The sequence below is a fragment of the Sciurus vulgaris genome (genome assembly GCF_902686455.1).
Source record: "Sciurus vulgaris genome assembly, chromosome: 11".
Lineage (NCBI taxonomy): Eukaryota > Metazoa > Chordata > Mammalia > Rodentia > Sciuridae > Sciurus > Sciurus vulgaris.
In genome coordinates, this window is record NC_136472.1 from 13,277,844 (window position 1) to 13,349,932 (window position 72,089).

The 72,089-nt window shown below is 45.8% G+C and overlaps 1 protein-coding gene and 2 long non-coding RNA genes across 5 annotated transcripts in view; 2 read left to right on the forward strand and 1 right to left on the reverse strand.

Annotated features, from left to right (window-relative positions):
- The first annotated feature begins 7,791 nt into the window (after positions 1–7,791).
- On the forward strand, positions 7,792–12,311 carry LOC306639335. Of its 3 annotated transcripts, XR_013757622.1 has the most exons (4): positions 7,792–8,028; positions 10,324–10,499; positions 11,931–11,975; positions 12,189–12,311. It is a non-coding gene; the product is annotated as an uncharacterized lncRNA (long non-coding RNA). The 3 variants fall into 3 exon arrangements; XR_013757623.1 differs by lacking the exon at positions 11,931–11,975 and having other exon boundaries at positions 7,794–8,028; positions 12,189–12,307; XR_013757624.1 differs by lacking the exon at positions 10,324–10,499 and having other exon boundaries at positions 7,800–8,028.
- Positions 12,312–27,101: 14,790 nt separating this feature from the next.
- LOC306639336 lies at positions 27,102–31,693 on the forward strand. Its single transcript, XR_013757625.1, has 3 exons — positions 27,102–27,424; positions 31,318–31,398; positions 31,572–31,693. It is a non-coding gene; the product is annotated as an uncharacterized lncRNA (long non-coding RNA).
- A 39,954-nt stretch (positions 31,694–71,647) lies between these two features.
- Positions 71,648–72,089, reverse strand: part of LOC306639305 (membrane-spanning 4-domains subfamily A member 8-like) — a 10,737-nt gene continuing 10,295 nt past the window's right edge. The window contains 2 exon segments of the mRNA XM_079102738.1: positions 71,648–71,809; positions 71,812–71,865. Of these exon segments, the coding sequence (XP_078958864.1) occupies positions 71,660–71,809; positions 71,812–71,865 (204 nt within the window). The 3' untranslated portion in view covers positions 71,648–71,659.

Sequence of the window (72,089 nt, forward strand, 5' to 3'; positions counted from 1 at the left end):
AGTTCAGTTGGGCCTTCCAGTTCTCACTGCTCTACCAAAAGACTGGCCTACTTTAGTTATAGATATCAAAGATTGTTTTTTCTCTATTCCATTACATCCTACTGATAGTGAGAGGTTTGCATTTACTCTTCCATCCTTAAACCATAGTGGACCTGATCAACGGTTTGAATGGGTAGTATTGCCACAGGGTATGGCTAATAGTCCTACTATGTGTCAGATCTATGTTGACCAAGTTTTAAAGCCAAGTCAACAATGGTGTTCAGAGTTAATTGTTTACCATTACATGGATGATATATTGGTATGTCATCCTGAAAAAAATGAGTTAAAGAATGTCTATTCTCAGATGGTAAAACAATTTAAATCCTGGGGGCTTATTATTGCCCCAGAAAAGGTACAATTTGGCAATACTCAGGAATTTTTGGGAACTCTGTTAAATAAAACTATAGTTAAACCCCTAAAAACTACCATTAGAGTAGATCATCTAAAAACTTTAAACGACTTTCAAAAGTTGCTAGGAGATATAAATTGGATCCGACCTTACCTACGGTTATCTACAGGGGAGTTACTTCCTCTATTTAATATTCTTCAAGGAGACCCCCATCCGACATCTCCCAGAGTACTTACTCCTGAGGCACACCAAGTTCTAAAGCTAGTACAACAAAAACTTGACCTAGCACAGGTGGACAGGATTGATCCAGAAAAGCCATTACAATTTATTGTTATTCCAGATGCTAAACTACCTACTAGAGTATTTTAGCAAGAAGGGCCTTTATTTTGGTAGCTTGCTTTAGTAGCTTGCTCACCTACTAAAACATTGTTACCATATCCTAAAGCTATAGCTCAACTGATATTAAAAGCACTAAAATCCTCTATTAATGTGTTTGGATTTCATCCAACTACCATTATAACTCCTTATGATAAAAACCAGCTTCTATGGCTTTATAATTCCTCAGATTCATGGACTATTATTAAATGCTCCACCCAAGCTATATTTGATAACCATTTTCCTAAGCATCCCTATCTTCAATTTTGCATCAATAATCCTATAATTTTTCCAAAAGTTACTAGACATAAGCCTATTCTGATGGCTCCTGTGGTATTCACTGATGGCTCAAAGACAGGGACTGGAGCTATTAACTACCAGGGTAAAATTCAAACATTCATTTTCCCAGTCACCTCTGCTCAACATACTGAAATTCTAGTTGTTCTCGAGGCTTTCAAATTATTCTCTGACACCCCTATTAACATATATTCAGACAGTCTTTATGTGGTTCAAGCTCTTTCTAATCTAGAATGTGCAGGACTTATTGCTCTCACCTCTACTGTCTCCGGTCCTTTACGGACTTTACAACAATTGATATGGGATCGCAGAGACCCCTTCTTTATTGGACATCTTAGAGCCCACACTAATCTGTCTGGACCCTTAACCAAGGAAAATAGTTTAGCAGATACGGCTACTAGAGACATACATATTTTTTCTGCGGTGGAAGCTGCTCAAAAGTTCCATCAACAGTTTCATGTTAATTCCACCACTCTAAAACTCAAGGTTAACATTACTAAAGATGCTGCCCATGCTATTGTTAAATCTTGTGGCCAGTGTGCAGTCCTCCATCATCCACCCTCAATAGGTGTCAATCCAAAAGGACTTTTACCTAATCATCTATGACAAATGGATGTCACTCATATCTCAAAATTTGGTAACCTTAAATTCGTTCATGTATCAGTAGACACTCAATCAGGAGTTATGTTTACATCTCTCCACAGCAGAGAAAAAAACTAAAGATGTAATCTCCCATTGTCTCCAAGCCTTCTCTAATTGGGGCATACCTAAACAAATCAAAACTGACAATGGCCCAGCCTACACCTCAACCTCTTTTAAACAATTCCTTACAAAATTCGAGATCACCCTTACTACAGGAATACCTTATAATCCTCAAGGTCAAGGTATTGTTGAACGTGCCCATCTCACCCTCAAAAATACACTTTATAAACAAAAAGGGGGAATAGGGGACACCTTCCAGTCCCCAAAGGACAAACTCTCTGTTTCCCTCTTTATTATAAATATTTTAACCTTGGATAATGAGGGTCGCTCTGCCGCAGAGCGGCATGTTAACCCTGTAAAAAACAACAGGGCCACCGTAAAATGGAAAAATGTTTTTCATGGACAATGGTATGGCCCGGATCCAGTACTTTATTGGAGCCGAGGCTCTGTTTGTGTGTTTCCACAAGGACAGACGTCGCCTATCTGGGTTCCTGAAAAGTTGGTTCGAACGGTGACAACGTTGCCAAAAACAAGTACAGCCCAACACCATGATGCCAAAGACGCTCCTGTTGATCCTGATGACCCTGACCATCCTACAACCGGCTCTGGCCAGAACCCTATGGGGGATAGTTAGAACATAGCCATATCCTTTACCTTTGACTAATACCTCATCTTTTCTTCCACCTATTTTTAGCACCAATGCCTCAACGGGACTGCCTACTGTGCAATACGATCCAAGTGTCATTACATTCAATGCTACCAGTTTCTCTTTGTCAGGAACCCTGCTTTTCGAAATATGGAGTAGTAACAATACTGCCAAGGACACTGAATCCCCATGTATCAGTCTCCATTCCCAGACCTTAGGCCTATTTTACAATGCTTTTGAGTCCCCAGAATTTCGTGCTTATGCAATGTTGTCTCTACAACAAACAGAAAATAACACCATAACACAGGAGACCACTAAAAGGTTGCAAGGCAATGCTTGTTCTTTTATCAGGATGGACACCACGCAAACATAATGCCAAAAGAAACAGCTTTGTGTCTCCTAGAATCAATCCTCCTTGTAATCCTAAGTATACTACTCCCCCCATATGGACTAATTGCCACCACGCCGGACCAGCTGTTCTGTTCAATATGGTTTCTTCTTTTCACCTAATATCACTTCTTTAGGAGAAAATTTTACTGACAATGATGTTTCTTTAGGCATGAAACGTGTCAACCCCTATAACAATTGGCTTCTGTTCTCCAGTACAAAGGGATATACTAACATACTGCCCCTTTTCAGTCTCTTAGGAGCCACACATCGGCTATGTACATGGAATTCCTCCGAATGGACAAACAGCAGTGCTTTCCGTGCCTATGCTCCAGAGACCTCCTGTAATAGATCTATATCTTTCCCTCCCACTCCAATTTGTGTATCGCCCCCCTTACGCTCCTGTTAACAAATGAAAACACAACTGTCCTTAATTGCTCTGATGCCAATGTGTCTTGTTACCCGTCACAATGTTGGAATGCTTCCAGGTTTTCAATTGCAGTGATTATGCGCATTCCTACTTTCCTGCCCATCCTAGTCAGCTTAACAGATGAAGAATTACCTGTGCTTTTGTCCAGAAACAAACGAGATTTCGGTATTATAGCGGCAGTGATTGTGGTGGTAGCGGCCTCTGCAGCAGTGGCAGCAACAGCGGCAGCAACACTGGCTACTGCCATACCTACAGCACAAGCAGTCAACACGTTGGCTGAGAACACTGCCATGGCCTTACAAACTCAAGATGTTCTTAATGCCCATCTAAGAGCTGGCATACTCATTGTAAACCAGAGAGTGCATCTGCTACAAGAACAGATAGATGTGTTACAAGAACTAATAGGCCTGGGATGCGTCTATCCCATGAAAGGACTGTGTTACCTCTGTTGAATATCATAATTCTAGTTCCGCGGCTTCCCGGTCAAAACGACCCTCTGAGTTCCTTGTTACTAATTGTTCTTATACCTTTGATAACTTAACTCACCAACTAAGCTCAGAAATCCTCATGGTTAACAGTACTAGGGTTCATGTAGCTCCTATGTCTAAAATGTTTTCTGTATTATCCAAAGTGTTTGGAGTTACTAAGCAATGGGCAGGATTAGTAGCCTTTGTAATCCTTATCTGCTTTTGTCTAGTTTACATTATACACAGCCAAATCAGAGCTCGCCAAGATGCTCGTTGCCAACAAGAGCTATCATTCAAGCCTTCATGGCCATTGAAACAGGCACATGTCCCCAAGTATGGCTAAGCATGCTGGACCGGTAGTCAATGACAGGTAAGATTCGTCGGGACACATACCAACCTAAGACAGGGTCTTGACGCCCAGAGGTCAAGATTCTGATGACGGGTAAGGATGCTGTTCGCCATGGACAACCTAAGACAGGCACAGTCCCAAGCCAAATTAATATAAAGAAAAGGGGGAGATGTCAGGGCCGTTCGCCTCTGAGGGCCCGCACAGGCAGGCACGCCCTGGCCTGATCTTCAAGATGGCGCCTGGCGCCATGCAGAATAGGCTTGAAGCTGTCAACAAGTTTCAGGAAGTACTCCTGATTGGCTGACGTACCTTGTGCTTGGCTTGTGTACAGTACATGTTTTATGCGTTTACTTGATATGTCCATGCATCCGCCGCAGGGACAACCTTTTGATTGGTCCCTGTATTCTATATAACCTGGAGTAGTTCCACATTGGGGAGCCTTTTGTCCATATTAAACAGAAGAAGCTTTGCTGCACCAAAAAAGGCGTACGTGTTATCATTTTCTCCACGGGCAGTGGAAAGTGATATGTTTTCTTGTAATTATCATACTTACAACTATGCAACTGCAAATCATATTCCCTGGATCATTGTGATAGGAATTTAACCTTAATGAGTCTCTGGAGCTTGGGGGATGATGAGGAAGGCTTTAAAAAATGTACCAACATCACACATAAGTTTGAAAGTACAGAGTTTGAGGAGTTCTTCAGAAAACTAGTTTCAGGAACTGTTTGCTCCTCTACTGACCACACCTGCCCCAGTTAATGCTTTACCAATAAATAGCCTAACAAACAGAACAGGAGACTTGTTGTCCCCATAGTACTAGAACCACCCTATTTAGCCTACAAGATTAGGGGACATTTGTGGTATCCATCTAGAGGGAAACAAGCCAATAAGGACAGGGACCCACCTCCCACAGATCCACCTCTTCCATATACAGGAGTGTACAATGAAAATGGTAAATAAATAATTAATACTTAAGGTTAATGTACAAGTGTCCAATATTTGTCCTTCCTTCAAAGGCTTGGATGTCAAGGGCCACCCTGGAAATGTAGGACTGAAGAATAAAGAATCAACATACGAAAACAACTAGAAAAATATTATCTTAAGATCAAATGCCCTCAGTGCATGTTAACTAGTTATGGGTAGTTTATGCTGGGTTAAGTCTCACATATATACTATAATAGGTAGAGGATAAATCAATGACATAAAAACAATAGGATAAAATTAGGTACTCACACTGATTCTTTGGCAATATAATAACCTAACTTAGTCTTAACTGAGCTTGTTTAGATAACAGAGTAGACCTTTAAGGTTAAATCAAGAGCATAATAATATGAGCTAAAGATCAAGTGCATGTTTTGCTTAACAGTTTGGTAAAATTAGCTTAAAACAAAATAGAGTCATTATGCTGACAATAGGTCTGACACCAAAGGGCAAACAAAGGCCAGTAGGATGAAAACAGGGAAATACCTTTCACTGTCATATGCTTATGTGAGTAACTTTAAGTAAATATAGGAAGTTGACCCTAATGTACCCGCTCAGCGTTAGACACCTGCTGGAAAGTGTGGTTAAGGACAAATCTTGTGGTAATTTCTCTATAACTTGTATCTTGTTTAATCCTGCTTTACTTAATACTATAAAAGAAGAGCTAAAATAAATCTGAGCAGCACTTGCCTCAAGTCGCTCCAGGGGTTTCCTGTTGTTCCTCTGGCTGACTCCACCCACCCTTCCGGGAACCGCGAGTTGCTGGGGCTACTCCCAGAAGATAATAGAGACCGAACAGAACTGACAGAATGAACAGGACAGACCTCAACTCAATAAACGTTCATTGCTTCCTTTTGTTTTCTGGAATATTGTGTTCATCGACAACTATTGGACAGATTGGAGAGAGTGTGTTACCTGAAATTTCATGATCTAGAAACTTGCTGTGCAGGTAACTGTACTGAAAGGTTGAGGTGACCCTAGGAGGTGGGTCTGGTAGGAGGTGACTGGTCACGGTTTCCTGTGTGAAGGGATTAGTGCTGGTCTCTCAGGTGGGTGAGGAATCACAGGAGTGGAGGAGCTCCTGAGAGGGTAGCTAGTTATTGAGATGTCCTCACAAGGCCCCTCCTCCTAAAGGTTCCACCACCTCCCAACAGTGCCGCCCTGAGGTGGAAGCCTTTAACTCATGGGACTTGGGGGACACTTATCCAACCCAGAGTGGTGCTTACATGTGATAAAACAATCATTTGGGAAGATACTAAGGAACAGTGGTTCTCCAACTTGAGTGCTTCAGAATGGCTTGTGACAGACAGATTGCTGGACCCCAGTGGGGTTGACTCGGTCCACCTGGGGCCCACCAAAAGCTAAGGAGGGTGTGGCAACGGAGTCACGGGAAAACCTCCAGAGACCAGATTCAGAGACCTCGATCTACTTGATTGTTACTGGGCAGGCTTACGTAGTCAAGCAGTCGCTGGGCAGAATATGTCTGAGAGTCGTATGACCCAGTGGGCTTGCAACATGCACAGGGATCATAACCAAGGGGCAAAAGGTCACCTGCAGAAAAACAACAGGAAAGGAACACCCTGAGGGTGAAGAGGGGGGCTGGTTGGCATAGCGACGGGGCGAGGTGTGGTTAGTATAGCAATCACAGTACCCGGGCTGTGGGCTGAGCGCTGAGAGCCTGTCACCCAGGCAACGCAAGCTTCCTTCCAGTTCAAGTTCCCGGTAGAGACATACTCACAGCTGTTTGAGGAAGTGGCTCTAAGATAGCGGCTGGCATTGGGCCCAGAGGTGGCGCATAATTAGTGTTAACATGGCGTGATCTCTCCTGATCTTTTGCCTGATTGGTTGATGGCTCTTCCCTGCTCGTGGTCAACATGTGTTCCTCATTCTTTCTTAATTGGTACCGTGGCGTGTGCTCCTATCTTGCTATTTAATCCTAAACTGAGTGGCTGCCTCAGTGTATATAAGACATTCCCTTCCTCTGGGGAAGGAGAAGCCTCTCCGAAAAAGCAAAACACCTCTGAGAAGGAGCCCCTCTGAGAAGGAGCCCCCCTGAGCAAGCAAGCATCGCTGAGGAAAATAAAGAAGTAGTTCATTCCCAGTCTACCTCCTATTCTTTCCCGCGGGATCCCTGCTGCAGGCGACAGTTCCCCACACCCCAGGACACAGTCTGCTTCAGTAGGTCTGGGGGAGCCAACGAATTCTCACGCCTATCAGGCGTGGGAAAAGGGGGAATGAAATGGACAACTTTCCCACGTCCAGACACGAGTGGAACAGTGCAGTTCACTCTGATGGATATCCACAAGGCACTCATTTTAAAAACCTGGGAATAAATAGAAGAAAGATGAGTAGGATTGAGTGGGACTCAGCTTCCTTAGCTCCTGCGCCCTTTGCCATAGGAGGGCAGGACCCAGGAAGGGCCCAGAGTGCAAACACAGGTGGTGTACAGCTGAACCTGACCTCGGCCTGAACCCAACACTCCAGAACCCAGAACTGACCCACAAACTCCTATTTTGAGGACAAGAAATGAATTGTTGTAAGAATTCTTGAGTAAACAAAGCCAGTCAGGCCAGGGGGGCTTAACCTTGCATAAACTGGAAATGGAAGTGAAATTGAACTCGGGCTGTTTCTATGAACTCTTCTGTTGGAGAAAACTTGGACACTCATAGACACAAAGTAAAACAAAACTAGGGACTTTCCAAAAGAGGCAGCTGTGCTCGTGCAGCCAATCAGGTGGTGTCTTCCTCCACTTTCACATTTACCCTGAAGTCAAAGGGTCCTGTCTCCACACTTCCCCTCGGCTGTTCCTCCCTGGAACACTCTGCTGTTTGGGACTTGGTATTACACAGTTCATGAATTGCTTCTTACTCAGGTGAACTTTTTAAGGATTTGATGTTATTTTAAACTGACATCTTTCTCGATTAATCTTTTATAAGCACACCGAAGGCCACGCAGGAGATCAGCAGGCGCCTGACGCACCCCTGAATCCTCAGGATGCCTGTGGTAAGTGCCTCTTGAATTTCAGAGGAAATCTATGCTGGGTGACTGTCCATGGGAGGGGCTCAACCTGGTGGCTGGTGTCAGGAAGGCGAGCAGCAGCCTCAATTCTGAAAGCTGGGGCACACATTCTAATATCTCACAAAACTCATTTTCCATGGGAGACAGAGAGTTCTTGGCAGGGTGTGTCCCTGGGGGTCCATGGTGCTTGGGTGTGGGTTTGGGCTGTTGGGGAGAAGCATGAGAGTGACCTGGGAGAGGACTGGGTCCTTGTTCTAGAAGGTGGGTCTGTACGTCACCCCTGAGTCCCTGTAACTTCCCTCTCTGGGCCAGCACAGCTCCCGCGTCCCCTCCCATCTCCCGTTCTCCTCCCTCCCCTCCCCCAGCCTCCTTCCCACACTGTCCACCTGCCCTTCACGGGCACTTTCCCACCAGCATGGACACTTGCTGTGCCCCTGCCATGTCACAAAGCCAGCAAACAGCCTTCTCCTGACCCTAAACCCTGCGTCAGTACCACCCTTAACCTTAGACCTCTTGGAAGAAGAGAAGAAATGTTCCAAAGAACTCTCCAGCTCACCTCTCCAGTTCTCTCGTTCCTACTCCATCTTGAACCTGATTGTTGGGCAGAGGCTGAGGCTCAGGCCCACCGGGAGGCGGGTTCTGGGCTGGCAGAGGAATGAGGATGGAGGCTTGGTGGGAACATGGCCATCCTGTACATGTAGGCAGCCCCCACGCAGCCCCAGCACTGCCACAGGCCCTGTTCACATGCAGTCCCCCCAGAGAAGGCGCACTGCCCACAGCCTGCAGAAGGGGGCGCCACTCATAGTCAGTGTTCATGGCCCTGACCACACGCTGACCTTCACAGCTGACTCATACCCTTGGCTACATATGGAGGCACAGCATCGTCCCCAGATGTCTGGCCAGGGAGCCTTTTGGGCCTAGTCAGACCTTCAGCCTCACTTCCTCCCCATCCCCTGCTCTGCTCCCATCCCCTGTCATCCTCTCTCTGAGGACCTCACTTGGCTCCCTACTCCCCTGGCCTCTGCTCTCTGCTCCATCTACTCTGCTGACCCTCCTCTCTCCCCAGCCTTAGGCTCCACTCTTGGTCGGTCCCCGTTTCTCTCTACTCACTGCCTCGTCAATCTCATCCACTGTGGGCACTTGAACACCTTCCTGTCCCAATGACACACCAGTACACAGCTCCAGCCACATCTGTCCTGCACCTGGGTCTGGCCCCTCCACTATTCAACTCCTTTACCCAAATCCCCACGTTCATACTGGTGAGAGAATCAGGGCCGAGTGTCATTTCCCTGGTGTTAAAGACGGAACACCCAAGAAATGCCACGGCAAGAGTAGAAAGAAAACTTTCTTTAAAGGATAGAAGAGAGAGAGACTTCTCGGAAGGGGAGGGCCTGAGGACTGGTGTCCCAGGAAGTGGGGGTGTCTGAGAAAGTGGGGTGTCCTGCCCCTTTTGTACATTTTACATTTCCTTCCTTCTCATGTCTCCTCCCCCACATCATGCCTGCCTGGCTAGTGACCAATGGTGGCCCAGAGGTGGAGTGTCCCAGCAGGAATGCAGCTGCCCAGGGGCACAGGCAGGAAGGCAGCGGCCAGGGGCATCATTAACCATGGCTGGTAGGGAGGATCAGTTCCCTGGAGGCAGGTACGCTGACAGCAGGTGAAGGAGGGAAAGGCACTGGAGGGGTTTATCTCCTTTTACATCAGCCCCATCTCCCTGACCCAGTCACTCAGTACCCCCACTGCCTGTCCTTTGCTCCCCTGCCCCCCACCTGCGCTCTACACGCTGACCTGACCTCCAGGTTCCGTTTCCCAAACCTGCTCTACGTTGTTCTCCTGCTCACGTCGAAGGCAGTGCTGTCCCTTCAGAGACGGGGCAAGACATAAGACCATCTTCACCTCTCTCTCTCTCTCTCTCTCTCTCTCTCTCTCTCTCTCTCTCTCTCTCCCTCCCTCTCCCTCTCTCTCTCTCTCTCTCACACACACACACACACACACACACACACACACACACACACACACACTCACAGAGCAGAACTCAGGGAATCTTCTTGGCGCTTCCTTGAAAACCCATGCAGAATCCAGCCCTTTCCCCCACTTTCTCATGGCCACGCTGGACGGCTCCCCAGCATGTCCCATGTCAATCACTGAACCAGCCTCCACTCCTCCCTCATGCTGGCCACCTCTCAGCTGTGCTCAGCTCAGCACCCAGCAGGAACACTTTGGTGCACACGATCACATCACTTCTCTGCTCAGAACCTTCCACACTGATGTTTTCCTCAGAAAACCACCAACCTCCTCGTGGAGCCTGAAGACACTGGCCACCCATAGCCCTCCATCCCTGGTCACCAAGGCCACCTTACACTACTTTTGCCCCTTTGAGGACCCTCACACACTCAAGGTGTCTTTCTACCTCCTGGCCTGGAATGTTCCCTCTGACCTGCTGGCTCTTCCCTCAGGTACACCACAACAGTCTCCCTGCCTACCTCCCCACTTCACATCATTGTCCAGCACTGCCTTTCTCCATGAGGGCACCTGAAAACTCTAACATCTGGACCCAAAATCCCAAACATCTGCCCAGCACCCGGCTTCCCTCCCCTCTCCTCTGTTTCTCACACATCTGAAGAGTCTTCCCACACCCAACATGGTGACTTCCTTCCTCCTGGTCCTGCTCACCTCCTGCCTCCTCCGACTAGAACTGAAGCCCTGAAGGGCAGAGATGTCTTCTGTTTCATGCCCGATCCTTGACCACATTCCCAGAGCCATGCCTGGCACAGGTTTGATGCCTCATAAATCTGCCTCATCAGATGAATGACCTTGTCTGCTCCAGTGTGTCCACCATTCATGGAAATCATTGGCTGCAGTTTGTGTTCAATCAGAAGGTCACCTGGGGACACTCTCCCTCCAAAATTCCTAGAAAAAACTCCTCCCCTGAGGACAACTGGACTGAGTCCATGTCACTTCTCAGAAGCACGTGGAGCTCCTCCTATCCCAGAACCATTCCATGGTGCCCTGGTTTAGGAGTCAAGTCACACCCACCCCCAGGGGCCCGGCTCTCTCCCACTGTGCCCAGGGCCTGCTCCTTGCAGTCTCTCACTCACCCTAACTTCAGTGACTCCCATCTACTGGGAGAGCAGGGCATGGAAGAGCCCTGGAACTTTCCTGCTGGGAACAGACCACAGGGCTGCACCGGCTGCCCATTGGGAGAAATAATGGACCAATCTTGGTTGGGGAGAGGAAGCAGGGGAGGTCAGGAAGGCAAGTCCCACACAAGGCCAGGGCCACAGAATGCAGAGCAGGAAGACAGAAGCAGAAAACCGGGCTTCTAATGTCACTTCTGCCATTGCCTGATCTTGGAAAGGGAGCGTCCCCAAGCCCCAACTTACACCTCAGTCCTCACAGCAGAGCACAGGGTGCCCTGCATGACAGCTTTGCAAAGGCACCTGAAAATGGGGCTCCAGGACTGTGTCAGCCATGACTTATTTGCCATCTCAGGAGACCTCAGAGGGCAGGAGGACCCTATTCTCAGGAGGCCTTTGTGAATGGAAGAATTTTCTTTAAAAAAAAGATGTTTGTTTAACACTCGTGTAATTGAGTAGGTCCTTCGACTCCAAACCTTGTTGCTTGATTTAGACATGTTTGTGTGCCTTCCAGTTCCCTTGGATTCTTTGTCTCCTTTCCGTGGAGTAGGCCTGGCCTTGAGGGATAAAAGAGCAACTCTCCACCCCACTTGGCCTCATGAAGTCCCGGGAGACATTCTCCCATAAGCCTGGGAGGGGATGGGGGATTTGACAGAAGCCAAGGATGATGCATCTTGAGACCCGACTCACGCTGAGCTGTGTGGACTATCTCAACAGCTCTCACGTCCTCTCCATCCATTCTGCTTCCAGCTGCCTGGGATGCTCGTGTATGGAGCGGTGCTCGCCGTCTGTTTGGTAATCACAGTCTGTATCACCAAGAAGACTTGCACCAACGTGAGTCGTGGGAATCCTGAATGGTGGAAAGACGCCCCAGCTGGGTGGACTCTAGAGGGCCTTCAGGAGCCTCACTCCCTGCCCAGAGGCTGGAGGGTCTGGTGGCCCACTGGCCCTGCAGCTGCCTGTCTCCTTCATGCTTATTGGCGTGTCTTGTGTGTGCCTGTTTTTCAGATGAACAAGTATGCCCAAGAGGACTTTAGAGGAGGCCAGAACTCATGCAAGGACCTGGTACTCAGACGCAGAAAGTGAGGTCCAATGTACAGATCAGCAAAATGAAAGATTCTAGAAGAATCTTTCACTGCAAAAAAAGGAAGATCTCCCCCTTCTCTGCTTCTAAACCTTGGTCCTTCCTTTCCTGATAAGCTGAGTGCAAAGTGCCCCTGCTTTCCTCCGCAACTTCATGTTTTCAGTTCAGCCCCACGAATCCTGCTGTCCTTCTGTTGAATGGAGAGGAGTTTTTCATGTATGTCAGCACCGAGTTCCTCCCTGGGGGTGGCCCTGTGTGCTTGTGGATGGGTGTCCTTGTGCAGGCTTTGTGCACATGTCCACCTGCACTTCTCTGCCTGTGGGCTTGTGGGTGGGGGGAATATCTACGGCGGCATTCTTCTTCTTTCCATCCACCCCTTCATTAATAAATGTGGATTAAGCATCTACAGATGTGTTGCACGGTCCTGTCATGGCAGGAAGTGGGCAGCATCATGAACATGACTCCGTCCTTGACCTCCAGGCATGTCTGGCCTCAGGAACACCACAAGGCACACACCATGTTATTTGTCACTTTCTTCAGCCATGTAAGGAACGCCTGAGACAGGCTACCTTTGGAGAAAGGAGAGCTACTCAGCTAATGGTGTTGAGGTTGGAGGGCCTGGCACCCACATGGGCTCTGTTTTAACAAGTAGTCATGGCAACCATGGGTGCACTTGTGGAAGGCAGTGGTCACTTCTGAACCAGGTGCAGATGGGACTGTGTGGGGTCAGATTTGCTTCCTACAGTAACCACTGTTTTGTAAGAATCCCCAAAGGAGTGGCTCAAATAAATCCTTTTGTCCCCTTTTGGAGGACTGAGGATCTCCCACCAGACCCCACCACCACAGATTCCACCACCTCCCAACAGCACCAAGCTGGGCACCCAGCCTTTATTCCCAATCCGTGCATGGGGGCCCTCACCCCTCCCAAGCCATAGCAGCACGTCAGCAAGCTTCTCCTACAGGCCACAGCTGGCAGATGTGCACAAGGACACAGTGGTGGGTGAGAGTGGTTCTGGCAGTGATGGGGGAGGGGTGAGGAGGCAGGGAGCGCATGGAGCTGGGGAGGAGCAGCGTCCCCTGGGCACCAAGGCCAGTGGGGTTCCTCAGGGTGATGAGGAGCTGTGTGACAGCACTCGTTCACCCTGAAAATGCTCAGTCCTCCCTGTGCTGTCACCACTGATGCCACAGAACCCGTGCCTGGGAAATGGCCTTGGTAAGGAAGCTTCCAGAGTCAGGAGGCTGCTCCATGGTGTCTCAGGGGAGGAGGACTGAGTCCAAGGAGCAGAAGCGCCTGTTCCCAAACTTCTACATTTACAAAACAGCAGCATACATGCTGGTTTCCGTGGTGACCCCCTGACACCTGGAAGGTGACATTCTGATGTTTGTAGGCAGATCTCTAATGTGCCACTGTCATCAGACTTTCCTGCCACAGACACGCTGCTAGGAAGTTTTCATTTCTGTTTTTTTTGGGGGGTCACTGAATATATTTTCCTTCTATTCTCCCAAGATATCTTAGCCTCTGAGTTCTCTGAGAAGGAGCTTCTGGGTGTCTTGGTGTCTAGTATGCGGTCCCCTCTCTGACGAAGGACCCTGGATGGCTATCAGCTATTTGAGATCCATGGAGATGCAGGACCTCAGGTGGACTTCCTCTTTTTCTTTTCCCTGCCAATCTTCCATTTAGAGGGGTGTGAAATGAGGACATTGTAAGTGTCCTGGCTACTGTTTCATGATCTCAGAAAGAACTCTTGGGAGGAGTCTTCAAGAAGGGACATAGTCCACCAAGAAGTAACAAGATATTAGGAAATAAAAAGAACTGCTGCATAATACATCATGAAGAACACCATGGTAGATGAACGGAGGCACAGCAGCCACATACTATGGGATTCTGCCATCAGGGGCTCCCTTGACATTGTCCCTTAGTATTGGATGCGTTTTCAGTTCCAGATTTGAATGTTCCTTATGAAATCCCAGACATAAAAATAGAGTTTGATACAAGAAACAGGGGGCCCATAGTTTCTTAATTCTAGCCCAGTCCTTCCTCTATCTGTTTTGTAAACCAGGTTCAAGTACCCTCAACTCCCAAAGGGGTCCACTCTCAGAACACTCTCTGCCCACTGTGTGAGCAGAGCCCTTTACCCTCTCTCAACATGGTTTCTCATGCTGTCTCTAGGGCTTCACCAGATTCCATACCAGCTCCTTCTAGAGAACCTTTACCCTCAGTCCTGACTTCCCACTGTGGTCCCATAGCTCTTTCCTGCCAGTTTCGACCTAGAATTCCTTGAGATTCTGCCAAGATGGCTCACCTCTGAAAGCAAATGAAACAGAATACAGAAAGAAAAACAGATGGAGACAGATATCAATGATTCAGCCATGCTTTGTTAAGCAGTAGAAGGGCACATTTTCAAGAGGGAAAATGGCAACTGGCTACATTAAGGGTCTAAGTTTTGTATGGTTCAGAGGGACTGAGTCCCAGCAGGAAATGTCTTGGTTAATGCTGAAGGAACCTGGGACCTCAGTGTAATGGTTATACATGAGGAAAATTGCAACCAGTTTAGAGCACATTACTCTCCTTTTCTCCTTGGGGGTTGTTATTTTCCATATCCTTCAATGTGGACTCTGAAATGGGGCAAGGAATAGGGACATCGTGTCTTGGCTCTCTCCAGCTGAAAAGGGGCCATGTAGAAGGACCTAACCCACTTCTGAGATCCTGGAGAGAATACAGAGTTTTGTGGTGTCTCATGCTCTTGTAGGATCCTGGTGCTTGAGGCTGAAGAGGAGCATACACAGAAGGATCCTTGAGGACATCATAGGTGTCTTTTCCTTCTTGTGGTTTCAGGAACTCGAATTGTGAGTGCAGGAGGAGGTTGGCTTTGACATGTTCCTGGGAAGCAGGTTGAGCCTCATCAGATGAGGCCTATTACCTTAAATAGACTCAGGATGTTATACTAGAAGTTGTACTTTTGTAAGGCACCAGCAGATAATCATTAAATTTATAGGGAAATGCAAAATAAAATTAACCAGAGTAAAACAGGTTTAATTTGTATAATAGCTTTGAACCAAGAAACATAATTTTTATAATTCCAAACCTTTATGTTAAACCTTAGTTTGAAGAACATCAGCTAGCAGAAATGTTCTTCCTAACCTTAGACTCTAAAGTTTTGTATACTTGGAAGATATGCATACCTAAAGAAAAATCAGGATCTGTACTGCAGTGTAATACTAAAAAATCAGTTTTTGTTTAATCAGAGTTGGAAAAACCCTAATTTAAGACTAGTTTCTCTAAATAATAATACTTAACAGAAACAAGAAATTATCTTTATAGATAACTGCAGTTAAGTATCTTAAGAAATCCTCATTACTCCAATTTATAGAAAATTAAACTTTGGTTTGTATTCATACATGAATGTTTGACCTTAGGAAAAAGCCTTACATAACTTTACCTGATTGTGCTAATCATATGTAACCACTTTAGTTACACACAAACTTTTTGAAACTTACCCTTCACAATCCTGTTACTGACTTAGATATTCTGCAACTTGTGTACATTCTTAGTTTTCTCTTGTCTTTCATCTTGGACTTTAGTACAAGAATATGGCTTTATCAGACAAAACACTTTCTTATCAAGAACATTTTCTTTACCTTTTAATTTACTATTCCAGTAACTATATTTTTATACCTATAACTTTCTTTGTCTTTTTCAGTTTTAGACCATTTTAAAAATTCATATTTTAAAACAGTCCTTATGTCTGTTATCTGTGTAGATTTTTAAAGAACCTACTGGTAAGACCTTGTAATATGTCCCATGTCCTAAAGGGGCAGTAACAGATACAAACCCAGACAGACAGGAGAGGATCATCAACACCGGGGCTGACAGGCAGAGACCTTTAGAACAGACAACCTTGCACATACAATTTTCCTCAGCTTGGATAATGAAAGACGCAGGGCAGGTGGAGGAGTGGGTCCCAAGCGGCCGGCTCTGACCCTTCTCCCCTCACTGCTGACGTCACTCCTGGAGTCAGAAGTCCAGGACCATTGGCCTTGAGGGGGCCTCAAGCCTGATTCAGAAAGCTGAAGTTCTCTTGGGTCCAAATAAAGCAACAGTATTTATCATCCTTTGTAGATTTTTTTTTTTTAAATCCATGTTTGTAGAACAATTTATGAAAGTAGAATTTTAAGCCTTAGTCATTGTTTTAGTGAAGACCCAGAAACAAGCAATAACAAGTTTTTTTCATTTATCAATTTATGAACACACAGAAAACGTTTAATTATATTACATTATGGAATTTAAGAAGTTAAGAGTACTTGATGTTATATTTAGCAGTTGATATTTTAGCACTTTAACTTTGTAAGTTAATTAGGAGTGTCCTCTAACAAACCCATTCATAATTAATCCCATTCATGTTGATGTTAAATCTAATTGACTCATTTTAACTGTACATAACAAAATATCAGACAATTGTAGTTAACAGAGCTAACTGCCTCATCCCTGTTGAAGAAAAATCTGAGAAAAATTTGATATTACATTCTGGACATTTATAGAAACCAATACTCTGTTAACTATCTGACCACATCGAAAAACTTGTGAGTTAGTATTTTAAAAAGTCTTTATTTTATCTGTTTACCCAATTTAAACTGAACTTAATTGTAAGTCATGTAAACTGAAAGATATTTGGATCCATTTCTTATTTAAATTTCAATGTAGGAGTACTCATTTGTCTATTTGCCAATTTTGATACCATGTACATGATCTGTGGACACAAACAAGTATGTAGATGCAAGAATACAATCCACAGGTATGCACACATACAAAAGCAGACAAGATACAAAGATTTTGTAACTTTTTGTAAGTGGAGCTCCACAAGCAGGAGGCAATGTTACAAATGTTTATTAAATCACTCAATTTAACCTTTTAAAAATTAAAATACAGCTCATCAGACTTTACCATGCTACTTAAATATAGAACAGTCTGGTAGAAGTGGAAATCATAGGTGTAAATCTAACAGCTGTGACAGACACTGAAGTCAAAGATTTCAGGAGGCCTGCTATTTGTCCTCCATGGCTACCAGATTTATTCCCAATACCACCATGTCTATGTCCTTCCTAGGATCTTATAAAAGGAGTTTTTCCAATGTAGTTTAGAGTTTAACCCTTGAAGGACTGGCCTTTGAACCCACAGAGTACAAAACCTTTATAGGTAAATTAAAAAAAAAAAACTGATCAGAAAAACACATTAATTTAGGTGCACAGGATCAAATGTGAATTCACCACAAAATCATAAGCTCAAAAATGTAGAATTATTTTAAAAATAGAAGTTCAAAAAAAGTTACATGGTCATAGTATTTTAGTAAAAGATCATGCAGAACATCTTTATCAAATCAGAGTGCAATTTTAGCTTAGATTTGGGTCAGTTGATTCCATTTTTCTCTTTCTGTGCTGTAGCGGTTTGGAAGGAACTTGTTAAGAAAGTAGACTGGTCAAGTGTGAAAGCAGACAAGAAAGACAGTCAAGCCAGACGCGCCTTGGATCTAAGTGATGCTTTTCCCCTGATGTCTTTGCTGCATCTATTTCCTGCCACTCCAACATTTGACAAGGTTCTGTTGGAGTAGTGGACCCAACACTTGACACAGTTCTGTTGATCATCCTCCCTCTTAGGGGCCATAGGTGTGGCATGTCTCCACGTGTAGTTGCTTTTTAATATTAATAATCAATATATCATTAGAAACTTATTGGAAAAACATTGGGAAGGTTTTACTGTATTGGGACACAATATAGTGCACAATAAAAATTTAGCAGTGATACATAGATAAAATATATAAAAATAAACAATTGTAGCTGTGCTCCAGTTAAAAGGAGCCTGTGATTGCTTTAGTATAATAATTTCTAAATATAGATGGATAAAGAGGCATTCCTCTGAGCTTGGATGCGGTGTTTAGCCTTTGTTGCTTTCCTAGTTTAATAGTTGATTCTAGAGATACTTTACATAATAAAACATTTTCGTTAGTCATAAATATAATTTGTGTTTTTTCCTATGTTTAGTCTAATTCTTTTGGAATCAGAATAAGATTGTAGGCCACCATTATATGAAATAGAATGAATAAATATTAACTTAATATGATTCCTTTGCCCTTTAATAATAATAAAAAACTTTCACTGTTAACACTGGAGTTCATGGCACGGGTGATATCTCAGAAAATCTAGTGACGTGTTTGTTCTGAAGGTTTGAAGGCTGTCAGATCATGGTGCCCTCAGTTTAGCTGGGAGACAAGGTTGTTTTAATCTAGCTGGGAATAAAGTTGTTTTGGTCTCGACTGTCATACAGAGAAAAGTGTACTTTCAGAAGAAGCATAGATTTGTACTTTTGAAGGTTTTTCTTATTTTAAACTAACCATAAAATGATATAATCATTACGAAAGAAAAATGTCTATAACAAGGCTGGCAGAAAAATAAAGATTCAGATTCATCCTCCTTCACCCAGACATTGAGAGAGATAAGGTTGGAGGTAGAATCACCAGGTGGGCGAGAAGGAGGGCAATTGACCCAGAAGGCTAGCGTGGGTGCTCTGACCTCGCCCCTGCTCTGTCCCCTCAGGCTGCTGCTCCTGCAAGGAGTCCCTGGACTGGCCCTCTGGAGTCCTCCTGTGTCACAGCTGGCTGATGACCCTGGGGACATCTCTGTCCCCTCTCTCTCTGCGTTTCTCTCCAAGGTCACTTACAGTTTCTGTTCCGTTGCTCTGGAGGGGAGCAGGGTGGCCGGAGCCCTGCAGATGGAAGGCTTGTGGGTGGTGCAGAGAGAGCAGAATCTCATCAGTCATGGGAGCAGCGAGCTGTCACCCTACCATGGTGAGGGGTCTCCTGGAGGGTGAGGGGACTAGAACACAGGTGGTAGGATAGAAAAGGAAACACTGTTCCAAAAGCCCCATGGCGACCCTGCTGCAGAGGCGAGCCATGTTGGCAGAATGTCAGTCAAGTCTAGGTGCAACATGTCAGGGAGGAGGCTGGGGGCCAGGGGCCAGGGCTGAGGCTAGGGTTCTGCAGAAGGAGCTGGTTGTGGAATCTGATGGAGCCTTAGAGACGGCAATGAGGAGGGGAAGTGGAGAGAGGGGCAAGGGGCCGTGGTCGCCCATCCCTCAGAGAATGGCCTGAGCGTGGGGCCCACTGGGAGCTCAGGGCACTTGCATCCTGTACAGGCAACTCCTTCTCCTCTGGTGCCTCTGGTAGGGCACGGCTCTTGGCCTGTGGATGATCCTTGAGAAGAGAGGAGTGTCATCAGCACCATGTTGCCGAGAAGCCCTTTCTCTTCCCAAGACTCCACCACGTCAAGGGGACAATGAACACAGGCCTGACTGGAAGTCAGGTAAGTATCACCTGCAGGAGCTCCGAGTCTTTCCATGGCCTCTCAGAACTGGGCCAGGACAGGTCTGCCCCAGGAAGTGTTCTCCTCTGCATTGTGGCAAAGGCAGCTATGCCTTGGAACACAGGTCAGGCAAGGGAACAAGCATAGTTTACGATCTTGATGCTTTCCTAGCTTAAGTTTTAGCACCCTTGGTGACAGGCGTGGCATGCCACCTGTCCAGCCAGCTGCCACAGAATTTCCCTGCCACTTACTAAGTTTCAATAAACCCCATGTCTCCTACCCAGTGTCTGGGTAGTTTCTTTGGTTTCTGCAACCCACCCCACTGTAGCCAGGACGGTCCTGGCTTACGAAACAGGTACAGGAAGAGTTCGTCTAAAACCAGGCTGTTAAATGACACATAATCCATTTGTCAAAGATCTATGTTTATTGCCTGTGATTTCCTAAGGCCTACTCAGTTCTAGGAAATGAAAGTCCACCTGAGGTCCGATGTTCCTGATTAGCTGATGGGCATCCTGGGTCCCTGGTCAGAAAGGACACGGAAACAGAAGGGATGGCACTCTAGACACCAAGACCTCTAGCAGCTACTTCTCAGAGGAACTCAGAGACTAAAACTACTTGGAAGAATACAAGCAGGTTTTGCATTCAGTAATCAAAACAAAGAAACATAAAAAGTAAGCCAACGGAAAATCCCTGCATTGCTTTTATAACAAAGGAAAGCTTGACAATGTGAGGACATTACAGATTGCATCTGTCAGCAATGTCACCTTTTGGATGCGGGTTTGGTCATCATGGATACTGATATTTATTTTCTGTCAATATAGAAGTTATGGACACAGTCACCGCCCTTTGGAATTAGTCTTTATCCTTTGATGAGTAAAGATGTAGCAGCCTCATGACCCTCGAAGCTTTCTTACCTGAAGCTGCTGCATTCACGAGATCTGTGGCATCAGTGGTAATAGCACAGAAAGGATTGACCATTTTGGGATATGACTCAGTGTCCCCAAAGGCTTCCAAACTGTGACTGCTCCCGCTTAGGTGTCTTCCTCCTCCAGGCTGGCTCTCTGCTCTCCTTATCCCTTGCTGCACTGCTGCTAGAAATAAATCCAGCTTATCTCTGTGTTCCTCCTGCCCACCCCCCACGATGTCCTGTGTTACAAAGAACTGCTTCCATGGTGTTCCTTTGAGGCCACAAGTTCCTGTAAGCCAAGGACTAGATCATGTTCCTCAGCATTCCCACTTCTCCATGTAAGGCTCCATGAATAGAGCCTTACACATATCCCATGATAAATACACATTTATTAAATGAATGAATGATGGAAGGAGTGGAAATTCAGTGTATAGAAATTTGTTCTTCCCACCCACAGGGTCACAGAAAGAGAGCTGCATGGGTATGTGTCCATCTGAAATCCCCATCTTCTTTTTAGTGGCAGACAGCAGGATTTGTCAGGCTGAACTGCTGCCCGAAGTCCAGAGTGCAACAAATGGGAGAGACACTTCCCTGTTGCCAGGGAAGGAAGAACGGGGGTGCAGAAGCCTAGAAGGGGAGGACTTCTTTCGTTCTCTGTAAATGATGACACCAGGATTTTATTCCTGCTTCCTGGAGGGTCGGACCTCCTTGGAAGAACCCACCCAGAATCCGGTTCTGTCATTCTGAGATGGCCCCTGGGCTTCTGGAGACATTTTGAGAGGTAAACACACCTGGAACACCCCAGCCCATGAGGTGCACTGAGGAGGGTGGAGGAGGCCTCAGACACTGGCGACTCCTGCCTCTGGCTGGGAGGGAGAAACTGGAAGACCCCCTAGCCCCACCCCCTTTGGGCACCTTCCACCCTCGGAAAGCCCAGGACTCACATGTGTACAGACAGCAGGCCAAGGTGAGCCATTCTGAGGAGCACCTCTGGGCAAGATGGAGCTGCAGGAAGCAGAAGACCAGGAACCCACACAAAGAATTATCCTGGGGGAGCTAGAAGCTGAATGGATGGAGAGGATGTGAGTGACGTTGTAGGAGTCCACATCCCAGCAGAGTTGGGTCTCTTATGGACCATCTCTGCTTCTGTCAAACCCCCCCCTCCCCCCCCCTCCCGCTCCTGGAGAATGTCCCCTCCCAGGCTCATGGAGAATGTCTCCTGGGGCTTCTGGAGGCCAAGGGAGTGGAGAGTTGCTCTTTTATCCCTCAAGGCCAGGGCTACTGCAAGGAGAGGAGAGTGGCCCCTGAGTGACCCTGGCTTCAGGTGAGGGGACGAGGCCTCAGGGAGCCAAATGGTGGCCAGCAAGACGGTCCTATGTAGGCAGTGAAGAGGAACCTGAGAGTTTGGACAAGTGACATGAGAACAGTGAGATGGCGAGAGCAGAGAACCCCCCCACCCCCACCCAGCAGCACAGGAGTGCGGAGCCTGCAGAAACAGGCGTGCTGGGAGGAACGGGGAGGGGGCACAGATCAGGGAAGCCTGGTGTTCAGGAAGGGGCAGAATCTGGCTCCAAGGTCAACCTCCCCTGTCACTCTGAACCTTTAGGGAAAGTGGGCTCCTGAGATTACCTTCTAAGCGTGTGACAGTGGCATTTTGTAGGGGGAAGGGATTAGGGCCATGCTCTGCCTTTGGAAAAGAGCCAGTGAAGTGGTCCCCAAATTGAGCTAACTGAGCAGCAGCAGGAGGAACCCAGGGAAACGGGAGCCCTCTGACCACTGTTCCCAGGAGCCCCGGGAACATGTCCCTTCACGTGACACTCTAGTGCTGCCCCTCCCTGAGCTCCAGACCGGTAATGAAGCCCCGTGGATGCAGGAAGCAGACATCACCCTGTGGAGATCTCACTGGAAAACCAACTTTTAAATAATAACAGAATTTTATACAAGCTTTCACAGTGGAAGCTGTGGCGCAGTATTTGCAGACTAGCAAACTGGACCGGGTCCTGCTAAAGGACAGTCCACTCACAGCAGATTTTCCCTCACCAACCAAGGGGCTCTTACCAGAGACACCCTGAGCTCAGTGCGCACGGCACTCTCAGACGTCGGCTGGTCTGCCTGACCTTCTGTTTAAACTGAGAATTTCCCTTCCCCTTTTCTTCTTTGCTGCTCTGAGTCAATTATTTACTAACCCGGCATTGAAAAAAAAAGCAAAACCAAGCCTGAGAACAGAGCTGGTCGCTGTGGTAATGGGTGGCCCATCACGCACAGAAACAGGAAGAGAAGCAGCGCTTCCATCGTAGCTAAAAGCATGCCCTGAGCTGCCATCCCTGACCTCGGGTGGGCTGCTGTGACATCAGGGCTATGTCCCCCAACTGTCACCTGCACTATTGAGTCAGTGTTTGCTCTGGTAACCATCTAGCAAGCCCGATGTCTCCATGACTTCCAACAACAGATATTCATTTCTTGTTCCTGGAACATGATCATGTTGGTTAGTTAAGATTCTTCTGGGCTCATTCGGATTTGACTTAGGTCAAAGAGGGTCCTGCTCAGGTTCACACCTGTGTTTGCATTTTGCTGCTCATGTTGGAAGAGGAGCCCCCTACCTGGGACATATTTTCTTATGGCAAAGGGCACAGGAGCTAAAGCAGCTGAGTTTAACTCTGTGATTTCATCTGAAACTCCTGCTCAGCTGTGATACCTGACACATGAGCAGTGGGAAAGGAGGACCTGTTACCAGAGGCCCATCTCTGGGGCCCCAACAGAGCAGGTCCAGTCACTTGCTCCAAAAACCAAACAGAAAATGTCCTGATGAAAAGCAGGAAAGGAACTTTAAGGGATATGGCATTCTGGGAAGACACGTGGAATCCAGCAGCTCAGCCCTGCCTTTGGGACACAGGTTTAGGTTTGAAAGAGGAAGAACTTGGGTCTGGGGGTGAGAGGTCTGCATAATTAAGCAGTCTTGGTCAAACTGTGGCCTGGTTGGTTATATTCCAGTTTTGCTTCTGCAAGGTAGCTCCAGAGAAGTCCTTATTGCCCGAGGAAGCAATCTCCACTGGCTGCTCAGGATCCTGGGGGAACTCATTTCCATGGGATGATTACTACTGCTTTGGGGGGTAGTCTCATCATGGGGTGATCTGCCTGTAAGGCCCCCCTGTGTCTGGAAGATGTAGGGCAATGACTGGAGACTTCTAGGTGCCACTCTAGGAGGGGATGTTGTGAATCTGGCAGTTGAATATCTCTGCACATCTTGAAAATACCTTAGTTACTCTTGTCTTGGTGTCTTCACTCTTGAAGGGGATGGATTACCAGCTGTAGATGAAGACTTTGTGAATGGTTAACATGCAGAGTTGAGCAGGAGAGACTGACCCCATCGTGAAAGCATGCAGGGGAGAGAGTTAGCTATTTGGGGGTTGAGGTGGACTTCGATGCATTGAAACACTTGCGCTGCAGTAACACAATTGTATGAATCAGGGGGCTCCAGACACAGAAAACTAACGGGAGATGGGAAATTATATGGAGGCAGAGTCATTGCAATTGCACCAAAATTAAAATGAGGTTATCAGGGTGGGCCCTAATTCAATATGACTGGTTCTTATGGAATGGGGAATGTAGACCCAGGGGAAGATCTGAGCGCAGGAGTGAGCGCTGTGAACAGGAAGGCAGAGACCACGTGATGCAGCTTGAACCAGGGAGCACTAAATGGTCTTTAAGACTGTTTTTTGTGGCACCAATGACCAAACTGCAGCTGTGATCCGAAGACTAGCTCTACTAACTAGCTCTACCTACCACGCCCTCATCAGAGCTCACCGGCCCCCCACAAGCGCCAGAAGTACTGAGGAACTTTCTTCCAAAATAACGTGGGTGGATAGACTTCTCAGTCTTTATAAAAGCCCCTACCTTTCCTTTGTTCCCTGGACGAGCAGAGGGCACCAGGCCTGTGCTTGTGTGTTCTGGGTAGCAACCCTATTCTTTGTTTACTCTGAAATAAAAGTTCCTTTATTGGAGATTCATCTCTGTATTTTTGCTGGACTTCAACAGCTCCTTCCTGGATTTTCCTGAAGCTGAACTCAGCGAAGCAGTTCTGGGTGGCAGAATTACCTAGAAGCGGCCGTCACGGGGGCTGGCACAGGTGCAGTACCGCGAAGCAGAGCAGCTTCTCTCATCGCTGAGGACCCAATGTCTCTGACCCTAGTTCCTCGCCTGCTGCTGCCACAGAACTGTCTTCTCCAGATACCTGGCCTCCACAGTTCTAGGTCCCCTCTTCTTCCTGTCTTCGCTTCCTTCTCTTCTCGTTCCAGGTCCCTCACGGGCCCCTGCAAAGCCACCCCAGCATCTCCAGATGCTCTGCGTACTATCTGCGAGGACATCAGTTCTCGATTTCATCTGGCACATTCCGGCCCTTCCCTGGGGTGGGCAGAAGTTTCGTCTGTCAGACTCACAACTAAATAAGAAGCTGTCACCTGAGGAAATCCGCTGCTACTTGAAAAGTATAACTGCTTGCTCCTTCTGCTCTGTTCTGTTCTGAACTCCCGTAGCCTGTTGCTTGACTCGCACGTAACCTGTATGGTCCTGTACACCATATGATACCACTGACATATTTTTTTTGGGGGGGGTGCTGGGGATTGAACCCAGGGTCTTGTGCATGTGAGGCAAGCACTCTACCAGCTGAGCTATATCCCCAGCCCCACTGACATCTTTTTAAAAAAAATTTTTTACAGACTGCATTTTGATTCATTGTACACAAATGGCGTACATCATTTGGTTTCCATGGTTGTGCATGATGTAGATTCATACCATTCATGTAATCATGCACGTACATAGGGTCATGATGTCTGTCTCATTCCACCCTTTTTCATACCCCCCTCATTCCCCTCTACAGAATCCAAAATTCCTCCATTCTTCTCTCACTGCCCCCCCACCCCCCCATACATCATTCTTCACTTATCAGGGAAAACATTTGGCCTTTAGGGACTGGCTTATTTCACTTAACATGACATTCTTCAATTCCATCCATTTATTTGCAAATTCCATATATTATTCTTCTTTATGGCTGAATAATATTCCATTGTGTATATATCAGAGTTTCTTTATCCATTCATCTGTTGGAGAGTATCTAGGTTGGTTCCACAATCTAGCTATCGTGAACTGAACTGCTATAAACATTGATGTGGCTGCATTATTGTAGTATGCTGATTTTAAGTTCTTTGGGTATAAACTGAGGAGTGGGATAACTGGGTCAAAATGTGGGTCCATTTCATGTTTTCTGAAGATTCTCCACACTGCTTTCCAGAGTGGCTGCACCAATTTGCAACTCCACCAGCAATGCAAAAGTATGTCTTTTTCCCCACATCCATGCCAACATCTACCTTATATTGTATATTTTGTTTTGAGCCTCTGGAGTCTCTGGTATCTGGTTTTTATCTACAGAGGAAGATCTGGGTGTGATCTGCTTTTAGTGCATGGTATTTGAAAAATGAGTGAGTAGATGCCTAAGGCTGGTAAGTCCAGGGCAGGAGCCATGGAGAACTGACTGACTGGGGGCTTGAGATCTGGACACTGGAAAGAGAGATTGAAGGGCAGTAGAACCAGGCCTGGAATACCAGGTCCGAAATACAACCTCGTTCTGTCGGTGCTGGGAGGCCTTGCAGGGCTCTGAGGAGGGACCAGAGTTCCCAAACCCTCTTCTCTCAGGACATAATTGCACCCTAAAAAAACTTAAAGGACTTTCAAAGAGCATTTGTTCATTTGGGCTCTATTTGCTGATATTCACCATTGTAGAAACAAAAATGGAGACATTTAAAAGTATTCATTTTAAAACAAAACCGTGCATTAGATGTTACCATAAATAATATCTTTAAGGAAAAATAACTGTGTTTTCCAAAATCAAAATAAGATTTGGTGAGGAGAGTGGCGTTGCTTGCTAGCTTCACGGCTAAGGTCCCCATCACAGAAGAGACTAAGAAGAGAAAAGCACACACACCTATTCAATGTAAGTTTCATTTGCTGTGGAAGCCTTCATGAGGAAATGAAGACCTAGCAACACCGTGAACCTGCGTATTTTTATGCTCGGTTGGAGGAGGAAGTGAATAGTCATGGAGAAGCATGATCGGATAAAAAGGGATGATCTAATGTAATAAACCGACGTGAGCTCAGCACGGCCTATTTGTTTAATAGCCTTGCTGACTCTGGGTTCAGAGTTTGACTTTTCCTTTTTTCCAGACACAGGGAGGAGCCTTTCCAGTGAGGTCCTGGCTCCCTGCTTGGGGAGAGAAGACAGTGACCTTCCTGGTCCTGCTGTTTTCCCAGGGGCTGTGTTTTGAGGTGCCCAGAATCCTGTCAGGTTTGTGCCGTGTCTTTCACGCTTGACTATTTATGAGGCGGCTGGATTCTCACATCTGTTTCTCTGGTTTGATTAAAGCATATGAAGAAAATGCAACTCCCAAACACAGATTTCAGGCTTCCTTTCTTCTCATGCCTTCTTCCCATCCTGCCTAGGTGACCTACAGTGGGAATGCCCAAAACAGGACAGGAGCCACCCAGGATTTATACATTAATAAGTCTTTGCATTGGGAGGAAACAATTTCCTGGAGGGAACCTCCAAAAATAGCAGCTGTGTTCGTGCGGCCAGTCAGGTGGTGTCTTCCTTTCGCTTTCACATTTACCCTGAAGTCAAAGGGTCCTGTCTCCACACTTCCCCTCGGCTGTTCCTCCCTGGAACACTCTGCTGTTTGGGACTTGGTATGACACAGCTCATGAATTGCTTCTTACTCAGGTGAATGTTTTAGAGATCTGATGTTATTTTAAACTGACATCTTTCTCAATTAAACTTTTGTAAGCACAACGAAGGCCACGCAGGAGATCAGCAGGCGCTTGACGCACCCCTGACTCCTCAGGATGCCTGTGGTAAGTGCCTCTTGAATTTCAGGGGAAATCTACGCTGGGTGACAGTCCATGGGAGGGGCTCAACCTGGTGGCTGGTGTCAGGAAGGGCGAGTAGCAGCCTCAATTCTGAAAACTGGGGCACACATTCTAATATCTCACAAAACTCAGTTTCCATGGGAGACAGAGAGTTCTTGGCAGGGTGTGTCTCCCTGGGGGTCCATGATGCTTGGGTGTGGGTTTGGGCTGTTGGGGGGAAGCATGAGAGTGACCTGGGAGAGGACTGGGTCCTTGTTCTAGAAGGTGGGTCTGTACATGACCCCTGAGTCCCTGTAACTTCCCTCTCTGGGCCAGCACAGCTCCCGTGTCCCCTCCCATCTCCTCCCGCTCTCTTCCCTCCCCTCCCCCAGCCTCCTTCCCCACTGTCCACCTGCCCCTTCACGGGCACTTTCCCACCAGCATGGACACTTGTTGTGCCCCTGCCATGTCCCAAAACCAGCAAACAGCCTTCTCCTGACCCTAAACCCACCGTGAGTACCACCCTTATTTCTTTAGTCCTCTTGGAAGAAGAGAAGAAATGTTCCAAAGGACTCTCCAGCTCACCTCTCCAGTTCTCTCGTTCCTACTCCATCTTGAACCTAATTCTTGGACAAGGGCTGAGGCTCAGGCTGAGCTCAGGCCCACCGGGACACAGGTTCTGTGCTTGGCAGAGGAATGAGGGTAGAGGCTTGGTGGGAACATCAGCATCCTGTACTTGTAGGCAGCCCCCACGCAGCCCCAGCATTGCCAAGGCCCTGTTTGCATGCAGTCCCCCCAAAGAAGGCGCACTGCACACAGCCTGCAGAAGGGGGCACCACTCACAGTCAGTGTTCATGGCCCTGACCACACGCTGACCTTCACAGCTGACTCATGCCCTTGGCTACATATGGAAGCATAGCATCGTCCCCAGATGCCTGGCCAGGGAGCCTTTTGGGCCTCGTCAGACCTCCAGCCTCACTTCTTCCCCATTCCCTGCTCCGCTCCCGTCCCCCGTCATCCCCTCTCTGAGGACCTCACTTGGCTCCCCACCCCCCTGGCCGCTGCTCTCTGCTCCGTCTGCTCTGCTGGCCCTCCTCTCTCCCCAGCCTTAGGCTCCACTCTTGGTCCGTCCCCGTTTCTCTACTCACTGCCTCGTCAGTCTCGTCCACTGTGGGCACTTGAACACCTTCCTGTCCCAATGACACACCAGTACACAGCTCCAGCCACATCTGTCCTGCACCTGGGTCTGGCCCCTCCACTATTCAACTCCTTTACCCAAATCCCCACGTTCATACTGGTGAGAGAATCAGGGCCGAGTGTCATTTCCCTGGTGTTGAAGACGGAACACCCAAGAAACGCCACGGCAAGAGTAGAAAGAAAACTTTCTTTAAAGGATAGAAGAGAGATAGACTTCTCGGAAGGGGAGGGCCTGAGGACTGGTGTCCCAGGAAGTGGGGGTGTCTGAGAAAGTGGGGTGTCCTGCCCCTTTTGTACATTTTACATTTCCTTCCTTCTCATGTCTTCTGCCCCACATCATGCCTGCCTGGCTAGTGACCAAATGGTGGCCCAGAGGTGGAGTGTCCCAGGCAGGAATGCAGCTGCCCAGGGGCACAGGCAGGAAGGGAGCGGCCAGGGGCGTCATTAACCATGGCTGGTAGGGAGGATCAGTTCCCTGGAGGCAGGTACGCTGACAGCAGGTGAAGGAGGGAAAGGCACTGGAGGGGTTTATCTCCTTTTAAATCAGTCCTCATCTTTCTGACACAACCATTGATTCCCTACACTGACTGTTCCCCCTTCCCTGTCACCTGCAGTCTACATGCTGACCTGACCTCCAGGTTTCACTGACCAAACCTCTCCGTTTTTCTCCTATTCCAGTCAAAGGCAATGCATCCCTTTAGAGATGGGGGCAAGACATAAAATCATCTTCAGTTCTCTCTGTCTCTGTGTCCCTCTCACTCTCTCTCTCTCTCTCTCTCACACACACACACACACACACACACGCACACACATACACACACCCACAGAAACCCTCACAGACCAGGACTCAGGGAATCTTGTTGGCGCTTCCTTGAAAACCCATGCAGAATCCAGCCCTTTCCCCCACTTTCTCATGGCCATGCTGGACGGCTCCCCAGCATGTCCCATGTCAATCACTGAACCAGCCTCCACTCTCCTCCCTTATGCTGGTCACCTCTCAGCTGTGCTCAGCTCAGCACCCAGCAGGAACACTTTGATGCACACGATCACATCACTTCTCTGCTCAGAACCTTCCACTCTGATTTTTTCTCAGGAAACACAGCCAGTCTTCTCGTGGAGCCTGAAGGCACTGGCCACAAATAGCCCTCCATCCCTGGTCACCACTGCCACCTTACACTGCTTTTGCCCCTTTGAGGCCCCTCACTCACAGTAGGCATCATTCCACTTCCAGGCCTGGAATGCTTCCTCTGACTAGCAGGTGCTTCCCGCAGGTACAATATGACAACCTCATGCCCTCCTTCCCTCCTTCACATGGTTGCCAGGCACTCCCTTTCTCAAGGAGGCCACCTGAAAACTCTAATATCTGGACCCCAAATCCCAAACACCCACCAGCACCCTACTCCCTCTCCTCTGTTCTTTTCTTACACATCTGAAGAGTCTTCCCACACCCAACATGGTGACTTCTTTCCTCCTGGTCCTGCTCACCTCCTGGCTCCTCCCACTGAAGCCCCTGAAGGTCAGAGATGTCTGCTGTTTCATGCCCAATTCTTGACCACATTCCCAGAGCCATGCCTGGCACAGGTTTGATGCCTCATAAATCTGCCTCATCAGATGAATGACCTTGTCTGCTCTAGTGTGTCTGCCATTCATGGAAATCATTGGCTGCAATTTATGTTAAATCAGAAGGTCACCTGGGGACACTCTCCCTCCAAATTTCCTAGAAAAAACTCCTCCCCAGAGAACCAATGCACCGAGTCCATGTCACTTCTCAGAAGCACGTGGAGCTCCTCCCATCCCAGAACCATTCCATGGTGCCCTGGTTTAGGAGTCAAGTCACACCCACCCCCAGGGGCCCGGCTCTCTCCCACTGTGCCCAGGGCCAGCTCCTTGCAGTCTCTCACTCAACCTACCTTCAGTGACTCCCATCTACTCGGAGAGCAGGGCATGGAAGAGCCCTGGAACTTTCCTGCTGGGAACGGACCACAGGGCTGCACCCACTGCCCACTGGGAGAAATAATGGACCAATGCTGGTTGGGGAGAAGGAAGCAGGGGAGGTCAGGAAGGCAAGTCCCACCCAAGGCCAGGGCCACAGAATGCAGAGCAGGAAGACGGAAGCAGAAAACTGGGCTTCTAATGTCACTTCTGCCATTGCCTGATCTTGGAAAGGGAGCGTCCCCAAGCCCCAACTTACACCTCAGTCCTCACAGCAGAGCACAGGGTGCCCTGCATGACAGCTTTGCAAAGGCGCCTGAGAATGGGGCTCCAGGACTGTGTCAGCCATGACTTATTTTCCCTCTCAGAAGACCTCAGAGGGAGGGAGGACCCTATTCCCAGGAGGCCTTTGTGAATGGAAGAATTTTCTTTAAAAAAAAAAAAAAAGGTGTTTGTTTAACACCCGTGTAATTGACTAGGTCCTTCTACTCCAAACCTTGGTGCTTGATTTAGACATGTTTGTGTGCCTTCCAGTTCCCTGTGGATTCTCTCTCTCCTTTCCGTGGAGTAGGCCTGGCCTTGAGGGATAAAAGAGCAACTCTCCACCCCATTTGGCCTCATGAATCCCCAGGAGACGTCTCCCATAAACCTGGGAGGGGATGGGGGATTTGACAGAAGCCAGAGATGGTCCACCTTGAGACCCGACTCAAGCTGAGCTGTGTGGACTATCTCAACAGCTCTCACGTCCTCTCCATCCATTCTGCTTCCAGCTCCCTGGGATACTGATTTATGGAGCGGTGCTTCTGTGCGCAGCTGTCACGCTCTATATCACCGTACATTCTTCCACTAACGTGAGTCATGGAACTCTTGAATGTGTGGAAAGATGCCCCAGCTGGGTGGACTCTAGAGGGCCTTCAGGCGCCTCACTCCCTGCCCAGAAGCTGGAGGGTCTGGTGGCCCACTGGTCCTGCAGCTGCTTGTCTCCTTCATGCTTACTGGTGTTCTATGTGTGCCTATTTTTCAGGTGAACGTGAATGTCGAAATTAAGTTTACAGAAAACCAGCCCTCATCCCAGGGTCCTAGAGGTAGAGGCAAAAAGTGAGATCCAGTGTGCAGATCAGCAAAATGAAAAATTCTAGAAGAATCTAGAAGAATTCTAGAAGATTCTAGAAGAATCTTTCACTGCAACAAAAGAAGACCTCCCCCTTCTCTGCTCTACAACCCAGGTCCTTCTTTTCCTGACAATCTAAGGGCAAAGTCCCTCCTTGCTCAGCAACCTGCACTCCATGCTTCAAGTTCAGCCCCATGAATCCTGCTGTTCTTCTGTTGCATGGAGAGGAGTTTTTCATGTATGTCAGCACCTGAGTCCCTCCCTGGGGGGTGTGCCCTGTGTGCTTGTGGATGGGTGTCTTTGCGCAGGCTTTGTGCACTAGTCCACCTGCACTTCTCTGACTGTGGGCTTGTGGGTGGGGGGAATATCTAGGCGGCATCTTCTTCTTTCCATCACCCCTTCATTAATAAATGTGGATTAAGCATCTATGGATGTGTTACATGGTCTGTCATGGCAGGAAGTGGGCAGCATCGTGAACATGATACCGTTCTTGACCTCCAGGCACGTCTGACCTCAGGAACACACAAGAGCACACACCATGTGTATTGGTCACCTCTTCATCAGTGTAAGGAACGCCTGAGACAGGCCACCTTTGGAGAAAGGAGAGCTACTCAGCTAATGGTGTTGAGGTTGGAGAGCCTGGCACCCACATGGGCTCTGTTTTTAACAAGTAGTCATGGCAACCATGGGCGCACTTGTGGAAGGCAGTGGTCACTTCTGAACCAGGTGTAGATGGGCCTGGGTGGGGACAGGCTTGCTCCTTTAACAACCACATTCTTGTAACAATCCCCAAAGGAGTGGCTTAAATAAATCCTTTTGCCCCAAAGGGACTGAGGCTCTCCCACCAGACTCCACCACCACACATTCCACCACCTCCCAACAGCACCAAGCTGGGCACCCAGCCTTTATTCCCAATCTGTGCATGGGGGGCCCTCACCCCTCCCAAGCCATAGCAGCATGTCAGCAAGCTTCTCCTACAGGCCACAGCTGGCAGATGTGCACGAGGACACAGTGGTGGGTGTGAGTGGTTCTGGCAGTGATGGTGGAGGGGTGAGGAGGCAGGGAGCAGATGGAGCTGGGAGGAGCAGTGTCCCCTGGGCACCAAGGCCAGTGGGGTCCCTCAGGGTGATGCGGAGCCACGTGACAACACTCGTTCACCCTGAAAATGCTCAGTCCTCCCTGTGCTGTCACCACTGATGCCACAGAACTCATGCCTGGGAAATGGCCTTGGTAGGAAGCTTCCAGAGTCAGGAGGCTGCTCCATGGTCACTCAGGGGAGGAGGACTGAGTCCAAGGAGCAGAAGCACCTGTTTCCAAACTTCTACGTTTACAAAACAACAGCATACATGCTGGTTTCTGTGGTGACCCCCTGACACCTGGAAGGTGACATTCTGATGGTTGTAGGCAGATCTCTAATGTGCCACACTGTCATCGGCCTTTCCTACCACTGACATGCTGCAAGGAAGTTTTCATTTCTGCCTTATGGGTCACTGAATGCAAATGCCTTTCACTCTCCCAAGTCACTTTAGCCTCTGAGTTCCTCTGAGAGGGAGCTCCTGGTGTCTTGGTGTCAAGCATGCTGTCCCCTCTGTAAGATCAGATGGAAGTAAACAAGGGACATATAGGCCAGATGTAATTATAAAAGAAGTTCATTGGACTGGCACTCGGATGAGGTTCACAGGTCCCCTAGGGTCAGGGGTGGGGTGGAGGGCCAGGGAAGTTGTGCGCAGCCCTGGCTGGACAGTGTGTTAATAATCGGGGTGGGCAGGGGAAGCTGGAGGGCCTGGTGTCCTTCTGGGATTGACTGGGGACTCTGCTGCCTGCCAGGCAAGTGTGAGGCAGGATTAGGTTCTACCAGTGCCTGATACGTTGTTCCTTTGGGTCTTGGGCGGGCTGGTGCCCATTCATGGCCTGCCCCACCCCCAGCCCGCCGCCTCGGACTGCCCTAACATTCTGGCCTTTTTGATGATATAAGGCTCCAGAGTCCACCTGGCTACTTCCTGTTTATTAGGGGGGTGTTGTGGGGAGAAGTCTCAGATGTGGAACGGTAGGAAGGTGGGTACGGGTGCAGAAGCATTTGGTTGACAGTGACTCTAGCAACCGTGCTGATCCCATTTCGGGTGAACTGAGGAGACAGGGAACAAATCATCAATAGGAGTCCTATCACTAATATAGGAGTAAGGATGCAGGTTAGCTAGGTGGCAAGAGTGGAGTTCAGCCAACTGGGCCAGGGGCCATCTAATTGCTGCTGTTTAAGTCTTTCACTCAGACACCTGAGGGTTTTCAATTTCTTTTTTCTACCAGCCCAGTTTCACTGATGTAGTAGCAGCATTTTTCTCTTAGGAATATGCATGTTCCCCGCTTTGTCTGCCGTCAGGAGATTTAGTGCTCTGTGGTTCTGTAAGGAAACTTGGGCAACAGAATTTGTCTTTTTGGGAGGCTAAAGAGGCAGCAGATGCTTCTACTGCTTCATGGAGTTGCTATTCTAGTCTCTGGGTGGTGGTGACTGCATAACCAAGTCCCCCTGCCCCCAACCCGGAAGCGGTGACTGAGGAGGCTAAGGAGAGTTTGACCACCACTGGTAGGAAAATGACCTGTTGTATCATCTGGGAGTGGATTCTTCTACGAGAGAGAAACAAAAAGACATGAGTACTGAAATGAGATTAATGCAGAATAAATGTTGCAGCATCTGGAACAAGTCAATAAATATCATGAAGATGAGAGGAAGTCAATCTCTCACCAGGAGGTGGAAGAACCAAGAAGTTGTTCCCATTACAAGGCCTCACAAAGGCTGGAGAGGACACAGCCTTTATTTGGTAACTTTAACATTGTCAGAGTTATCAGGAATTAAACACAACATTTAATTTTTAATGTCACTGATGTCCCCAGAAAGTATAGTTAAGCTTCTTAATGTTATCTGAGTTTTGTAAAATATTCTTTTATTTGTATAACCTGTGTTTAGTAGAGATCTCTATATTATTTCTGTGACTTATGGCTAGATAATCATACTAGCAAACGTAAATTAAACTTACCTGTTGTAGCTTAGGAAAAATCGGAAGGCCTTAAACTGACTAAAAATTCTGACTCTTTAACAGCTTCTCTTGATAGTTATCAGGCACATCTGCCCAGGAATCTCTCTTTTGTAGTCCCGTTTTTACTTATTCTAGGGGGCTAACACAAGTGTACATCTTATGTTATATTGAACTATTATTTCTTTTTGTAAATGCCCAAGAATGGTTATGTTTTGGTTTTAACTGTTTTGCTAGGTGTTAAAGATCAAGCTGATCAAATTGACCTTTTCTTATCTCTTAAGAGTTAGCTGAGTTCCCACAGGGGTCACTCGTGGGAAACTTGAGAGGAGCTTCTTAGCTCCTTTAGTGCCATTCACCAGGTAGTGTCTCCTTGATGAGGTGGCTTCCCTTGGAAGCATCAGGTGTGTCTCCCTTTTTCAATGACCCTCCTCTGCAGCAGGTGCACTGATTGATTTTTCATTCTCCAGTGGTCTCATTAATCTCCCTGATCATGAGGTAGTGGCCCAGAATTGCAAGCTGCTTAGAGAAGTTCTCTTGTTCTCTGGATTCAGGCTGACTCTGAGGGCAAGGGTCAAATACTGGTTTTTCTTGGTCCCTTTCATCTCAATCTCTAAGCTTTATCTTATACATCCAGGAAGCCAGTCTCACCAGTCATAAAGTAAGGGTATTGGGCATTAACTTTATTGTTTATGACTTTATAGTTTTTCACCCCATTTTATGTAATTGGGGTCTATGTTATCTGTCCTATAGGTGATGGTTTATTATCTGAAATTAATTTAGGTTGTTTTTTTTTGAAGTAGTAGTTCTGCAAAACATTAATCAAGCAACAGTTATATAGTTTACAAGGAAAATATGAAATGGAATTAACAACAGTAAAACATGTAATAGTTTGTGTAATAGGTATATTGAATTTTGACTGAGCTGTATTATTTGCCCTGTTTGAGATCACAATAAGTTTACAACAAAACCAGTCTTTTGAATATAACCTTAAATGAGCTGAAGTCTAGAAGCTGGAGCCATTCTAACATGCAGGAGGGTGAGAGGCAGAACTTTATCTCAGGTAAGGCAGGGCTCTTCACAAATCTTAGGTAAACTGTTCTAATTCTGAAATTGATTTTTGACTCTTTTGCCATGACCAGTGTGACCAAACTCTCAGGTCCAGTGAGGAGTAAAGGAAGATTGGAAAATAAAGATTTATTAACACAGATTTTGAAGATTAGGCTGGGATCAGATGGAGCTCTGTTCTCTGATGGAGATGCAGATCTAAAGAGTTAAGTCAGCAATTTTTATTTATATATGTCTTGTTATCAGGTTAAAGACTATGTAAGCATTATTCCTTGTATTCAGGAAAGTTACAGAAACTAGGGCATCTATGTAACTTTTTCACAGCTGCAAAGTGCAACGTTAGGAACTCTGTGTAGCTCTCAAGAAAGCCCACTGTCCAAAGCTACTGCCAGGTGTACAGGAACCAGAGAAGGGAGCTGGTGAAACATTGTGGTTGTCTCGCAAAATAATTCCTTCCTGCCCAAGAGCTGTGTGCTGAGATCAATGTCAGAGCTGATAGGACTCCTGCACAGAGCCTCCCCAGGCAGGGCACTACCACAGCAGCCAGGCTTCTTGTGCCCTGGCACAGGAACACTCCAGGCAGCATGCATGCCACAGCCATGAGGTCATCAGAGACCCCAGTCTCAGTTACTGCTGTCCTATCCTCTGCTACTACCTTTCACACTCTTCCTTAAATGTTATTTTACAAAGTTTGCAAATTTTGCTTTCAGAGTCTAATATAAACATTAGTTAACATAATATAACATTGTATCTAAAATATAAATTAAAGAAAGGCTGAGTTTTAACTTTCTTTTTGTGTGGAAAAGTGGCAAATGTTTTTATTTTACAATATTAATCTTTATATAGATCAGGTTATCATCTTTCTTTAAAAATACATTTAAAATTTTTACCTCAGTGTAAAAAGACACCATATACCTTATTGATAATTGGTCCTATTATAGAACATTAAATAATATAAATAAGCCACCAATAAAATTTGCTATTCTTGTAAGTTTAAATTACCATCATAGACAAGTTTAGTTTGAAGAAGAGCAGCTTGATAATTTTTCTGCTTTGAAGACTTGTGTACCTGGAAGATATGAACATATTTAATATACAAAGAAGAGTGATCACTCCACTGACCATGTTTAGTTTTCAAAGAAAAATTTAGACTCCATAATGTAGTACAATACTTTAACAGTTGTTTAACCATAGTTGTATAAACCCCAATTTCTTTAAGACTAATTGCTCTAAAGAATAAAACTTAACAGACAGAATGTTAAGAGCAAATCAGTGTTCTACAGAAATCCTTGTCAGTTTAATATGTAGATTAAACCTTTGTTTTATATCAGTACATTCATATTTGACCTTAGGGGAAAAACCTTATATAGATTTAACTGATTGTCTCACATACATATAAACAACATGTTACATACAAACTTGTTGAAATTTGCCCTTTAATTACACAAGACTTTCTTAGCACTTACTTAGACCCTTATGTATTTCAAAACACAAACACTTTCTTATCCAGAAACATTTTTCCTACTAAATATATTTCCATATGTAGAACCTTCCATCTGTTTCCTGTTAACCTCATTTTTTGTTCACATTTTGAAACAACCCTTATGAAATTTCTGAACTTAGATAAATTACTTAATTTTAATAGGATGAAATACTTTGTTATTTACAGTACTCTAATTGAAACACAGTTGAAATTTTTAAACCCTTCCTACAAAGAATTACATCAGTTTGTTCACCAATTTATGAAAGCACACATAAAGAATCAGTATATCATCCCATGGAATTTAAGAAGTTAGGAGTACTTGATGCTATATTAACCATTAGCATTTTAACTTTGTAAATTAATCAGAGTCTCTAACAAACACATTTGAGTAATCATATATGTCCCATCTAATTGACTTATTCTGTAAAAACCAAGATAAGTGTATTGAACAGTATGTTCCATCTCTTTCCTGTTGAAGAAAAGTCCTAGAAACCATTGATGTGAGACATTTTATAGACATCAACATTTTATTAATTTGACCACCTTGAGACATGTGAGGTAATTTTAAAGACATTTTACTTTCCTTTGTTTACCTAATTTAAATTGAACCTTTTAAAATCACATGAATTAAAGGTATGTGGATCCATTTTTAAAATTTTAATTTCTTGAGCACTCATTATCTATGTGAATTATGATATCATGTACATGATTTTTGAACACACAACAGACAGACAACATGATATGCACATAGCACCAAAGCAAAGGCCTTGTAACTTTTTACAGGTGAATCTCCACTGCAATGTAACAGATGTTCAAAAACTTGAGTTGAATACAAATAAGACTGATCAAAAAACATTAATGTTATGAGCTCAAAAATTATAGAATTTAAGGAAAAAACAAGAGTCCTGGAAAAATGACATGGCCGTCAATTATTTTAGTAAAGTACCATACAATTTCCTTTTGCTGGAGTTTAGGTAAAAGACTCTTTTTGCACCCATGGGGAGAGTTATGTCCATTAGGTGAACCTGGTTGGCATGGTCTCGTGCCACCAGCTGGGCATGCGTCCCCTCATCTGGAGCAAGAGTGGAAGAGAGAATGACATAGACATTATGTCAGGTGAGGTCATGAGCCTGAGAGAGATATCTAAATTCCTTAATATGAGTGGAGGAGTCAGCAGAGAAAGACTCTAGGCTCTTCTTAATCTGGGATAGATCCTGAAGTGAGAAGGGGACATGGAACCACTCAATGCCCTCTGTGCCAGCCACCTCCCAGAGAGGGCAAAGGAGTTCTGGGTTGGGTGGTGGTGGGGGACTGATGAGATCGGGTGTGGGTGCTAACCAGAGAGGAGCGAGGTGGGGAGGAGGGGGGACCTCCTGGGGAAGGAGGAGGAGGGGGAGCTGTAGCTGTAGGTGGAGAGGAGAGAGAAGAGGAGGAAGTCGGCCTGAGTAGGGAGGTGGGTAACAGGAGGGTGGAGCTGAGAGTAGTTCCAGTGTAGGTGAAAATGAGGGGGAGGATGCAGAAGGGCAGTGTGGGAGGGGTTTGGGACCTTTTCTGGCTAGGAGAACTTGGGCAGTAGGACAGGTAGAACAAAGGGAAGGATGAGAGTGCAAATCCCAAAAGGCCTGAACATAAGGCACTTATAACCATTTCTCTGTGTGGCAACAGTAATTGTCAAAATCGGTGAGGATTTGAAAGTCAAACGTTCCCTCTGGTGGCCGTTTTGAGCCATTGTCTAAAACGTGCTGGGGCCCGGCCACAGTCAAGTAAAAGACCAGCTGCTTACTGCATGAGTCTTGGGTGAGTCCTGATTTCGTACAGGCAGCCCAATGGAGTCTAAGGAGGACTCAGTGTTTCCCCTGACCTTTCAGTATTACCTGGGATAAACAGGAATAGAAAGAGGCATCCCAAATTCTGATGGTGCTCACCTGAGGAATGGAAGGTGGGGCTAGCTGGAGGCTGGGACATCTCTGCAACCCACCACGTGAACTATGTGATTCTACTGCCAGGGGCTCCCTTGAAATCGTACTTTTTCATTGGGTGGGTTTTCAGTTCCAAAATTGATTCGACCTTAGGAAATCTCAGACATAAAAATAGTTCTTGATAAATGAAATGGGGGGGGCGGCAAATAGTGTTCTAATCAAGACCAACCTTCCTGGATCTGTTGTGTAAACCAGGATGCAATACCCTCAACTCCCAAAGGGACCCACTCTCAGGCCATTGTCTATGGGCAGGGTGACTAAGGCCCTTTATTCTCTCTCCAAATGGTTTCTCATGGCTGCCTCTAGGGCTCCATCAGATTCCATAACAGCTCCTCCTACAGCCCTCAGCCCTGACTTCCCACTCTGGTCCCATAGCCTCTATCCTGAGAATTTGGACCTAGACTTTACTGAGATTCTGCCAACATGGTTTACCTCTGAAAGCAAATGAAATAGAATACAGAAAGAATAAGAAATGGAGGCAGACAACAATGGATCAGCCATGTTTTATTAGGCAGGAGAGGGGCACATTTTCAAGAGGGAAAATGGCAACAGGCTTCAATGAGCATTGGAGTTTTGTATGGTTTAGAGGGACTGAATCTCAGCAAGAAATGTGTTGGTTAAAGCTGGAGGGAGACCTTGATCCACAGGAGAATGGTTATACATAAGGAAAACTGCAGCCAGTTTAGAGCCCATTAATGCCCTTTTCTCCTTGGGGGTTTTTATTTTCCATATCCTTCAATCTTGTCTGTGAAAGGGGTCAATGAATAGGAGCATCAGTGCCTTGCCTGGCTGCATCCTGCTGAAAAGGGGCCATGTAGAAGGACCTAACCCTCCTCAGAGATCCTGGAGAGAATATGGGGATTTGTGGTGTCTCATACTCTTGTAGGATCTTGTAGGTGCTTGAGGCTGAAGAGGAACATATACAGAGGGAGATTCGAGGACATCATAGGTGCCTTTCTTGTGGTTTCAGGAGCACGGATTGTGAGTGCACTGGGAGAATGGCTTTGACATGTTCCTGGGAAGCAGCTTGAGCTAAATGGGCACCTTACTAAGCATCTGTGTGTATATGAAATTAAAATACACAGAAGAAAAGTTATTATAAAAAAGATGAACATTAAGGTGGATGTAAGGAGAAGGAACCAGGAGGTGCATCATCTTAGATCCCCCCATGAGGACACCAAGAATCAGTTAGTTCTCATCTTTGTTGTCCAGGCAGTCCTGGACCTGTTTAACCTGTCTCTCTTATCCTGATTGGTATACTTAGAAACAGCATTCTTTCCCATGGAAAAGGTCATACATTCAGCAGTAAGGAGACCTAGGCCCTGATGATTTTCTGGAGGACAGATGCCACAGAGTCCAATTGGTTTGGAAAAGTCAGTATTGATTCAGCAACCTCTCTTCAATAACCTTTTCTGACAATTTTTTGTAGTAGTGAATAGACGTGCCAATCCCAGTGGATATCTCTGTCCCTATGAGTAAGGGAATAAGATGAAGGGCTGTCTTGTGTCTGGTGTGCACTGCAATGGGTTTAGGCAAACTTTGGTTGTTAGGTAACATATCAATTTGAGGAGTAAGGAAGACCTCGATGCAGAGGCCAGTCCAATTTTTGGTAGGCAGGGATAAATATGAACGTCACAAAGGAAAAATGCCCCAGAATTTAGGGGCACCATGGCTGTTGGGCTAACTCTTAAGTTCTGTGAAAAGAACGTCTGTCTTTTCTTTTAAATGCCCAGGTATGACTGTGCTTTGGTTATTGTTTTTGTTGGGTGTTCGAGACCAAGCTGGTCAAATTGGCCTTGTTCCTATCTACTGTTAAGAGTCAGCTGAGTTCTCTCAGTGGGTCACTCTTGGAAACTTGAGAGCAGCCTCTTAGCTCCTTTAGTGCCACCTGCCAGGATGGGTTGGGTTTTCCTCGACCATGGGATTTCCCTTGGAATCATCAGGGATATCTCCCTTTTCCAATTACCCACCATTTTGCAGCATGTACACTGGTTGGCTTTCTGTTCTCCAGGGCCTCATTAATCTCCCTGATCAGGAAGTCATGTGACCCAGAGATGCAAAGCCCATAAAGAAGTTCCGTTGTTTCCTGGGTTCAAGCTGACCTCAGAAAGCAAGAGCCAAATACTGGCTATTTTCTTTCTTGGCCCTTTTATTTCTGAACTTCAGTCTCCAAGGTTTGATCCTAAGCACCCAGTTAGGTAGTTTCATGAATCTTAAAGTAAGAACAGTGGGTTTTAACTTTAATGTCTATAACTTTACAGTTATTTAGCCCTTCTGCTTATTTGGGGTCAGTATTAGTGCTGGAAGTCAGACTTACGTCCTGTCTGTTTTATAGATGATGGCCTATTAGCTCAAATTAACTCAGATTGCTATACTAGATTTTGTACTTCTGTAAGGCACCAACAGATAATCATTAAGCTTACAAGGGGAATGTTAAATAAAATTAACAAGAGTAAAATCATATTTAGTTTGTATAATAGCTGTGAACCAAGAAACATAATCTTTATAATCCCAAACCTTTACTTTAAACCTTAGTTTGAAGAACATCAGTTTGGTAAAATGTTCTTCTTAACCTTATACTTTAAAGACTTGTATACTCCAAAGTATGAATACAGAAAGGATAATTCAGAATCTGTAGTGTAGTATAGTACCCTAAACCAACAGTTTTTGTTTAACCAGAGTTGTTCAAATCCTAATTTCTTTAAGAATAGCGTCTCTAAATAATGAAACTTAACCGACACAAGAAATTATTTTGATACATAAGAGCAGATTAGTGTTTTAAGAAATCCTTGTTACTTCAATTTAAAGAGAATTAAACTTTGGTTTGTATTAGTACATGAATGTTTGACCTTAGGAAAAAGCCTTAAATAACTTCACCTGATTGTGATAATCATATGTAACCACTTCAGTTACACACAAACTTTTTGAAACTTACCCTTCATGATCCTGTTACTGACTTAGACATTCTGCAACTTATGTACATTCTTAGTTTTCTCTTGTCTTTCATCTTGGACTTTAGCACAAGAATATGGCTTTATCAGACAAAACACTTTCTTATAAAGAACATTTCCTTTACCTTTTAATTTACTATTCCAGGAACTATATTTTTATACCTATAACTTTCTTTGTTTTTTTTAAGTTTTAGACCATTTTAAAAATTCATATTTTAAAACAGTCCTTATGTCTGTTATCTGTGTATTTTTTTAAGAACCTACTGGTAAGACCTGTGTAATATGTCCCATGTCCTAAAGGGGCAGTAACAGATACAGACAGGAGAGGATCATCAACACCGGGGCTGACAGGCAGAGACCTTTAGAACAGGCAACCTTGCACATACAATTTTCCTCAGCTTGGATAATGAAAGACGCAGGGCAGGTGGAGGAGTGGGTCCCAAGTGGCCGGCTCTGACCCTTCTCCCCTCACTGCTGACGTCACTCCTGGAGTCAGAAGTCCAGGACCATTGGCTCTGAGGGGGCCTCAAGCCTGATTCAGGAAACTGAAGTTCTCTTGGGTCCAAATAAAACAACAGTATTTTATCATCCTTTGTGGATTTTTTTCCTTTTTAAAATCTGTTTGTAGAACAGTGTATGAAAGTAGAATTTTAAGCCTTAATCATCTTGTTTAGTGAAGACCCAGAAAAAAAAAATCTCAAAATTTTTTCATGTACTAATTTATGAGCGCACACCTAACATTTAATTGTATTACATTATGGAATTTAAGAAGTTAAGAGTACTTGATTTTAAATTCAGCAGTTGATATTTTAGCACTTTTACTTTGCAAATTAATTAGATATCTCTGCTAACAAACACATTTATGATTAATCCCATTGATGTTGATGTTAAATCTAATTGACTCATTTTAACTTTAAAAGACAAGATATTAGACAAGTGTAGTTAACAGAACTAGGTACCTCTTTCCTGGTGAAGAAAATCCTAGGACAATTGGATATTATATCCTGGATATTTTATAGAAACCAATACTCTGTTAATTGTGTGACCACCTAGAAAATCCTGTGAGTTAGTAATTTTAAAAAACATCTTTATATTTGTCTTTTTTCCCAATGTAAACTGTACTTCTCTTTTAAGTCATGTAAACTAAAAGATATTTGGATCCATTTCTTATTTAAATTTTAATCTACAAGCACTTATTTATTCACCAATTTTGATACTATGTACATGATCTCTGGACACAAACACATATGTAGAAACAAGAATAGGATATACAGTGTGCACACATACAAGAACAGACAAGAAACAAAGATTTTGTAACTTTTTGTAAGTGGAGCTCCACAAGCAGGAGGCAATGTGATAAATGTTTATTAAAAATCTCTCTTAGATTTAACCTGTTAGAAATTAAAATAGAGCTCATCAGACTTTACATTATGACTTAAATGTAGGAGAGTCTGGTACAATTGGAAATTCTAGGTGTAAATCTATAGCCGTGACAGACACTGAAGTCAAAGATTTCAGAAGGCCTGCTATTTGTCCTCGATGGCTACCAGATTTATTCCCAAAACCACCAGGTCTATGTCCTTCTTAGGATCTTGTAAAAGGAGTTTTCCTAATGTAGTTTAGAGTTAACCCTTGAAGAAGTGACCTCTGAACAAAGAGAGAATGCAAAAATATTTATAGGTAAAATAAAAACCTGATCAAAAAATATATTAATTTAGGTGCACAGGATCAAATGTGAATTTACCACAACAAAATAAGCTCAAAAATGTAGAATTATTCTAAAAACAGAAGTTCCAAAAAAATTACATGGCCATAAGACTTTAGTAAAAGATCATGCAGAACATCTTTATCAAATCAGAGTGCACTTTTAGCTTAGATTTGGGTCAGTTTATTCCATTTTCTCTTTCTGTGCTATAGCATTTTGGGAGGTACTTGTTAGGAGAGCAGGCTAGTACAGTCAAGATAGCCAGCGGAGTCAGAGGAGGCTTGGATTTAAGTGATACTTTTTTTCTTATGTCTTCATGGGTTCTCTGAAAGCCTTGTAAATCTTGCATGCTCTGGAGGCCTTTGCAATTAACATTTTGAATGTAAGCCTAGGAGAGAGAGAGATCTAGCAGAAACTAAGAAGAAAGGAAAGCTACTGTTTTGAGCTTCAAGGGCAAAAGCTCCTGGACAGAGCATTTTAACCATTTTTCATTTCCCCAGTTGCTCATAAGGCCAGGTCTGGATGCAGAAAATTATTAGGCATCTCCTTTCTGTCAACTGTGATGAGGTCATCCCCCCACTATTACTTTTGAGGATGAGGCTCCCCTCTGAACTAATGAAAGAGAACAGAACGTGGCTGTCTATGTGGAGAAAACTGTCTCTTAGCTAGGCGACATCTCCCAGATCCTGGAATCTCTAGGGGTCAGCAGTCTCTGCCTTTCCTTCCATGACCTCTGGCTGGGCCTCACTCAGAATGGGGGATACTAACTTCTGGATCACTATTTTAATTTTAGGAAGGACGTTTGCCAGTTAGTTGTGCTCTTAAAATTCCTCACACGCCCCTTTGTCCTTTGGGTCCTCTTTCAAACCTCCCTATGTAACAGGTTAGGAAGATTTATAGGTCTCAAATGATCTCAGAAAAAGGCTTGTGATTCTGACAGTATCTTTTGATAGTTTCAGGCACTCCTGTCCATGAAACTTTTCTTTCCAGCCTCTAGCTTTACTTACTTTTGTTGGGGGTTCATCTGCTATTTTGGAGGGGGTGGTAAGTGAAGAATCAGGCTGGAGTTCTGGCCATGATCCAGGGGGCTTATGGAGTGGACTCAGTGAGAATTAATTGTATAAGAGAGCTAGTTTGTCATAATGAGGGCCTTGAGCAAAGGCAAAAGAAATCTTGAAGAAAAGGAACCACAAACCATTTGCCATTTTGTTGGAAGAAATTATCTAAAATTAGAGGATTTGGGAGTCAAAGGTCCAAATTCTGAATTTGGGTAATGGACTTATGCTGCCTAATTTTGACAGTGGCCACACTGGGTACTAAGCCTAATGAAGTGTTTAATTTGGAGGTTTGGCTGGAAGTGGAGAGTCTTATAACTATACATGAGACATCCCAAGGTGGAAGTCCAGTGGAATAGACTGGGGAGCTCCCATGTTGGAGAAGTTGGACTAGAGTGGTGGTCAAGATCAAAGCATCCTTTGATGTCTCCTGTCACCGGACTGAGTCCCCAGAGAATGAGAGGGTGTCCCTTTCTACAATCTCAGTGGTGGTGGACACCTGGGTTCCAGTTGAACCAAAATGTGGAGGGTCTTGGGCAGTTTGCCTCTGCAGGAGACCAGAAGGGATCTTTTCTCTCTAAAGAATGAGCAGGCCGGTGTTGCCTGTAGAAGCAAAAGAGCAAAATGTGTCCTATGATCCAGAGACTTAAGTGCAGAGAAGATCTAGAGAGGAGAGGATAGAAGGAGAAGCCTCCAACACCAATAAAGGACCCAATACACATAGCAATGAGGTAGCAAATCCTAACCCAGTAATGGTTTTTGTTTTGGGTCGTGTACCAGTCATGGTTTAGCCAAAGTGTTGTGGGAGGATGTGAACAGCACCCTTGTATAAGGGAGAAAATGGAGGGAAACATAAAAAGTGTAGAAGGGGTTCATTAGGACATGGAGTGGTAAAGCAGCACCAAAAGAAAGCAAATGCAAAGGAATGCAGAATGGAAAAGAAATGGAGCCAGACCTCAATGGATCAGCAGTGCTTGATTTAGCCAGGAGAGTGGGCACCAAATTTTCAGGAGGAAAAATGACACCTGTCTACTATTAGGGCTGAGATTCATAGGGTTTGGAGGGGCTAAGTACTAGCAGGAAATGTGTTGGTTATAGGTGGAAGGAGACCTCCGGTAGTCACGAATGGTGTAGATCAGAAAAATTGCAACAAGTTCAGAGCCCAGGACTCTCCCTTTTTCCTTGGGGGTTGTTATTTAAGTTCTAGAGCAGGGTCCTCTCAGAGTTAGACTTGGAGCTTCTCCAGACAGGGGGCTCCTGACCTGACCTGCTTACCTTCAGAAATCACCACGGGACTTTTTGAACAATGTTCCTAGGGACATTTTGAATGGTGTTCCTTTCCTATGAGTATTCTATTCCCCTCACTTTCCAAGGGACCCCTCTTCAACGTAGGGTGACAGCTCACCTGTACTGTGGGTGATGAGACCCTGCTCTCTTTGCATCATGCCACAAACCTTCATCTGCAGGCCTCTGGCCACTCCCCTCCGCCCTGAACAAAAGAATAGAAAACTGCAAGTGACTTGGAGATCTGTGACCTACTCCAAACCTGGTTGGAGAAAAGAGAGAGTTAGAGGGGCAGAGATTTCTCCAAGGTCATCAGCCAGCTGGCAGCGCAGGCAGGACCTGAACCAGGACTCCAGATGCCAAGTTTCCAACTTTATCTCAATGACCTCAACTTGATTTGACCCACCAATCCTCTCTCTCCTCAAAGCACTGCTCCTCACCCTGCCCAGCTCCCCAGGTGTCCTCTTCATTGTCCTGATGAGCACACCTCTTATCAGGCCTCAGAAAGGTGCTGCCCTTGGTCTGCTTCCCAGTCACTGGACCTGAGCCCTTCTCATGACCTCACATGAGAGTCAAATGTGCTAATCAATGCCTGAAGGTTCTGCACAGTCATACCACCCTGCAGAACCTGAGCCTTAGCCCTCTCCATCCTTCCCTTTGGAGTCTCCTAGGAAAGAGGCTGGACTATTTCCTGCTTGATATGCTCACATCTGCAATATTCCAGAGACCAGGAGTACCTGTGATATTGCAGAATGGGGCTGGCACAGTAAGATTTGGGAGGCAAATTCCAGTACACCTTCTGTTGCTGTAAATAAGACTTTATTGAAATAAAACCTCACCAGTAGTTTACCTGTTGACCCTTATTGCTACCGTGCTACAATAGCAGAATTAATATCAGACAGTGACCACAAAGCCTGCAGTGCCTCAAATATTTACTACTGCACCCTTGCAGAAAAAATTTTATAATCCCAGAGATCAAAGATGATGATGATGAAGTCCTTTCTTTTTTTATTTTATTTTTTTTTAAATCAGAATCATGATATCCCAAGTCACTTCCTCACAGTGGGGATGAAATGGCTGTGATCCACCCAACCCCCCATCTGCCCTGCCTACAATGACCAGAGTCTTCCTGTCATAAGTATTCAAGACAGAATCTGTAAACACACATCATGGTAAGGGGAGTGGCCAGGTGGAGCCAGGCAGGTTGAATGCCTGCACTGGCTAATAGCAGTGCACACTAGGGGGCAGGTGTTGGACACGCTTTGCAGGTGAGCTCTCCAGGAATTATGGATGGATAAAAGTCCATAGTGGGATCTGAGTAAGAGGGATAAATTGAAGAGATCTTGCAGGTTTCTGACTCAAAAAACTGGGTGACAGTCATTTACTGAGATGGGAACAGCCTGGAGTAGGAAGTTCTCAGGAGAAAAGCCAGGATTTCATTGATCTCTCCCTCATGAACTTATAAGAGCACGAATCTCAGAGGTGGCCAAGAACTTAGGGATAATTCAATCTCATGTCCTTTTGATGCATGAAATCTTTTATACTCGACCCTGAATTGACCATATCAACATTACCCGGGAGCTTGTTAGACATGATAATTCTTGGGCTCTACCCCAGACCTACTGAAGTAGAATCTCTAGACTGAGGTCCAGCAATCTGTCTTTCCATAAGCCTCTCAGCTCATTGTGAAGCACTCAAGTTGGAGACCACTGTTCCTTAGTATCTTCCTAAATGATTGTTTTATCACATATAAGCACCACTCTGGGTTGGATAAGTGTCCCCCAAAGTCCTGTGTGTTAAAGGCTTTGACCTTAGGGTGGCACTGTTGGGAGGTGGTGGAACCTTTAGGAGGAGGGGCCTTGTGAGGACATCTCAATAATTAGCTACCCTCTCAGGAGCTCCTCCACTCCTGTGAGACCTCACCCACCTGAGAGACCAGCACTAATCCCTTCACACAGGAAACCATGACCAATCACCTCCTACTAGGCTCACTTGTTAGAGTGCCACAACCTTTCAGTACAGTTACCTGCACAGCAAGTTTCTTGTATGTGAAATTTCAGGTAACCAACTCAATCCAAATCTCCAATAAACTGCTGGTAAATGGACCCAATATTCTGGAAAATGGAAAGAAGCAATTGACATCTGTCCTGATATTTTTGCTCAATGCTCTTTCATCTGAATTATTTTATTTTATATTCAAACAATGCAGTGAAAGTTTATTTATTCTTAAGGAACAAGAAATTTGAAGAACCCGGGGTTCCAGAGGGTTTATCAATTTGCCCTAATTCACACTGACAGTCACTTGTGCAAAATTGGATTTGAATCCATGTGTTGTTCCTCCAGAGCACACGGTGTTTTCCCACCGTATCCTGTCATGGCTACAGTGCTAGGCACAGGACACAAAGAAAGCACACAATGATGGTGATGATAACATTGTGTCCCAGAATCACTAAGTTCCAAGCTATTCACTCACTGAGGGAGAAATTGGCTGTGACACACCTGTTGGTCTCTTGCCCGTGAGGTTGACCTTTATGTTGCTCTTGATATCAGATGCTCCCTGGTGAGACCCATTGAGATGGAAGCTGGACGCACACCACCCTGGCTAGAGGAGGGCTCTTCTCAAGGCAAGTAGAGGTTGACCAACAAGAAATAAAAATAAATAAATCAATAAACAAACAAATAAAGAAATGGATAAATAAGTAAATAAATGTCAACAGCACTACAGCCTCCAGGTTCTAATGGGACCAAGTAACTGGTTTCAGCAGTTTTATTCTACAAAACGCAATCACAGGAATTTTGGATTTGACGAATGAGCCTTTCCCACGCCAGTGAGTACCAGAAGAAATGGAGCTGATTATTATCCCCAATTATGTTGGAGCATCTGGAGATTCTGAGGCAGCTTTTCAGCATCACAGGAGGCCCTGGAATAGGCAGAATGGAGAGGGCATGTGGCAGGGGGTCTGGAATGGGGAATAAGGCCAGGGTCCTGGGAAGAGAGGACTCTGTTCAGTTCTTGGTGGCAGGAGTAGGCAACGGGCAAGGCTCAGAGGTGTCCAGTCCTCAGTGATAGGTGACTTGCTCTGCTTTGCTACACTGAACCTTTAGTGATGCCCTTGAGCTCCACTTTTGGACTATTCTGCCACACAGAGCTGCTTGGCTGAGGTCAGGTTGAGGAAACTTTAGGAAGTTGGGTCTATAGCATCCCAGGTATGCCACAGCAAGCACCACAAGATGAGAGGCTTATTAATTAAATTTTCTCTTCAGTTCTGGAGGGTAGAAATCTGAGATCAAGAGGTCAACAGGGCTGGATCCTCTGAAGGCTGGGGGATTCTCGGCCCACCTCTCTCCTGGATTCTGCTGAGTCGTGGTGATATTTGGGTCTCCTGGCTCACAGGGAACCACTCCACTCTGCTCTCATGGTCACATCATGCTCCCTCTCCACGTCCCGTCTGTCCCTTGTGCAGACTTCCTTTCATGTAAGAACTCCAGTCATATTGGTTGAACAGCTACCCTAATATTTTTATTTTAACTCAATTATTGCAATGAAACCCCCATGAAATTTGAAGGAATGTGTTGGCTAGGACTCCAACACAAACTGGGGGAGGGATGTGTTTCGACACATACCAGGAGCTCAGTTGCATGACTCTGACCATGTGGAGGTAGACAAACAGTTATAAAAGATGAGGGTTGTGTGATCAGGAATGTGAGGGAAGCAGTAGGTGACCAAGAATTTTAAGAAGGTGGATGGAAGATGGCAGAGTAGAGGAAGCTACATCCCTAGCTTTGCCATGGCTTGGGACTACATCAGCAGGTGTACAGCTTCTCAGTGAGGTGGGTGAAAGAGGGGTTTCACTGCAATTTAATACTGGACACTTAAGAAGCTTAGGGACTCAGAAATTAGGTTACAATAAACAAAGAGTAATACACTGAAACTGACATATGGCACCCCCACCAGTGAGGATTCAACATAGTCAGAGGAAGGGGTAACATAGGTTTGACACAGAGCAACTTGAGATAAAAATTGCTACCTAATCTTAGTGACCCAGAGACTGCACTGTGCATTGGTGGTTGAAAAGAGCGTTCTGTGTCCCAAATGGCCACAGAGGGCAGAGTTTGAGCCATCATGATGTGTGCATACCATGGTGACTGGGAGACCTGGGAAATTAACAACAATAAAAAAAGACAAGACACAGCTACCTGTGTATCCTGGCAGGTGCCTCTCAAGGGATCTAGGCTGATACTGATGGAATGTGAGTAAGGTAGGCATGTACTCAGGGGGACTGGAGTCAGATGGGTGAAGGGGATCCCAACCTGCTTCTCCTTTGAGTCTAGTGGCTAACATGATCAGCTGAGTCTGATGGCTTACATGATCAGATGAAGCCGGCTGGGAATTTGAGCAAGTAAGGTGAATACACTCAGGGACAAAGCCCAGAAAGGCTGAGTTCCCAGGCGGCAGTGGAAAGAAGATTGTCTCCCCTGTCCCACCACTGGATTTCTTGGGAAGCTCCTGAAAATCATACCCCCAGGAGAGATCAGTTACTGTGTAACCCTAGGAGCAGGTTCATTTAGTTTCTTCAAAGAAGGCCCCATCCAACGAAGCCCTGAGGCTTGACAAGACCTCAGTGCCACTTGTTGGAACTTCACTCACAGCTGGCTGTGCCAAATGGTTTGAATAGACACACTGCAAACTAACTGTATGTCCTAACCCACCTCAACTGGTAAGAAGGGAAACTGAGTCTTAAACAGCTTCAATCTTAGGCTGCTCCACCTGGTGACTCAGAGAACAACACAAAAATAGGAAATAGAAAACACCCCATCCCATGCTCTCTCCATCATCACATAACTCAATAACAATTGGAAAAAAGGCAATTAGGCATAGACAGTGATCACCCCAGTCCCTGACCAATGATCCCACTGATACCAAGGTGGACAAAAGCCCATAGAAAGATTAGAAAAAACTGATTACTTAAACATTCAATGAATTAAAACAGGATCTAAGGAAAGAATTAAGGGAGCAACCATAGGAGGTGAAAGACCACTTTAATAAAGAAATAGAAATAGTAAAAAAAAAAAGAAATACAAACAGAATCCATAGAAATGTATACACAATCAATGAAATTAAAACTGAATTGAAGCCATCACTAAGAGATTAGATTGTATAGAAAATAGAACCTTGAAGACAGAACTTCAGGTGTTGCAGACAGGCTATAGGATGTTGAGTACACAGAGGGCAATAAAGAGAAAAAATTGGAGATGGTGACCAGAGTATACCAGATGCTGTGAAAACTTTGTAAGATCAATCCTGGGAATCAGTGGGATAGCAGAACACATGGAGATGCCAACTAAATGCATAAGAAACATATTCAATGAGATGGTTACAGAAAATATTTTCCCATATCAGAAATCAGATAGATATCCACATACAGGAGGCTTACAGGACCCCAAATAGATCCAATCAAATAATAACCTAACCAAGACATATCATCATCAAAATGCCCCAAAGTGGAATAAAAGAAAGAAAGAATATTAAAAGCGGCAAGAGAAAAATATCAGTTCACAGTTTAGAGGCAAACCAATAAGTCTTACTTCTGATTTCTCAGCTCAGACCCTAAAATCAATGAGTGCCTACAATGAGATATTACAAGCCCTAAAAGACAACAACTGTTAGCCAAGATTATACTCAGCAAGACTCAAATTTAACATCAAGAGGAAAATAAAAGCTTCCCACAACAAGAACATACTAAAAGAATTCATGAGCACCAAGGTAGCACTACAAAGAATTCTTAAAGATAAATTTCACACACAGGAACTGAAAACAATTCCCAGAGCTCCAAAACAGAGGAAGTTCAAAAGAAGAATTATCCACTAATTGAGTATCAAGACAGGATCAAATATAGCAAAAAAAAAAAAAAATGGCAAGAAACCAGAAACACATGTCAATAACACTAAATGTTAAGAATCTCAACTCTCCAATTAAAAGACACCAATTAGCAGACTGGATCCCAAAACACGATGCAATGATAAACTCTTTAGAAGAGACTCACCTCATAGGCAAAGACATCCACAGGCTAAAGGTAAATGATGGAAAAATATTCCATGCATATTGTCCAATAAAGCAAACAAGAGTAGTTATTCTCATATCTGACATAGCAGATTTAAAGCAAAAATTAATCAGAACAAAGAAGGCCACTTCCTACTAGCAAAGGGAGCAATTAAACAAGAACGATACAACACTAGTAAACATTTATGCCCCAAATGTCAATGCACCAAATTACATGGAAGGGATACTCCATGATGTTAAATTCCAGAGAGACCCCAAACACTATAATATTTGGTGATTTCCATTTAACCTTATCACAAATAGACAGGTACAGGTCATCAAAGCAAAAAATCAATAAAGATTTTTCCAACTTAACAAACATTATAAATCGATGGACCCTAATATTTATCAAGAGAATATCCCACCCCAAACAGCTGAATTTACCTCCTTTTCAACTGTGCATGGAACTTTTTACTAACACATCCTATTCTATTACACAAATCAAATCTTAGCAAATAAAAAATCTATATAAACCATGTATCCTATCAGATCACAACAGAATGTTGCTATATAGCTAGAAGTCACAGCAAGAAAATTGATAAGAAACCACATAAAAACATGAAAATTAGACAATATTGTGTTAAATGAAGAATGGATCAAATAAGAAATGAGAATAGAAATCAAGGAATTCTTAGAAAAAATTAAGAACAGAGATACAACATATCAAAATCTATGGGACAGCATGGAAGCAGTTCTAAGAGGCAAATGTAAAGCTGAGTATGTACATTAAACGATTAGAGATATCACAAATAAAAAAGCTTATGCTCCACCTCAAGGCCTTAGCAAAACAAGAACAAACTAACCCCCAGTTCAGGAGAAGACAGGAAATAATTAAGATCAGAGCCAAAATCAATAACAATACAAAGGTTCAATGTAACAAGATTTGGTTCTTTTGAAAGATAAATAAGACTGATAAACCCTTAGCCAAAAAACTGAAAGAAAGTGCAAATAGGAAAATCAATAAGATCAGAGAAATGAAAGGAGTATCACCACAGACCCTTCTGAAATCCAGAGGATTATTATTTGAAAATTTATACTCCAATGAAATGGGAATCTGGAAGACATGACACTTCTAGACACATAGGACCTGCCCAATTTGAATCAGAAAGATAGAAAACCTAAACAGACCAATATCAAGTAATGAAATTGAAACTGTGATTAAAAGTCTTCCAAAAAAAGAAAAGCTCAGGATCTGATGGATTCTCAGGTGAGTTTTAAACTTTACAGAAGAACCAGTGCCAGTGTGTTTCAAATTATTCCATGAAACTGAAAGAGATGGAACACCCCCCAAGTCCATTTCATGAAGCCAGTATACCCCTGATTCCCAAAAGCAGACATAGATGCATGAAGGAAGAAACCACAGACCAAGATTCTTGATGAACATATATGCCAAAAGTCCTTAATAAATTTTTAGCAAACCACATTCAAAAACACATGAAAAGATGATACACCATAGTTAGTTGGGTTTCTTTCCAGGGATTCAAGGTTGTCTCAACATAAGCAAATAAATGATGTAATTATCACTTAATCAGAACTAAGAACAGAATCACCTGATTATGTGATGCAGAAAAAGCCTTTGATTAAATCCACCACCCATTCATATTAAAATGCTGGGGAAGCTAGGGATCAAAGGATCTTACTTCAACTTTGTAAAGGCCATTTATGACAAACCCAAAGCCAGAATCATACTAAATAAACTAAAATAATTTCTTCTAAATTCAGGAATAAGACAAGACTGTCCTCTTCTACCACTCCTATTCAATATAGTACTGAAAACATTAGACAGAGTAATCAGCCAAAAAAAGGAAATCGAAGGAATACAAATAGGAAAAGAGGACGTCAAACTATCTCTGTTTGCTGACAATATGATCTTACGTCTAGAAGGCACCCACCTAACCCCTCCCCCCCAAAACAAACCCATCAGAAGACTTCTAGAGCTTATATATGTGCTTCCAAAGCAGCAGGACATAAGATCATCCATAAATCAATAGCTTTTCTACATTCCAACAGTGACTCAGCCAAGGAAGAATTCAGGAAAATCATCTCATTCACAATAGCCTACAAAAACAAAAAGAGCTCTACTGTGAAAACCATAGAACATCAAGGAAAGAAATTAAAGAAGATCTTAGGAGATGGAAAGACATCATATTTTCTTGGATAGGCAGAATCAATACTTTCCAAATGGCCATACTACCAAAAGCAATATAAAGATTCAATGCAATCTTCATCAAAATACCAATGACTTTCTTCACAGAATTAGAAAAAAACAATTCTTAAATTCATTTGGAAAAATAAGAAAAACAGAATAACCAAAGCAATTCTAACCAAGAAAAGGAAAGCAGGAGGAATCACAATACCTGATCTGAAATTATACTACAGAGCTTTAGTAATAAAACAACATGGTATTGATATCAAAATGGACATGAAGAGCAATGGAGCAGAAGAGAAGACACAGAGACAAATCCACACACCTGTAGCCATCTGGTATCTGACAAAGGTGCCAAAATATATCTTGGAGAAAAGAGACTTCTTAACAAACGGTGCTGGGAATACCGGATAGCTACGTGGAGAAAAAGGAAATTAGACCCCTCTCCCTCACCCTGCACAAAACAAAATGGATCAAAGACTTAGGAATTAGGCTAGAAAGTTTACAACTTCTGGAAGGTGATATAGGGCCAACATGCCACCTTATAGGTGCTGGCACTGACTTCTTTAACAAGACCCTCAAAACTCAAGAAATAAAACAGAGAATAAATAAGCAGGATGCTATAAAACTAAAAAGATTCTGCACAGCGAAGTAATGATTAAGAGTGTGAAGAGAGTCTACTGGATGGGAGAAAAATCTTGACCAGCTAGTCCTCTGATAGGGAGTCATATCCAGAATATATAAAGAACTCAAAATCTTAACACCCAAACCCCCAAATAATCTAATCAATAAATGACAAAAGAACTAAACAGAAACAACTTAAAAGAAGAAACACGTATAGTCAATAAATACATGAAAAAGTTCAACATTTCCAGAAATCAAGGAAATGCAAACCAAAACTATGCTGAGATTTTTTTTCACTCCAATCAGAATGGTAATGATCAAGAATATGAGTAATAATGAATTCTGGTGAGGTTGTGCAGAAAAAGATACACTTGTACATTGTTTGTGGGACTGCAGACTAGTACACCACTCTGAAAAGCAGTATGGAGATTTCTCAAAAACTACGGATGGACCCACCACATGACCCAGCTGTCCTACTCCTTGGTATTTCTCCTAAAAGATCTAAAATCTGCAAATTCCAGCAATACAGACACCTCAATGTTTACAGTAGCACAATGTACAATAGCACAGTTATGGAATCAACTCAGATACCCATCAATAGATGAATGATATATTTGTTCTACTCAACCATAAAGAAAGAATGAAATTATGACATTTTTCTGGTGAATGAATGGAAATGGAGAACATCGTGCTAAGTGAAATTAGCCAAACTCGGAGACTCAAGGTTTGAATGTTTTCTCTCTTATGTAGAAGCTAGAGTGAAATAAAGGAAAGAGGGAGAGAGAAGGATAGGAAAACATAAATAACTAGTCAAATATAAGTCAATAGATGAGCCAAAAGAAGCCTAATAGAGGAAGGAGAATGGGAGAGGGGAGGGAATTTGGAAGGGGAAGGGAGATTATGACCAATTTTCACACGTGTATGAGTTTGTGGGGATGAACCCAACGATCGTGTATTACTATAAAACTCAAAAAAAAAAAAAAAGGAAACAGTTAAAAATATCCCAAGGAGGAAAAAAGGTGACTAAGAAAAACATACTTCATAACCAGAACTCCTCTCAGTTTTTGGGAATTAGTAGTATGGGGGCTTTCACATTGAAACTAAAGGAAACGGCAATCCCACAAAGCTGGAAGAACTGGGGATACAACCCTCCCAGGCAGTGCATATGCGACACATTTCGGTTTGAAGACATTCTACTAGAGAATTCAGGAAAGACTTCTTGGACATTGGGCTGAAACTGGGTCTTGAAGGATAGTTAGATGGGATCATATGTCTGTTCCTCCAATCCACAATCTTCTGGAATATTCTGTGCTTTGAGCAGATCTAGTTCAACCCTCCTCTCACTGTCCGGCCTCAGCTGGGTGTCTGCTCAATGCTCAGCCACTCAACCCTCACTGGGTAATTACAGAACAGCGGCTAAGGAGAGTCAGCCAGATCACCAGTGCCGAGGTGGTTTGGAGATGTGTGACAGGGGGGCAGGTCCTGAGAGGTTGGTTGAGTGGCATTGAACCAGACACCCAGCTGATTTTTTTTTTTTTTTAAGGAGGAGAAAAGCCCCAGAAAATGGGTCCAAGATGTCACCAAATAACCTGTAATGTGAGAAACTGATCAGAGCTCAGAAGATGGAGTTTTGATTTCCTCTGGGCCTGCCAGCTTAAAATAAAGTTTTTATTTCTCCTCTCAAAGTGCTGCTTGATGCTTCTCGACCAATCTGTTTCCAGAAACACTAGCATGCTGTAAACGGTCCCAGGTATGCCATGAGAATTGCCCCAGAGCAGGATGGGGCCTGAGAAAACCAGTATCCAACTCTGAAACTTCCTCAGTCTGGTGGGTGTGACCCTGAGATCTAATAATCAATGATTTGAGCATCTTTTCATGTATTCACTGGCCATTCAGTTTTCCCATGCCAATTTTTATGGTTTAGATGTAAAGTGTCCCCCGAAAACTCATGAGTGAGACAATGTAAGAAGGTTCAGAGGAGAAACGATTGGGTTACAAGAGCCTTAACCCAATCAGTGAATTAATCCCCTGGTAGGGATTTACTGAGTGACAACTGAAGCTGTGGGATGTGGCTGAAGGAGGTGGGCATTGGGGGTGTGGTTTGGGGGTATATTTGTATCTGGTGAGTGGAGTCTCTCTCTCTCTCTGCTTTCAGATCATCATGTGAGCTTCTTCCCTCAGCCACACTCTTCCGCCATGATGTTCAGCCTCAGCTCAAGCCCCAAGGATGGAGCCAACTGCCTATGGATTGAGACCCTGAAACTGGAGCCCTCAAATAAAATTTTCCTCCTCCACAATTGTTCTGGTTGTATCTTTGAGTCACAGTGATGAAATAACTGACTAAAACACCAATTTTCTTTTTCTTTTTTCTTTTGAGTTGCTTGTCTTTGATTTATTGGGGTTCTTTATAAATTTGTACTTCTATTTTGGTGATTATGTGTAGAAATAGTTTCCAGTTTTGGGGCTCATCTTTTGACTTTCTTTATGGTATCTTTTGATGAACACAATTAATACCTTAATTTTAATGTATTCTAATTTGTCAAAATTTTTATGGTCTGTGCTTTAGTGTCTTTTCTAGGTCATCTTTTCCTATCCAGCATCATAAAGAGTTTCTTCTATACTTTCCTCTAAACTTGTTTAAAGTTTACCTTTCTACACCGTAAACCCTTAATTTATTAGGGATTAATTCTGGTTATGTTATGAAATGAAAGTCCTATTTTAATTTTTTTCTCCATGAATTTCTAATTATCCCAGTCTATTGTCCACTGACCCCAAAAGCCAAATATAATATGTCACATTTCTGAATGTGCACATTTCTGAGCCCTCTCTCCTACTTCACATGTTACTTTATCTTTCTGTAATTCTGTGTTAATTACTATGTCTTTATGCTAAATCTTTATATCTAACATTTCCTGGAATTTTATTTCCTTTTTAGCCAGGAGACACAAAACTAATCTTAGCTTTTGATCATCATCTATATTTTATGTTCCAAGAAAAATTCCACTGATAATTTTCCTCTTAGTCTTCAAGTGCCTTTTTTTCTTTGATAGATCTTTTCACTGTGAATATTTTAATGGCAAAATTTATGTGGTACAGTGTGGTACTTTGGTACATGTAGACTGTGTGTAATGATCAGCTCAGGGTCACTTGAACTTATTCTGAAGCCACAAAATCCATAGTAAGGAATTCACGTCTATGATATTGATTCTTTGGATTGATGAATGTGGATTAGAATTTAATCTTTCTTTTTAAAATTAAGTTATATTATTTTATTGGTTCTTTTAGTTATCCATGACAGTACAATTAATTCTGATATAATTTCACAAGCAAGGAATATATCCTATTCTAGTTAGGACCCTGGATGTTCATGATGGTGGGATTCACTGTGATATATTCATATAAGTACATAATAAATTTAATTTAGATTCATTCTATCCCCCTCCCCTATATTCCACTTTGTCTAATCTACTGAATATTCCCTTCTTCCTTATGGTGGGTTAGTTTCCATATATCTGTGAAAATATTTGCTGCCTCCTAGCTCCCCACAATGGCACAGGAAGTGAGTTCTTGGAGAAGATTTAAGAGTGCCAGGAGGCCCTGGACACCCCCCTCTCCTCCTCCCGTTGAGAATGCCTCTCTAATTCTCCCACTCGGGTGGCCTGACCCACCTGGAGGTGAGAGGGCAGGGATCCTTATCCAGGCCCATGGTCTAGATGAGGAGCCTGAGGTTTGAGAGGTCAGACACTACCACACACCCTCAAGGCCAGAAAGTTCTGGAAGAAGGAGCAGAGCTCAGACGTCCTGAGGGCAGGCTGTCCTAACTGGACTGAGTTCTGACTGCGTCCTGGGTTCCCCGTCTGTCACCTGCCTTGCATCGTGCAGTGCTAGTTGGGACTCTCAGGCTGCGTCCTGGAGCACGGTGAGGCCACCCGGGAGCAGAGGTAGAGCAGGATCCCAGGTCTCCTGTCCCAGCACCAAGGCTCTGCCCACCACACCACCCTGTCCTTGGTGGTCTAAGACCACAGTCCAGGTTAGGGCAGAGGGAGCCATAAGTGAGCTCAGGCAAGATGTCCCAGGCAGTGGCCTCAGGAGAACCCGTTAAAAAGGAGATGCTAACGAGAGGGAGCGTCCTGGGACAAAACTCAGAGCGTCAGAGGAAAGGGAGGCCTTAGACTCGATTGGCAGGAGTTTGGGCATCGCAGCATCAGTACACTGGGCGCCTCCAGTGGGATGGGGAAGATGCGGGAAGGAAGCAGACAGTTGGCCTATTTTGTGAAACAAAATGCATAGAACTCGTGGTCTGAGGGTGACCTCTGAAAGGATGGCTGTCGTTTTCACACACTGCAAAACGGACCATTCTTTTCTGTCTGCGTAGTACACTGCCTCTGGATCCCTCTGTCCTGGCTGAGAAGGACCCCAGCCCGTGTGTGGTGAGCTCCGATGCCTTCGTTGACCACCCTGGAGAATCAACGTTGTCTTCTCCCAAACATGGAGAAAGGGGGGTTCCCGGTGGCAGAGTGGCCCAGCTTGGGGTTCAGCGCCTCTACAACGCCTCATCCCATTCAGTCGGCACAGCTCTAGAAGTTCTGTCCCCCCGCGTTGCAGATGAGGAAACTGAGGCAGAGAGGTCACGTGTCTCATGTGAAGTCACACACTGAATGCACGACAGAGCCCGGACGTGAGCCAGAGCACTGACTCCAAGCCTGTGCTTCCAGTTATCACGAGAATTTAGTTGCCAAAACCCACTTAGCCATTGGGAGGCTCAGTTTGCAGAGCGGTGCCGCCAGGTGCTCTGCATTAAGCAGGATGTCGGGCCAAAGGGGACCAGGAGCATGGCAGCCGCCTCTCAGGGTGCTCCTGCCTTCCTCTTGGCAGGACCAGGAAAGTTCACCTTGAACAATGTGGGGTCCCAGCCACAGGGCACAGGGCACGGGGCACAGAATTCCCTGGTGCCTTTGGGGGTGTCATGCTCTGTCCCAACATCCAGACCTGTATCCGGTCATGTTTTGAGTTTTGTTGTGGTCTCTGAGAAGCTTGGGAATGAGGTCGGAGCTCCATGGTGGCCCCCTGGCCCCTGGCCCCAGTCCTCCTTCCCCCTCTCACCTTCTCTGCAGGGCTCTGGTCTGCCCCCTGCCGTGTTGAGGAAGGCGGTAGGCTGAGGGCTGTCTAACTGCAGGGTCCCCAGCTACCTCTCCTCTGCAGGACACACGCCCCCACTGCCTTACTTCATCCCTTCCAAAGGCCAGAACCCCCGGGGCACCCCAACATCGGCTCAGCTCACAGTGCTTCTTCATGTCCCAACAAAGCTGGTCAAGCCTTGTCCTGCAATCTCTGGGAAGTCCTGACCCTCTAAAGGTGTCTGCCACTTTCTGGGCATCCCTGACTCCCCTTGTTCTGCCGTGTGACGTCAGAGTGACATCTCTGCTTCAGTCTCTGTGTCTCACAACTGTCCCGGGCTCATCCCAATTGTGGCCCAGAGCCCGTGTCTCTTCCCATGACCCTCAGGGAGGCAGCTTGAGTAGGAGCCTGGCGTGAGCAACTGCAGGACAGGACATCAGCATCTCATGGCAAAGGAGAGATCCCTTACCACTGACAAGTAGACTCTCTGGCTCTGAAAACCTCCCCAGCCAGCCTCCAGCCCAGGCTGCCGCCTTCCTCCTCAGGAGCCGTGTCTCTCCACGCCCTCCTTCAAGGCAGCCTGGGATCCTGCTCAGCTATCTGCAGAGCAGCTGGGCCTGTGTCCTTGTGTCTTTCAACCCAGCCTCCGAACCCATCTCCTACCCCTCTACTTAGCGAGGTATTTGTCCAAGCCAAGGCTGCCCCTGTCCTTGGAGGACCTGCACAGTGATTCGAGAACAATCTCCCGTCTCCCGGTGTCTGGAATCAATGGACTTCTTACCTCTTTCCTGCACGACTTCTCTGTCTCCTACTTCCCTGGAGCCAGAGGCTGGGCTTTGGGCTCGGCTCACCATGGTCTCCCTCGTGTCTTCCAGGTGAACAGCAGCATTGGCATGAACATGGTCAGTGCCATCTTCTCCCTGGCTGGTATCCTCTGTCTCATTCTAGATATGTCCCTTCACAAGAAGGTGAGCGTTCCACCTGCCTGGGCCCATGCTTCCAAAGGACAGGAGGGACCACAAGCTTGTTTCCAGAGCAGGAAGGAATTCCAACAGAATTCCATCTCAGTATGATGACCACTGTGTCCACCAAGTATGGAACCCTCACCAAAGCTCTGTGACTGTGGAGGCAACATCGCCAACCTCACTCCACAGCGAGGACACAGGTGCTCAGAGGGCAAAGACAGCTGAGCCCTTCCCTCAGCCATCCTGGTTCCTGTTTGGAGGGAGCAAGGGCTCAGGTACGCAGCCAGGGCCGCTGCCACTCAAACTCACAATCAAACCCACAAGATGTCCTGCCCCCAGGAACCTAACAAGGGTCAGCCTATCACTGAAGAAGAGGTGCTCATGCTGGGTTCTTGTCTTACTTGGGGGGCTGCTGAAGCAGAGGCAGGAGCAAGAATTCAGGTGCAAGGCATTTCTTTGGATGTGAACCCAGGAAGCATCAGTAGGGGAGGGAGGGAGTGATAAGATGCAAGGCCGGAAGCCCAGGATGAAGGGTCAGGCAGGTTACACAGGAGCTGCCTCCTGCTGGAACCCTGGCAGAGGGAAGAGTGCGCACCTCAGTTTTGCCCTGTGCAGGGGTGAGGGAGCTGGGGTAGTGATCCACCCACTCCACTCAGTCATTGGTTGAAAACCGTGGCTGAGGCAATCCATTCCCAGGTGACTCCTGTCTGCCATGCATGTGAGCAAAGCAGTCTCCTGGCCAAGGGAAGCCCTTGGGCATGTGATGAGCTGGAAGACAGGTGGCAGGGGTGGAATAGGGCCAACGGGATTCAGGAAGGACATCATTAGCGTTGACACAGTACCAAGCAGGCCTGAAGAGCAAGGGCAAGAGTAGCTGTTCCACCCTCAGCCATGATCCCGTCCTCCCTCAGGACTAACCCAGCAGGCCAGGGAAGGCTGGCAGGGCGCAGGCCTTCACCCAGACATTGAGAGAGATAAGGTTGGAGGTAGAATCACCAGGTGGGCGAGAAGGAGGGCAATTGACCCAGAAGGCTAGCGTGGGTGCTCTGACCTCGCCCCTGCTCTGTCCCCTCAGGCTGCTGCTCCTGCAAGGAGTCCTGGACTGGCCCTCTGGAGTCCTCCTGTGGTCACAGCTGGCTGATGACCCTGGGGACATCTCTGTCCCCTCTCTCTCTGCGTTTTCTCTCCAAGGTCACTTACAGTTTCTGTTCCGTTGCTCTGGAGGGGAGCAGGGTGGCCGGAGCCCTGCAGATGGAAGGCTTGTGGGTGGTGCAGAGAGAGCAGAATCTCATCAGTCATGGGAGCAGCGAGCTGTCACCCTACCATGGTGAGGGGTCTCCTGGAGGGTGAGGGGACTAGAACACAGGTGGTAGGATAGAAAAGGAACACTGTTCCAAAAGCCCCATGGCGACCCTGCTGCAGAGGCGAGCCATGTTGGCAGAATGTCAGTCAAGTCTAGGTGCAACATGTCAGGGAGGAGGCTGGGGGCCAGGGGCCAGGGCTGAGGGCTAGGGTTCTGCAGAAGGAGCTGGTGTGGAATCTGATGGAGCCTTAGAGACGGCAATGAGGAGGGAAGTGGAGAGAGGGGCAAGGGGCCGTGGTCGCCCAGCCCTCAGAGAATGGCCTGAGCGTGGGGCCCACTGGGAGCTCAGGGCACTTGCATCCTGTACAGGCAACTCCTTCTCCTCTGGTGCCTCTGGTAGGGCACGGCTCTTGGCCTGTGGATGATCCTTGAGAAGAGAGGAGTGTCATCAAGCACCATGTTGCCGAGAAGCCCTTTCTCTTCCCAAGACTCCACCACGTCAAGGGGACAATGAACACAGGCCTGACTGGAAGTCAGGTAAGTATCACCTGCAGGAGCTCCGAGTCCTTTCCATGGACTCTCAGAACTGGGCCAGGACAGGTCTGCCCCAGGAAGTGTTCTCCTCTGCATTGTGGCAAAGGCAGCTATGCCTTGGAACACAGGTCAGGCAAGGGAACAAAGCATAGTTACGATCTTGATGCTTTCCTAGCTTAAGTTTTAGCACCCTTGGTGACAGGCGTGGCATGCCACCTGTCCAGCCAGCTGCCACAGAATTTCCCTGCCACTTACTAAGTTTCAATAAACCCCATGTCTCCTACCCAGTGTCTGGGTATTTTCTTTGGTTTCTGCAACCCCACCCCACTGTAGCCAGGACGGTCCTGGCTTACGAAACAGGTACAGGAAGAGTTCGTCTAAAACCAGGCTGTTAAATGACACATAATCCATTTGTCAAAGATCTATGTTTATTGCCTGTGATTTCCTAAGGCCTACTCAGTTCTAGGAAATGAAAGTCCACCTGAGGTCATGATGTTCCTGATTAGCTGATGGGCATCCTGGGTCCCTGGTCAGAAAGGACACGGAAACAGAAGGGGATGGCACTCTAGACACCAAGACCTCTAGCAGCTACTTCTCAGAGGAACTCAGAGACTAAAACTACTTGGAAGAATACAAGCAGGTTTTGCATTCAGTAATCAAAACAAAGAAACATAAAAAGTAAGCCAACGGAAAATCCCTGCATTGCTTTTATAACAAAGGAAAGCTTGACAATGTGAGGACATTACAGATTGCATCTGTCAGCAATGTCACCTTTTGGATGCGGGTTGGTCATCATGGATACTGATATTTATTTTCTGTCAATATAGAAGTTATGGACACAGTCACCGCCCTTTGGAATTAGTCTTTATCCTTTGATGAGTAAAGATGTAGCAGCCTCATGACCCTCGAAGCTTTCTTACCTGAAGCTGCTGCATTCACGAGATCTGTGGCATCAGTGGTAATAGCACAGAAAGGATTGACCATTTTGGGATATGACTCAGTGTCACCAAAGGCTTCCAAACTGTGACTGCTCCCGCTTAGGTGTCTTCCTCCTCCAGGCTGGCTCTCTGCTCTCCTTATCCCTTGCTGCACTGCTGCTAGAATAAATCCAGCTTATCTCTGTGTTCCTCCTGCCCACCCCCACGATGTCCTGTGTTACAAAGAACTGCTTCCATGGTGTTCCTTTGAGGCCACAAGTTCCTGTAAGCCAAGGACTAGATCATGTTCCTCAGCATTCCCACTTCTCCATGTAAGGCTCCATGAATAGAGCCTTACACATATCCCATGATAAATACACATTTATTAAATGAATGAATGATGGAAGGAGTGGAAATTCAGTGTATAGAAATTTGTTCTTCCCACCCACAGGGTCACAGAAAGAGAGCTGCATGGGTATGTGTCCATCTGAAATCCCCATCTTCTTTTAGTGGCAGACAGCAGGATTTGTCAGGCTGAACTGCTGCCCGAAGTCCAGAGTGCAACAAATGGGAGAGACACTTCCCTGTTGCCAGGGAAGGAAGAACGGGGGTGCAGAAGCCTAGAAGGGGAGGACTTCTTTCGTTCTCTGTAAATGATGACACCAGGATTTTTATTCCTGCTTCCTGGAGGGTCGGACCTCATTGGAAGAACCCACCCAGAATCCGGTTCTGTCATTCTGAGATGGCCCCTGGGCTTCTGGAGACATTTTGAGAGGTAATACACACCTGGAACACCCCAGCCCATGAGGTGCACTGAGGAGGGTGGAGGAGGCCTCAGACACTGCGACTCCTGCCTCTGGCTGGGAGGGAGAAACTGGAAGACCCCCTAGCCCCACCCCCTTTGGGCACCTTCCACCCTCGGAAAGCCCAGGACTCACATGTGTACAGACAGCAGGCCAAGGTGAGCCATTCTGAGGAGACCTCTGGGCAAGATGGAGCTGCAGGAAGCAGAAGACCAGGAACCCACCCCAAAGAATTATCCTGGGGAGCTAGAAGCTGAATGGATGGAGAGGATGTGAGTGACGTTGTAGGAGTCACACATCCCAGCAGGAGTTGGGTCTCTATGGACCATCTCTGGCTTCTGTCAAACCCCCCCCTCCCACCCCCCTCCCGCTCCTGGAGAATGTCCCCTCCCAGGCTCATGGAGAATGTCTCCTGGGGCTTCTGGAGGCCAAGGGAGTGGAGAGTTGCTCTTTTATCCCTCAAGGCCAGGGCTACTGCAAGGAGAGGAGAGTGGCCCCTGAGTGACCCTGGCTTCAGGTGAGGGGACGAGGCCTCAGGGAGCCAAATGGTGGCCAGCAAGACGGTCCTATGTAGGCAGTGAAGAGGAACCTGAGAGTTTGGACAAGTGACATGAGAACAGTGAGATGGCGAGAGCAGAGAACCCCCCCCACCCCCACCCAGCAGCACAGGAGTGCGGAGCCTGCAGAAACAGGCGTGCTGGGAGGAACGGGGAGGGGGCACAGATCAGGGAAGCCTGGTGTTCAGGAAGGGGCAGAATCTGGCTCCAAGGTCAACCTCCCCTGTCACTCTGAACCTTTAGGGAAAGTGGGCTCCTGAGATTACCTTCTAAGCGTGTGACAGTGGCATTTTGTAGGGGGAAGGGATTAGGGCCATGCTCTGCCTTTGGAAAAGAGCCAGTGAAGTGGTCCCCAAATTGAGCTAACTGAGCAGCAGCAGGAGGAACCCAGGGAAACGGGAGCCCTCTGACCACTGTTCCCAGGAGCCCCGGGAACATGTCCCTTCACGTGACACTCTAGTGCTGCCCCTCCCTGAGCTCCAGACCGGTAATGAAGCCCCGTGGATGCAGGAAGCAGACATCACCCTGTGGAGATCTCACTGGAAAACCAACTTTTAAATAATAACAGAATTTTTATACAAGCTTTCACAGTGGAAGCTGTGGCGCAGTATTTGCAGACTAGCAAACTGGACCGGGTCCTGCTAAAGGACAGTCCACTCACAGCAGATTTTCCCTCACCAACCAAGGGGCTCTTACCAGAGACACCCTGAGCTCAGTGCGCACGGCACTCTCAGACGTCGGCTGGTCTGCCTGACCTTCTGTTTAAACTGAGAATTTCCCTTCCCCTTTTCTTCTTTGCTGCTCTGAGTCAATTATTTACTAACCCGGCATTGAAAAAAACAAAGCAAAACCAAGCCTGAGAACAGAGCTGGTCGCTGTGGTAATGGGTGGCCCATCACGCACAGAAACAGGAAGAGAAGCAGCGCTTCCATCGTAGCTAAAAGCATGCCCTGAGCTGCCATCCCTGACCTCGGGTGGGCTGCTGTGACATCAGGGCTATGTCCCCCAACTGTCACCTGCACTATTGAGTCAGTGTTTGCTCTGGTAACCATCTAGCAAGCCCGATGTCTCCATGACTTCCAACAACAGATATTCATTTCTTGTTCCTGGAACATGATCATGTTGGTTAGTTAAGATTCTTCTGGGCTCATTCGGATTTGACTTAGGTCAAAGAGGGTCCTGCTCAGGTTCACACCTGTGTTTGCATTTTGCTGCTCATGTTGGAAGAGGAGCCCCCTACCTGGGACATATTTTCTTATGGCAAAGGGCACAGGAGCTAAAGCAGCTGAGTTTAACTCTGTGATTTCATCTGAAACTCCTGCTCAGCTGTGATACCTGACACATGAGCAGTGGGAAAGGAGGACCTGTTACCAGAGGCCCATCTCTGGGGCCCCAACAGAGCAGGTCCAGTCACTTGCTCCAAAAACCAAACAGAAAATGTCCTGATGAAAAGCAGGAAAGGAACTTTAAGGGATATGGCATTCTGGGAAGACACGTGGAATCCAGCAGCTCAGCCCTGCCTTTGGGACACAGGTTTAGGTTTGAAAGAGGAAGAACTTGGGTCTGGGGGTGAGAGGTCTGCATAATTAAGCAGTCTTGGTCAAACTGTGGCCTGGTTGGTTATTATTCCAGTTTTGCTTCTGCAAGGTAGCTCCAGAGAAGTCCTTATTGCCCGAGGAAGCAATCTCCACTGGCTGCTCAGGATCCTGGGGGAACTCATTTCCATGGGATGATTACTACTGCTTTGGGGGGTAGTCTCATCATGGGGTGATCTGCCTGTAAGGCCCCCCTGTGTCTGGAAGATGTAGGGCAATGACTGGAGACTTCTAGGTGCCACTCTAGGAGGGGGATGTTGTGAATCTGGCAGTTGAATATCTCTGCACATCTTGAAAATACCTTAGTTACTCTTGTCTTGGTGTCTTCACTCTTGAAGGGGATGGATTACCAGCTGTAGATGAAGACTTTGTGAATGGTTAACATGCAGAGTTGAGCAGGAGAGACTGACCCCCATCGTGAAAGCATGCAGGGGAGAGAGTTAGCTATTTGGGGGTTGAGGTGGACTTCGATGCATTGAAACACTTGCGCTGCAGTAACACAATTGTATGAATCAGGGGGCTCCAGACACAGAAAACTAACGGGAGATGGGAAATTATATGGAGGCAGAGTCATTGCAATTGCACCAAAATTAAAATGAGGTTATCAGGGTGGGCCCTAATTCAATATGACTGGTTCTTATGGAATGGGGAATGTAGACCCAGGGGAAGATCTGAGCGCAGGAGTGAGCGCTGTGAACAGGAAGGCAGAGACCACGTGATGCAGCTTGAACCAGGGAGCACTAAATGGTCTTTAAGACTGTTTTTGTGGCACCAATGACCAAACTGCAGCTGTGATCCGAAGACTAGCTCTACTAACTAGCTCTACCTACCACGCCCTCATCAGAGCTCACCGGCCCCCCACAAGCGCCAGAAGTACTGAGGAACTTTCTTCCAAAATAACGTGGGTGGATAGACTTCTCAGTCTTTATAAAAGCCCCTACCTTTCCTTTGTTCCCTGGACGAGCAGAGGGCACCAGGCCTGTGCTTGTGTGTTCTGGGTAGCAACCCTATTCTTTGTTTACTCTGAAATAAAAGTTCCTTTATTGGAGATTCATCTCTGTATTTTTGCTGGACTTCAACAGCTCCTTCCTGGATTTTCCTGAAGCTGAACTCAGCGAAGCAGTTCTGGGTGGCAGAATTACCTAGAAGCGGCCGTCACGGGGGCTGGCACAGGTGCAGTACCGCGAAGCAGAGCAATTCTCTCATCGCTGAGGACCCAATGTCTCTGACCCTAGTTCCTCGCCTGCTGCTGCCACAGAACTGTCTTCTCCAGATACCTGGCCTCCACAGTTCTAGGTCCCCTCTTCTTCCTGTCTTCGCTTCCTTCTCTTCTCGTTCCAGGTCCCTCACGGGCCCCTGCAAAGCCACCCCAGCATCTCCAGATGCTCTGCGTACTATCTGCGAGGACATCAGTTCTCGATTTCATCTGGCACATTCCGGCCCTTCCCTGGGGTGGGCAGAAGTTTCGTCTGTCAGACTCACAACTAAATAAAGAAGCTGTCACCTGAGGAAATCCGCTGCTACTTGAAAAGTATAACTGCTTGCTCCTTCTGCTCTGTTCTGTTCTGAACTCCCGTAGCCTGTTGCTTGACTCGCACGTAACCTGTATGGTCCTGTACACCATATGATACCTCTGACATATTTTTTTTGGGGGGGGGGTGCTGGGGATTGAACCCAGGGTCTTGTGCATGTGAGGCAAGCACTCTACCAGCTGAGCTATATCCCCAGCCCCACTGACATCTTTTTAAAAAAAATTTTTTACAGACTGCATTTTGATTCATTGTACACAAATGGCGTACATCATTTGGTTTCCATGGTTGTGCATGATGTAGATTCATACCATTCATGTAATCATGCACGTACATAGGGTCATGATGTCTGTCTCATTCCACCCTTTTTCATACCCCCCTCATTCCCCTCTACAGAATCCAAAATTCCTCCATTCTTCTCTCACTGCCCCCCCACCACCCCATACATCATTCTTCACTTATCAGGGAAAACATTTGGCCTTTAGGGACTGGCTTATTTCACTTAACATGACATTCTTCAATTCCATCCATTTATTTGCAAATTCCATAATATTATTCTTCTTTATGGCTGAATAATATTCCATTGTGTATATATATCAGAGTTTCTTTATCCATTCATCTGTTGGAGAGTATCTAGGTTGGTTCCACAATCTAGCTATCGTGAACTGAACTGCTATAAACATTGATGTGGCTGCATTATTGTAGTATGCTGATTTTAAGTTCTTTGGGTATAAACTGAGGAGTGGGATAACTGGGTCAAAATGTGGGTCCATTTCATGTTTTCTGAAGATTCTCCACACTGCTTTCCAGAGTGGCTGCACCAATTTGCAACTCCACCAGCAATGCAAAAGTATGTCTTTTTCCCCACATCCATGCCAACATCTACCTTATATTGTATATTTTTGTTTTGAGCCTCTGGAGTCTCTGGTATCTGGTTTTTATCTACAGAGGAAGATCTGGGGTGTGATCTGCTTTTAGTGCATGGTATTTGAAAAATGAGTGAGTAGATGCCTAAGGCTGGTAAGTCCAGGGCAGGAGCCATGGAGAGACTGACTGACTGGGGGCTTGAGATCTGGACACTGGAAAGAGAGATTGAAGGGCAGTAGAACCAGGCCTGGAATACCAGGGTCCGAAATACAACCTCGTTCTGTCGGTGCTGGGAGGCCTTGCAGGGCTCTGAGGAGGGACCAGAGTTCCCAAACCCTCTTCTCTCAGGACATAATTGCACCCTAAAAAAACTTAAAGGACTTTCAAAGAGCATTTGTTCATTTGGGCTCTATTTGCTGATATTCACCATTGTAGAAACAAAAATGGAGACATTTAAAAAGTATTCATTTTAAAACAAAACCGTGCATTAGATGTTACCATAAATAAATATCTTTAAGGAAAAATAACTGTGTTTTCCAAAATCAAAATAAGATTTGGTGAGGAGAGTGGCGTTGCTTGCTAGCTTCACGGCTAAGGTCCCCATCACAGAAGAGACTAAGAAGAGAAAAGCACACACACCTATTCAATGTAAGTTTCATTTGCTGTGGAAGCCTTCATGAGGAAATGAAGACCTAGCAACACCGTGAACCTGCGTATTTTTATGCTCGGTTGGAGGAGGAAGTGAATAGTCATGGAGAAGCATGATCGGATAAAAAGGGATGATCTAATGGTAATAAACCGACGTGAGCTCAGCACGGCCTATTTGTTTAATAGCCTTGCTGACTCTGGGTTCAGAGTTTGACTTTTCCTTTTTTCCAGACACAGGGAGGAGCCTTTCCAGTGAGGTCCTGGCTCCCTGCTTGGGGGAGAGAAGACAGTGACCTTCCTGGTCCTGCTGTTTTCCCAGGGGCTGTGTTTTGAGGTGCCCAGAATCCTGTCAGGTTTGTGCCGTGTCTTTCACGCTTGACTATTTATGAGGCGGCTGGATTCTCACATCTGTTTCTCTGGTTTGATTAAAGCATATGAAGAAAATGCAACTCCACAAACACAGATAGTTGGAAAAGCAAGCATTTGACTAGCTCGTTCAGATGATTCTGGGTCTTGTTCTTTCTCGGTCTTCCTTGTCCTGGTGGGTCAGACAACTCTGCTGAGGAGTCTTCCTGTGCATTGTAGGGCGTTTAGCATCAACCCTGGTCTCTACCCACTGGCCACAAGAGCACCCTTTCTCTACTCCCTGCTGAACTACCCAAAACATCTCCTGACTGCCGGATTCACCTCCTTCCTCTTGTTGAGAACCGCGGGACACCTAGACTGAATACTCCAGGTTTGTCAGTGATTTCTCACTGTGGGATCTGAAACCCTATGGAGGAAATGTATAAATTCTGCTCCACATGGAATGTGTGCATCCCCCCCACCCCGCAAATTTACATGTTGAAATCTCGCTCACCTTATTTATTCAGACTTAATAGCACATAAAGGTCTGGTCACTGTAGAGAGTGAAGCACTCTCTCTGGAGGTCTTCCCAGAGTGAGTTTCCATATTATTACTCCAGAAAACCCCTCCAGTCCTTTAACCCCTCCAGGTGCTTCCTCTCCAGCCTCCCTCTCTGCTTTTCCTCACCCCTTCCTTGCTGCGTCCTGCAGAGTTCATTGTGCCTACCTCTGGGTTTCTTCTGTGCACCTGTCCCCACATCACCCTGTGTCAGAAGAAATTGCCCACATGGTCTCTCTCTCTCTCTCTCTCTTTCCTCTTTGTGGTGTTGTGATTGAACCCAGGGCCTTGTGCATGCTAGGCAAGTACTCTACCACTGAGCTACACTCCTAGCCCTTATTTTATTTCCTTTTATTTTGAGGTAGGGCTCAGTACGCTGCAGAGGCTGGTCTTGAACTTGTGACCCTTCTGCCTCAGCCTCTCGAATGGCTGGGGATATAGGAGTGCACCACCATGCTGGGCAAAGGGCATCCTCTCTTCTGAGGCCAGAAGTTGTGAAAAGGTCAGGGCTGTGTCATGTTCACCATTGTTGACCCCACCCCCGCCTTGAAGAGAGCTGGAGCATATTGAATGCTCACTATGTGTTTATTAGAGTCGACGGACTGAAAGAGTGAAGACTGGGTGTCTGGATATGTGTTCCTCTAACCCTCAAGCTCCCACACACGCAAGGACCTGTGTGCACAAGGGCCCAGGTGTGGACGCACACATGCGCACGTGGCCCAGGGAGGACCTCTGGGTAGGAATCCATGTTAGCGTTCGTCTTTTCAGTAGAAGAACAGCGGGGCGGGACTTAGTGGGCGTGAAGTCCAGGGTGTGAGAAGTGGGAGAGGCACATGCCTCAGTTTTGCCAGGGAGGAAGAACCTGGCATGAAGCCCAGAAAAGAGAGAACTTCTTTTTGGTTCCAGTGAAAGAGTTTCTAGAATTCTTAACTTGGCTTATTTGGAGGCTTTGACCCACATTGGAGTAACTTGGCACCGAGTTCGGTGGTGTTCTGGGACGACCATGGGGTTGGCTGCATAGGACATTTGGGAGGACCATGCCACCTGGAAAACAGGCACACAGGAGGCGAGTGCTCTGGTTAGGTTCTGGTTTGTCCTCAGGGTTCACGTGCTGGGGGCTTAGATTTCAGTGTGGTGAGGGTCGAGGTGGTGGACCCTCTAGAGCTGGGGTCGAGGAGGGGTAATTAGGTCTTGGGGCTCCACCGTCATGAAGGTGAGTGGGCTGGGTCTCTCCTAGTGAGCTAGATTTTGCAAGAGGGGGTTGTTAT